Raw genomic sequence first — 72,089 nt, 5'->3', positions numbered from 1 at the left:
GAAACACAACAAAAAGGAGGCCTCCTTGAAATATTAGCATCACCATCATCACTGCCTCTAACCACCTAACAATAGTCTGGGCATGGGAAGACAGCACTCTACGCCCATCGTTTCATGTTGTTCTTAAGCAGCACTGGAGTTGAGCGCTGGTTCGCCCATTTCACACATGCTGACACTGAAGTTCTGGGAGGCTTAATGACTTGTCGTCAAGAGTCCCACAGCCGTGAGTCCCGTCACCTCTTACTGCAAAGGCTGTGATTTCAAACGCTATCAGAGAATTCTGGTTGGCCTCTCACGGTCACTACAACCATTTCCTTCTGGGGTTGTGGGAACACCTCGCCCTCATCATCCCACCTTCACCTGTTCAGTCTGATGCAGCCCCCAGGTCTTGTTGTCAACCCAGTGCCCAGCCAAGACCTAGATGGGTAAGGGTGACACAGCATCTAGCCCACCTCTCTGCCTCACTGTGGAAGGGGCTCAGTCCTTCGACATTTGTTTAGTGTCCTCTACGCACTAGTCATGGTACCAGGCCCTGGCAGTTCAATTTTATCGCAAACCATTCTGTACAGGCATAACTCGTCTTATTGTACTTTGCACTTTTTTTTATTGCTTTATCACACTTCGCAGACATTGTATTTTTTAAAAATGGAAGGTATGGGACAATCCTGCATTGAGCAAGTCTACTGGCACCATTTTTCCAACAGTATTTGCCCACTTTGTGTCTGTGTTACATGTTGGGAATTTTCACACTATTTCACACTTTTTCATTATGATTATATTTGTTCTGGTGATCTGTGATCTTTGATGTCACTATTGCAAAAGATTACGACTCTCTGAAGCCTGAGATTGATGGTTAGTATTTTTTAATTAAGGTATATACACTCTATTTGAGATGTAATACTATTGCCCACTTAATAGACTACAGTATAGTATAAACATAACTTTTATATGGACTGGGAAACCATAAAAATTGTGTGACTTGCTTTATTGTGATATTTACTTTACTGCAGTGATCTGGAACCAAACCCACAATATCTGAGACGTGTGCCTGTATATTGCTGACGCCACACCTACAGCACTTACAATTTTAATAGTACAACTTGTCCTGTACTTTATGATTTAAAACAAGTAGTTATCATTGACTCTAATTACCAGTGTATTTAAAATGCACAAGAAGACGAGATATAGATACTTAAGATTTAGTCATTGTCTTTTCCCTACCAAGCCAATATTCTTTTTTTACTTAGTTCGCTAATTTTACGTAATTATAAGTAAAGGTTCTTCCTTATTTCCAAAGGGGAAACTGGGGCACAGAATGGTTATTTGGTCCATAAGGAGGAAGAAAAATAACCCAGGGGGATCCCAGTCTAAGGCAGCCACTTGTAGAGACGGTGACCCAGCCCTGAGAAGTGTCCAGATTGGATAAACCATGTCTGCAAAGGCTGGCTTGCCCAGGACCGTGACAGACCACTTGAATTTGCCTGCCTGGTTTATTTGGATTATGCCTAGAAATCCTCAGAATACCCCAGAAAAGCCCAACTCATCCCTTTTTTTTTTTTTTAGGTTTGCCCGCACATCACAACTTGTGGGATCTTAGTTCCCCGACCAGGGATTGAATCCAGGCCCACGGCAGTGAAAGCACCGAGTCTTAACCACTGGACTGCCAGGGAATTCCCCATCCCTCTCCTGAGACTGGGCATATAAGGTTGCTGGGGCCAGAGAGTGTTTTGTTTTGTTTTTTTAAGAATTGATTGATTGATGATTGATTGATTGATTTAATTTATTTATTTTTGACTGCGTCAGGTCTTAGTTTCGGCATGTGGGATCTTCGTTGAGGCATGCGGGATCTTTCGTTGTGGTGCGCGGGCTTCTCTCTAGCTGCGGCGTGTGGGTTTCCTCTTCTCTAGTTGAGGCGCGCGAGCTCAGTAGTTGTGGAGCACGGGCTTAGTTGCCCCGCAGCATGTGGGATCTTAGTTCCCTGACCAGGGATCGAACCTGCGTCGAACCCTACATTGGAAGGTGGATTCTTTACCACTGGACCACCAGGGAAGTCCCCAGAGAGTATTTTTTAAAGAGGGAAGAGACCTGAGCATCTCTCTATGTTAAGGAGGGTAGAAGCAGGAGAGAGGAAGCAATTAAAGATAGAAAAGAAACAAGAGCCACAAACTAGAAACAACCCATCCACCAGGAAAATGGATAGACAAAAAGTAGTGCATCCATACAACAAAATACAACCCAGTAATCAAAAGGCACCACTGACTGCTACACGCAACAATGTGGATGACTCTCAAAATCATTATCCTGAGTGAAAAAGGCCAGACACCAAAGAGTATGTGTTGCCTGATCCCATTTACACGAAATCCTAGAAAATGCAAACTAACTTAGAGTGACAGAAGGTAGATCAGTGGATGCCTAAGGTTAGAAGCAGGAATGAACAGCAGAGAGGAACAAGGGAAGTTTGGGGGGTGATGGAGATATTTTGTATCTTGTTTGTGGCGGTGATTTCATGATATCAAAACTCAACAAACTGTACACTTTAAATGGATGCCATTTATTGTGTATAAGTTATACTTCAATAAAACTGATTTACAAAGAAACAGGGAGGTTCCTTGGGGTCCTGTGGACTGAAAGGGGAGCCCCTCTTCCACAGAGAAGGAAGGGAAAGAGGCCAAGGCAGAGACTGTTCCAGGTCCATCCATAGATGGGGAGAGAAGAGGGTGGGTTGCCACCGTTTATTTGTCTGAAAGCTTCTGCAAAAGCTCCCTGCATTCCTCTCCCCAGCAAAGAGCCTCCTTTGAATATGCGCATTCATGTCAATTCACCTGAAGAGGGAGACTCCTACAGCCGCATCTTAACCTGCCATGTGTGCTATCCAGGTAGAAGATTTGCGAGGTCTAACCTTAGACCTCTAAATTCAGCCCACCTTCAGTTTGGCATTCCCGTCACATGGAGCCCCTGGGAGCCTCAGTACGAACTGACTAATGTGTTCCTAGTGGCGTCTTCTTTGATTTCTTCCTGTGCTGCTTTAATCACTGGCAGCTCCAGAAGCCCGAGAAGGTGGGTGTAAAGGCTTAATCAGAAAGCTTGGGGCTGGGAGGGGAGCCTGAAAGATAGCGATCTGTAAGTGCCTCCCTGGTTATCAACTCTTTCATTGAACCACTTACTGCAGTCTATCTGACAGCATTTTGCAATACTGAAGACAGAGCCATAGCAATCAGACTACAAAGAGAAGCACAGGCTTCTGGAAAAGGGCTCCAAGTCTCTGAAGAGATATTAGCATTTTGCGGCTTCCATTTCTTTTTGTGTTTGTTTCCTTTCTGTAGCTACTGGAGATAGACTGTGTTTTCTCTACACACCACTAGGCAAGGGCCAAACTAGGCAAATTTTGATTTTCCACAGCTGGGGGCATGGGCCTAAGGCTAGAATGCTTCAGGGAGGAGAAATATTCGATTGCAATTGTTTTTCTCAGTCGTTAAATAATATCATCCTCGTGCGCTTGAAAAGAATGTGTATTCTCGTTTTTGTGGATGTAATGTCCCGGTATAAACCATAATGGAAAAGAAAATTTAAAATGAACGTATATAGTATGTGTATAGTTGAGTCACTTTGCTGTACAGCAGAAATTAGCAGAACATTGTAAATCAAGTATACTTCAACTAAAAAAATAAAATTAAAAAAAATATATCATCCTCAGAACATGTTTTCTTAGTTGCTATCTAGTATCAGGTGTCTTCTGATATTAACAATAATCTTTTTGTCCTTCTGAAAAAACAGGAAGTTGTGATTAAGTAGAGAAACCAAAAAAGTCCTTCCCCTCGACACTGCGCTAAACTGAAAGTCCCTCACAGGCCCAAGTTTCTCACATAATCGGAAAGCCAGGCAGGGTCTCCACCCTTGGGTCACAGGAGATGAGTTGGGTCATGCAGCTTCTCCACTGTAGCCATTTGGGCTTTTACAAAAGAGTAATGATGTGAGACCCCCAAAGAGGACCAAAAAAATGTGACAATGCCTGGGAGGAGAAGCATGGCATCAAGGTGCCATTTGGGACTCACCTCTCTGGTGAAATGGAGCCTATTGTCTCTTTCCACCCACCAAAGCACATGCCTGCTCTCCATGTAAAAGTGAACAGGCTCCCAAGCAGACTGAAAATAGACACTCGAAAAACACTTGTTTTGTTTTTCAGTTCATACAGCATTATTCACAATAGCTAAAAGGTGGAAACCACCTGAGTGTCCATCAATGGATGAAGGGATAAACAAACTGTGGTCTAGCCACACAATGGAATGTGATTCAGCCATAATAGGGAATGAAGTACTGACACACGCTACAACATGCACGACCCTCAGGACTTAAAGCTAAATGACAGAAGCCCGACACAAAAGGTCACATATTGTACGATTCCATTTGTATGAAATGTCTAGACTAGGCAAGTCCACAGAGACAGAAAGCAGATTGATGGTTGCCAGAGGCTGGAGGTAAAGAGAAATTGGGAGTGCCTGCTAAATGGGTATGGGGTTTTGTGAGGATGACGATGAAACTACTTCTGCAACTAGATAGAAGTGGTGGTTGCACAACATTGGGAATGTACAAAATGCCACTGAATTGTACACTTCTGAGTGGTCAGTTTTGTGTTATGTGAATTTTACCTCAGATTGAAAAATTCCCAAGTCAAAAGAGATTGTCATGATGTCACATAAAAACCTTTTTAATATGAATAATGCACTCAACAGTAAAATACCAAAGAAAAATTACTATTAAAAAATAATACTGGTGGGCAGATGTATTCAATTCAGTTAATGCTAAGTGAGCCTTCTATGCCTCAACTAGAGGAGGAAAGACATGGAAATAAAGCCCGCCAGGCTGTGATGGGGATGGGAACGGGGGAACGGGGGGACGGAAGTAGGGGTAGATGGGAGCGGAAGCAGGGGTAGTTGGGCGAGCTTTGCCCAAAGGGCTACCAGCACGATGGAGGACAGACGCTGACAGCATGCCTTGCACCTGGAGGCCACACCCTGCCTCAGCTGGAATCTCATGGAAAAGGCAATTAGTAAGGCAAGGAGCTCAAAGGCTCCACAAAGAGTATAGTACATGTTTACGGAGTTCAGAGGTGGAAAAGCTGTCCTAGGCCAACTCCACGCAGGCTGAAGGAGGGCACAGAGTAAGCACGAGTTCTGAGAATCAGGAGTCAGGGCTTCTGGTCCCTGATTGGGTCACTGCATAACTATGAACTTGGTCAAGCCATCTAACTTTCTGGGTCTTGGTTTTCTTTGCTAAGTGCTTCCCAGACTGAGCTGACATCACCCATGTCTATGGAACATTTAAAACATAAAAACATCCTTAGGGTTGGAGAAAAGGCCCCTTACAGATTAACCAGTTCCCCTTACAGAGAACCAGTGGTTCTCAGACTTGAATCTCCTGGGGCTTGTTAATACTCAGATCGCTGGTCTCCATTTCCAGAGTTTCTGATCCAGTGGGTCTGGGGTGGAGACCTGAAAATTTGCAAGTCTAACAAGCTCCTGGTGAGGCCGATACCTCACTACACTTTGGGAGCCACTGAGATAAACTAAACTAGTTGTTACCAACCCTGGCTGGTCATCAGAATCACCCGGAGAATGTTTTAATAAAAAAATACCAGGGCCTCACTCCATATGTAGTGAGCCGGGGATCCTGCAGAGTCTAGATCCTTCTGTCCAGCTCTAGATCCCGTGCTGCTTCTGAGGGGTGGGCCTGGGGCTGGGCTCTTATGGTGAGTGGGATTCAGAAGGTGGGACAATAGAGCCATTCTCGCTTGAGCCAGAATGAGCAAGAAAAAAGCTCCGGGTCAGGAATCATGGAACCATGACCCAACTCATCTTAGATAAAATTTACTGACCCATCACTGCATATATCTAGCACCTTAAGAAGTGAGGGAGGGAGATACAATAGGAAAAGAAAAGTGGCTTTTGCACAGAGACACTTGGGCAAGGCCTGAGGAAACTTCACACAATGTTCCAGACACACTGTCTGTGCTGGTCTGCCAATATTTATTCCTACATTCTTTTTATTTTTCCCAGAACTAAGTCTAAATAACAATAACAGCTTTCAAGTAAAAATATTGTAGCATAAATTCTAAGGAATGAAATCCAATTTACTGACGTCTTAACATAAAGCATGTCCTGAGAGGCCGTTTCATGGAGTACCTGGAAGAATGATTGTTCACCGCGTATCTCGCTGGTGGAAGGCAGGGAAGGAGGTTTTCTGTTTCCCTGGTTATTATTTCCTAACCCAGACATCTCACAGTGCAAATGCCGACCTGCATCGCTGACCTTGCTTAGAGCAACTCCTGCTGATTATTCAGATATTTGACCTGGACTTGCCAGTTCAACCTTAAATCATCTGCTAGAACAAAAACAACAGGCGAGAAGGTCCTGTTGCTTGAGAATAAAACAGGATATATTCGCTGGCAGGCGGGCACATAGAACATGGGTGTCAAGTGGTAAACTTCTACGATGTGTCATTTAAAAATTCTCCCAAGAGTTAACTTGGACCAAATGACAACCCCCCTTCTTGCCCCCAACCTTGCAATAGGACTAAACCACCCGGATTGCCTTCTATACAAATGTGAGTGGTGCGATCATAGAGCTAATGGCCTGGCTTGGGGGAATTCTCCCTGGTAACTACCATGTTTCATAAAAGTGCTCTTCAAGAAAAGTGTACATGCCTTAAAGTCACGCCATTATATACTTTAGCTCCTCATGGCACTTAGCACAATGCTGAACACAGCACGTTCACAATTTACTTTTCTTTTTCACTCAAAGGAGTACACAACAGAGTCCTTGGACGGTCGAATCGGTTTACTCACTAATGAGAAAGTGCTGCCTTAAATATATATCTTTAAGAGTTCCATGGCAACCATATTCTAGATCACCATGTCATCCCTGGATTTTTCTTGTGACTCTGATTCTCTCTCATCTTAATCCATTTTACTCTGTAGCCATAGAATACAGCCATTCTATGCCTCATGAGCCGAGGCAACTGGGGGAGTGGAAGGAGGGCTGACCAGGAGTCAGATATGGGTTTGAGTCTCGGCTCAGTGTTGGGTAGCTGGGTGACCCCAGCCCTACCACTTAAGCTCTTCCAGTCTCCGTTTCTTGATCTGAGAAATGTACGTAACAATATCCAACTGAGCCACGTCTCATCTCTCCAACTTGACTGTTAGCAACATGAAAGCAAAGACGGGGTTACCTGTCCCTTTGGTCTGCTCCCTGTTACCTGCTGGACACCCCAATAAGCTAAGGAAATACCTGCAGAACTAGTGTTTGGAGGAAGAAAGGGATGGAGGAAGAAATGAAGAAATGACTCTAGGGTTCAGGAGAAAAGGAAAACTCAGAATTATTTGCTCCCGTTTTCTTCTAGTCTGTGTCTTCTTGGCCTAAGGACAGAGGATTGCAGCAATGTTTGTGAATGTCAGCAGGGAGGGTGACGTTTGCGCAAGCCCGTGGACCTCAAGAGAAGCGCAGAGATTCTGGAAATCCATCAGCCTGACGGCCAGCGAGGGAGGCTGCTAGCTGCACAGCCTTACAGGGTCCGTCTTTGAATGCACAAAGGAGCGCTTGCTGGCGAACGATGTTTGCTAGGTATTAACAAATCCTCAGAAGAATGTGAGGTGCTAACATGTCAGATGTGATTGTTGTGTTTGTCGTCGGCCCCTGTGAGGGAATTATGGGAAGACTTCTCTTAAATGCCAGAGACTAGACCGTTTTCCTGCCTTCCCCTGTAGATAGGTCCCACGTGAAGGTTACTATGGGAAACACTCCCTACTGAATCAGGAGTCATGTCTGTAGCCTGGAAGGTTCCAGCAGCAACGCTATTATGCTCAGGGACATGGCCCTCTGGGATTTCATCCAAGCTGTAGAAAGACAGCCTGGAGGCTGGGGTGGGGAAGAACATTTTATAAGCAAGACTAAAAGAACTGGGTGTTTATTCACTTACATTGCTGGAAAAAAATCCCAACAAGGCTATGACTTAGTCAGATGAGCAAAACTGACTACCTTCTAAGCTCCAATACGCTCAGGAATAATTGTGTTACGTCTATAGAGAATTCATTTTCAAGTCATTTCTTGGGGCCCGTGTGCATGAAAGGCAGGCTGTCATCGTGATGCAGGTAACACGAGAAGTACCAAGGACTTTGGAAAGAGCACCATTTTGGGTCAAAATGAATGTTTAACCGGGAGACTGACGACACACGTACAGGAATCACAGAGCACGTTGGTGACCAGAAGTTTCAAGTAACTCTTCAGACTGAGAAATCGCTGCGGAACAAAACTATAGCAATAAGTGGAAGAAAGATCAAGTAAGTGTCTTCAGTGGGTTTTCCAGAAGCAGAACTTACGACTGGGATTTAGGTCATGGGAATTCTGGAGGTAGTGCTGTCAGAAGAAAAGGAGCGAGGGAAGCGAAAAGAGAGGAGGGGAAGGAGCAAAGCAAGGGTTCCACCTTAGCTTGGCGCCAGGCTGGTCCCATGGGGAGCTCTGGAACCCGAAGGGCATCACAGAGTGGCACCTTGAGGCAAGGGGCCCACCTTTGGGACGCCCCCTGGCTGTGGGCTTCAGAGAGGTAGGCAGGTGCATAACCTCCCACAAAAGGCACCTCCCCTTGGCCAGGAGCAATTTTCTGGAGGAGAGTCAGCCGGGAGCATTCAGCAGCTGGCGGAGGATACGCAAGCCCAGCGAAGGGGATGTGAGTGGGCCACCACCAGGATCGACTCTGGTTGTTTACCCAAAGCCACATCCTGGTTAGTGGCACGGTCAAGACTAAAACGCGTCTCTCAGCCTTGCCATTGACTCATCAGGTCCACTTTTCATAATGGCAATACCTACCATTACACCACCCTTTATAAAGCATTTTCAGATGTATGATCTCATATCATGACCACCATAATCCTGGGAGACAGACAAGGGCAGACATCCGTGTGCCCTTGACATGAAGGCTAAGAGAGTGATCTGGCCCAAGGTCACATACCCGGAAGTAACAGAGTTGAGACTAAACCTTATTCCGAGGGTACCACCTCTTTTACGGGTCAGAAGAGGTATCGAATAGTAAGCCACCATTTAGCCCTTTATGTCTACTGACTACAGGGTTGTTGTCATCGGTTTGGTTTTGTCCTATGTCCCTTGTATGAGGACCTCCATCTGAGCAGCGGCTTACTCAAGGAATATTTAAGTTCCTTGTCATGCCTCGCCAGCCCTGGTGTGGGGTTTCTGGTTTCTATTTCTAACTTTTGATACCAACCCCTAGTAATAAGAGAAAAATAGTCTATTTTTATAAGATGACTCAGATGTGTCAGGAAGCATTTATAAGGCTTGGAATGTTTTAATAATTTCCTGATCTGTATGCAGTAAGGCGTTTGAATGTAATAGCTAATACGAAATTCCTCCTCATTGTGGGGTTTAAATTTTGCTTTATACTTTCCTTGCATTTCAATTTAATCTCAGTCGATCCTCACGTGAGCTGAATTTGTGATCACTTCCTCCGCTGTTCGCGGATTTATGGGGAGCTGTCTCGGCTTTTCATCTTACTTTCCTCCTCCATCCCCTAAGCCTCAGAACTTTTCTCATTATCTAATGGTGCCCTGCACTGGCGTCTGGATATCCAGAGCCTGCTCCAAATTCTCGCGTGGAATGTTCCTATCTTTGATGAGGTCACCTGCACAAGGACACCGTGGAGTCTGGGGGAGGGAGGACATTGGTTCCAGACCACAGGCCGCCTCGCGCTGACCTTATGAGCTTGTAGCAAAAAAGAGCATCGGTGTTTACAATTGTGCATATCCTTTTTTTTTTTTTTTTTTTTTTAAATTTTTATTTATTTATTTATTTTTGGCTGTGTTGGGTCTTCGCTTCTGCGAGAGGGCTTCCTCTAGTTGCGGCGAGCGGGGGCCATTCTTCATCGCGGTGCGCGGGCCTCTCACCATCGCGGCCTCTCTTGTTGCGGAGCACAAGCTCCAGACGCGCAGGCTCAGTAGTTGTGGCTCACGGGCTTAGTTGCTCCGCGGCATGTGGGATCTTCCCAGACCAGGGCTCGAACCCGTGTCCCCTGCATTAGCAGGCAGATTCTCAGCCACTGCGCCACCAGGGAAGCCCCCTGTGCATATCCTTTAACCTAGCAATTGTTACTTCTTCCATCTATTCTAGGGAAATAATTATAGATATGCCCAAAGCTTGGATTATAAGCGTGTTTACCACTGCAATTTTTACAAGAAAAAAAAAAAAGATTGTTCAGGGACTCCTAAGCCTCCAATAAAAGAGGAATGGTAATATAAAATCTATTATATCCAGAGGATAAAATAAGACTCATCTCAAACTGTGTATCAGAATCCCCCAGAAGGCTTGTTAGATCCAGCACAAATTGCTGTGCATCACCCCCAGAGTTGCTGATCGAGTAAATCTAGGATGGGGTTTGGGATTTTGCATTTTTACCAAGTTCCAAGGTGTTGTTGACACTGCTGGTCCAGAGACCACATTTTGGGAACCACTGCTGTACAGGAACATGCCGTGGTATGTAGTCTCTACTAGTCTGCAAAGGCAATTTATGTGACAAAAAGTGCTTTAAACCTATTTTGGTAAATCAATACCAATACTTTAAAAGTTGAAAGGTGGTTAACTCTGAGTTACATTTGAGTGGTAGGACGGATTGGGGTGCGCGGGTGGGGCACTATCTTCCCACCTCCTCACTTTTTGCACTGACTCAGAACTCATAGACTTTGGTCGGCTCAAATCCCTCTCCAGCTTTCATCTGCTGTGCATGATATTGAGCAAATTAGCTAACCCCAAACAGCCACAACTTCCTCACCTAGAAACAGGCAGTGACACTACTTACTTCGAAGAGATATTTGGGTTATTAAGGGAAATAATGTAACACTCATGTGTACATTTATTTAACAAATATCTGTGCAATTCCTACTGTGCCCTGAGCACCGCGCTGGGGAAAGAAGGTGAAATGACGAAGAAGACTCAGTATCTTGACTTCACACCCCTTCGAGTTTATCAAAGGAAAAAGACATTCACCCGCTTCCCTTCATCTTTGCCCCTGTGGGAAGATACTTCGGTGAAAGCACGTCTTAAAATAATCCCAAGTTTCCAAATCTCTGATTTATGGGGTCTCGATGTTTTTTCCACTCCCATTTGCTGCATGAAGTGAGTCAAGCCGCACTCACATGAGACCCGTCCTGGACCTGTAGGCGTGGCCCTGTCTCAACCTGGGTGAAGGGTTCCTGCTGCTTTACAGAGGGCCCGGGAGAATTAACATGTCCAAACCCCCGCAGGCAAAGTGAGTCTGGATCCTTATCCGCGCACAGCCACGGAGAGAGAAAAGTGCCCTCCAAGAGAAACATGCTTAAGAACCCAGAAGTAAATGCTCCTCATTCCATCAGTGAAGGCGCAGGAGGCAGAATTCTTGCTATGACCCAACACAAAACAAGGGTTTGAGATCCTGGGGCCATGTTGTCTAAAACCCACACAGCACAGGGGCGCACAGACCTCCAGTGTCGAGGTTCACCCCAGAGATATTCTGCTAATAGAGAGTCTTAGACCTGTGGTTCTGAAGAAACTGGCCTGCCCTGTGCCCAGTGGGAGAGGCCCCAAGGAAACTGTTTATGGCCACAGAGCCTGGCCTTCCTGGCTGCTGCCTTCTCGGCCTCCCTCTTGGCCAAACTGCTGCCCTTATCTCTTGATAGCTCAGTATGTTTACTCAACCTGCACTGCACCTGGAGGTGCTGCGGGCAGTGGGTGTGTCTTACTGCCCTCACTCCAACCTCTGGGCCTCCAACTAGAAAAAGAAAAAGAGGAGGAGGAGGGGGAGGAAGCTGGATCAAACCTTTGGAAAGACAAATCCCATAAAACTCAAGAGAAAAAAAAAAAAATGAAATAATTACTCTATTTTAGAAGGAGACCATTTTTTCCTAGGTATCTTAGGCTTTGTGTTCCCTGGCATTTCTTACACTTCCAGAATAAAGTTGTAAAAATGCTCACCAAATGTCACCACGGAAGGAAGGAAACACAACTCACAAGACAGGGGTCAATAAAATCCAAGGTGGATATAAATTCTACGGCATTTCCATTTAAGGGACCATTAATATCTAAGTGAAAACTACAGCATGAAAGGAACCTCCATCATGCGATTGTATGAAAGACAGAGTCTACTCTGCAAATCCTCTAGAAAACAATGAAAAAGATAACCAATCTAAGAATCCTTTGTTAAAAAACTTTTGAGATATAATTCACATACCACAAAATTTACTTTTTTAAAGTATAAAATTCAGTGGGTTTTGGCATGTTTACAAAGTTGCACCGCCATCACCACTTTCTAATTCCAGATCATTGTCATCACCCCAAAAAGACACTCATACTTATTAGCAGTCACTTCCCATCCCCTCCCCCCCAGCCCCCCAGCCCCCCAGCCCCTGGCAATGACTGATCTGTTTTCTGTCTCCATGCCCTTGCCTATTCTGGACGTTTCAAGAAAGTGGAATCACGCAACATGTATTCTTTTGTGACTGGCTTCCTTCACTTAGCGTAATGTTTTCAAAGTTCATCCACATTGTAGTATTTCACATCCATATCGTTATTTCACGCCTTTTCATGGCTGACAATAGTCCATTGTATGGACATACTACATTTTATTTATTCAGGATGAGATAAGCCACAGGTGGTTAAAGACTCACCTGCCCGGGTGGTCAGTGGTGTTTACAATGTAATGTAAAAAAGTTATTATATTGCGGGGGGGATAAATTAGGAATTTGGGATTAACAGATACACAGTACTATATATAAAATAGATAAACAACAAGGTCCTACTGTATAGCACGGGGAACTATATTCAATATCTTGTAATAACCTATAATGGAAAAGAATCTGAAAAAGAATAGATATATCTATATCTATCTATCTACCTATCTATTCAACTGGATTGCTTTGCTGTACACCTGAAACATTGTAAATCAACTATACTTCAATAAAAAAATAAATAAAAGTAAATTTAAAAAATTTTTATTTAAATATATAAAGAGGTATGTTTAAACAATACAGCCTGCTTTGGGCCAGGCCTCCAGGTACCCACCTAAGTTATCTAGTAAGTGTCCGTTTAATCACCTCTATACTAAACACACCGTTTAATCTATCATACTACTCTGTGTGATACAGGGACAGCTGAAAGAATGTCCCTGATAGAAGGCATGTGATGCACTGTATCTATGAAGCTCTTTATTTTCAAACTCAGCAAACTGCTCAACTGGGAGGTAAACACAGCCAACTTGCAAGTGCAAAATGTCACTCAACGTATATTCAGATGTTGAGATATTCGGGGAATTGAATGTTAAATATCTTAGTAGAACCAGAGAAGATGTACAGATGGCACATAAGCATATGAACAGATGTTCCACACCATATGTCATCAGGGAAATGCAGATTAAAACAACAATGAGATACCACTACACACCTATTAGAATGGCCACAATCTGGAACACCGATACCACCAAATGCTAGGGAGGACGTGGAGCGACGGGAACTCTCATTCATTGCTAGTGGGAAAGCAAAATGGTTCAGCCGCTTTGGAAGACACTCTAGCAGTTTCTCACAAAGCTAAACATACTTTTACCATACAACCCAGCAATTGTGCTCCTTGGTATTTACCCAAAAGAGTTTGAATGCTTATGTCTACACAAAACCCTGCGCACAGATGTTTATAGCAGCTTCGTTCACAGTTACCAAAATTTGGAAGCAACCAAGTGTTCTTCAGTAGGCGAATGTCTAAACTGTGATACATCTGGACGATGGAATATTATTCAGCCCTACAAAGAAATGAGCCATCAAGCCATGAAAAGACATGGAGGGTACTTAAGTGCCTATTATTAAGTGAAAGAAGCCATTCCGAAAAGGCTACAAACTTGAAGATTCCAACTACATGATGTTCTGAAAAAGGCAAAGGTATGGAGCCAGTCAAAAGGTCAGTGGTTGCCAGGGTTTGGGAAGGGGGTGGCGTTGGTTAGGAAATGAAGAATAGGTGGAGCACAGTGGATTTTTAGGGCAGTGAGACTACTCTGTATGATTCTCTAGTGGTGGATACATGCCATTATGCATCTGTCCAGACCCACAGAATGGTCAACACCAAGAGTGAACCCTAACGTAACGGATGGACTCTGGGTGACAATGTGTCAGTGCAGTTTCATCAACTGTAACCAGTGTAGCACTCTGGAGGGGGATGTTGGCAGTGGACGAGGGTGTACATGTGGGGAGACAGGGGGTGTATGGGAGATCTCTGTACCTTCCCCTCGGTTTTGCTCTGAACCTAAAAGTGCTCAAAAAATAACATCTATTTAGAAAAAGATTCGAGCAGAATCCTTGGCACTGAGCACGCGCTTGTGAATACTTGCTGATAAGCAGGCCATTTTTCCTCCAACACTTTGGTCTCCTCCCAGCAAGACCTTTAACTCTAAAATACTGTGTCCGTGTGTGAGGAGTCTGAGGGTTTCGGGACCACTAGCTTTAGTCCAGCGCGCTGGGAACAAGCTCTCATTTGCCGTACACCTGTCTGGGACTCAGTTTCCTCACCTGAGAATTGGAGAGTTGGCTTAGGCTGTCTCTAAGGTCTGTGAGCTGGGTAGGGTCTAGAAAAAAGTCAGTGTATAACGTTGGCTCCCATGACCTTTACCGATCTCTCTCCACCCCAAGGGATATTTCAAACCCAGTAACCATATTTTTCAAATCAAAATGCAAGGTTTATTATCCAACAAAGGATTTTTTTTTTTTTAAGTTTGAGGAGTTGTCTGAGCTCCCTGCTTCCATGTGTGTTCGATACAGAAAAATTGGAATGTTTAGAAATACATAAATAAGTAAAATTTCTCATCTTTTCACTCAGAGTAATCACGAAGATATTTTCCTCCTGGCCTTTTGGAAATTATTTATTTCCAAATCTATCTTCTAACCTAGACTGTGAATACCATGTGTTTTCTCTTATCTTCCCAAAGCCTGGAACTTAGTAGGTATCCATTAATTTTTTTTTTTTTTTTTTTTTTTTTGGCCACACTGCACAGCTTGTGGGATCTTAGTTCCCCAACCAGGGATTGAACCTGGGCCCACGGCAGTGAAAGTGCCAAGACTTAACCACTGGACCACCGGGGAATCCCCGCATTAAATTTTTGACTTAAGGACTCAATTAAGTTTGCATGGCAAAATATTTTAAATTCCATGCCATTTCTATAATTTATGGAAATAACAGGGAAAACTGATTGAAAACAGTTGCTCTACGTCAAGGACCAACCTTAGTTTGGGGCACCAATTAAAAGCTTAATTTTGAAGAGTTGGCCATTGAAGATCATTTTTATAAAGATTTTTTGGGGAGAGAGGGGCAGAGGGAGGGTTACAGAGGCCATTGCGGTTCTATAAGGAAAGCCAAGGCCCCAGAATTCAGAGCCTCTGTACTTTCACAGAGAAGGTGGCATTAGTTGAGTAATCAAACTTCAATCTCCTGCAGACACAGCTCTTTTTTTCTTTTTGAAAAAGACTTGAATTTTTTAAAGCAGTTTTAGGTTCACAACGAAATTGAGGGGAAGTACAAAGATTTCCCATCTACTCCCCGCTCCCCTACACAGGCATGGCCTCCCCTATAATCAACATTACTCACCAGCGTGGTATATTTGTAACCACTGATGAACCCACACTGACACATCGTCATCACCCAAAGTCCGCAGTTTACCTTAGAGACTCAACTCTGACTGTTTCATGTACGTGGCATTGCTTCGTGTTGTGTTCAGTTGCAAATAATCGAAAACCCAACTTGAGTGGCTTAAACCTAGAAGAATCCATTTTCTCATATAACAGGAAGTTTGGAGCTTAGCAGTTGTCAATATTCAGATCAAAGAGTCCCCCCCTCACTCACCACCATCACAGCTGGGGCCGTGCCCCTGCAGTTCTCTTGGCCTTTCCCTCACTTTCCAGGTTCCAAGCATCACTTCTGCATTCAAGGCAGGAGGAAAATGGGGAGAGAAGAGGGAAGGGCCACACTGGCCAGCTCAGTCTCTTTTTATCACGGAAGCAAAAGCTTTCCAGAGTTTACTCCTGTCCCAAGAAGACTTCTTAGGTCTCTCTGCCTGAATCAGGTCACATGGCTATTCATAGTTATAAGAGGGTCCAGGGAACAGAGCAGGGCATACTGCTACTTCAAACACAGCTGAGGTTATATCAGCCCGGAACAGGGGGATGGATGGATATTGGCATGCAAGTAATGGTACTTGTCATATACACTCCTAACAACCAACGGCTGTGTGGCTCCTTCCAGGATTTGAATGAGCGGACGTATATAAGGCAACCACTTAAGCTAGCATCTAGTGTAGGGCAGCTTTCATAACAAGGATAACTGCATTGATTATAACAAGCCCTTTTAACACACAGTTTTTGTTCATCGTTCAACAATTCTGCAGAGTAGGTACATTAAGTCTTCTCATCCCCACTGTAGATGAGAAAACCGAGACAGAGCAGGGACGGCTACATGGCAGACACGGAATTGGAATCGAACTCTTGTGCCTCCAAAGCTTGCGTCAAGAACTGCAGTTCTGTGCCTGCCTGCTCAGTCAGCACTGCGTGTTGAACCTTTGCTAAGGTCACAGGACTTCAGATACGCAGAAATGAATGGGGTCAACTCGAGTTGGGAGCCCGGAGAAGGCAGAGTCTGTCTGTGGTTTCCGGTGCCTGAGATGGCCTGTGGCCTTTTGGTTTTGTTCATTGCAACATTCCAAAGGACTTTCTGACTGCCACCGTGGGCTAGCAAAATGTCGACTGAGGAGCTGTGGCCAGTCAAACCCCTCAAAACCTCAGATTACAATAGGACATTAACACACAGTGCCCTGCAGATTGCTGGTCTACAATCTAGCGAGCTGCTGGGCGAAGAGGGAGCTACCTCTGCCTTGGGTGTGTGGCCCAAGCTTGCTGTTAGAAAGACAAACCCTTGGAGAGCTCTTCTTTGAAATATTGGGGTTTTCCTTTGGTTGCTGAAGCTTTTCATGACATAGGGCTTTTGGGGAATTATGAGGGGATTTCAGACACCAACACCCATGAAATCCCCTTCCACTGGACTTTAGACAGAAAGCCGTACGTGTGGCCCTGTGAAGAATGTTTATACAATGCTTGGAAATAAGCAAAAGGATGACAGCAAGTCCTTTCAAAGTCATACTGAACCACTGTCTACTGAGCCAAGAGTATTTAATTCTCTATGGAAATGCATCTTTGTTTGACTTACTATTTACCATTGATTAGGACCAGACTCCACCAAGTTAGATATTAACACGTGGAGTGATAAGTTACAAATGATTTTTGTCCAGTAGAGTTGCAAATGATTTCTCTTTGCTAAAAAAGATAACCTCAAAGGTTACAGTTTTATTGCCTTGTACGACATAAAGCAGTTTTGTATTTATCTTTGCAATCATATTTTAACATTCTTTTTTCCACTGACTATATATCCATCCGTCCCTCCCGTACGCCATTTCCTCATTAGTGAATTTAATATGGCTTTGATACATGTTCTCCATATATTTGTATAAAGATCCTATTTCTAGCTTTTTGACGTTTGCGTTGGCAGTGCCTTGACAATTCTTATGGAGAGAAGCAACTGTAGTTTAAGGAATTTAGCAACGTGAAGATTATAAAGTGCAAGGAGGAAAATCCCACTGGGAGTATATATGCTATTTAACTTGATCCTTGCCTACAGCTGTCCATAAACACTGTGTAGAAGCTACTCCTCACAGTGTGTTGGTATTGGATTCCAGAACAAAATCAAAATAAACAAAACAATGCATAATGAGAAAGCCCTATGCAAGCACATGGATGAACAGAGAAATTACAGTTTTAGAAATGAAATGGAATCTGGTGGTGGTGGCCACCCAGGGGACACCCTTCTTGCTTCTAAAACCTGTCTCTCTACAGGCACTTGCTTTCTTTCCAAGCCCAGAGCCTATTTTCAAGGCCATGCGCATTAGATGGAATTTCTTGTGCAAAGAAAAACAAACTGCCTCAAGTATATTTTACCCTAATCTCCGCAGCAATCACTGCAAAGATCCAGAAGCCAGTGCCTTCTCGAACGGATACCAACCTCACACAACCTTTACTTGTCCCATTTGAGGCCTCTCGTCCACCAACAGGGACTCGCTGACATCCAGGTTCTAGAAACAATTGCTTGCAATCTAGTGATAAAAGATTACAAGTGTATTTCTGTCTTTATTTTAACCATCTTGGTAGTGGAGCTGAGGGTGTATGGGCAGAGAGAGGAGTATCTGAGAAATAAACAAATATGTCCTGCTATTTATGGTATGCGTAAATGTGCGTGTGTATATGTGTGTAAAAGAGGGCTCCTGTTTGAGGCTACCCTTCAGTTTTGGCATTTCTCCTGAAACTTAAACAGAGACAGTGTTTTGTTGATAAATTTGTTACAAAAATAGCAACCACCTAGACCACATCATTGCATGAGTTCCTGCAGTCTCTGACCACACGTTCCCACTGCTAAGGCAGTTTCATGTGGGGAGGTTGGGAGGATCAGAGCAATTGGTTTAACCCCAATAGTACTATTCCACCGAGAAAAACGCCTAACCCGAGATTTCCAGGATATTTTCCGTCAAACTGGTCACAGGAAAGAGCTCTGGGATAATCTATATCAGAGTTCTGTTATGCAGGCTGTATGCAACTTACAAATGCCTATAAATAGTAAGCCCACGTGACAACATTGTCATTTATGTCTGCAATCCACTGACTGTCTCTGTCACATTCTAGATTCTCAAACATTTTGCCTCTCACTCAAAGAAAAATACTATGAACTATATATTTAACCACATTTCTTTAAATCATTGGTGTCGCTTAGTACAGGGGCTTCATCTCTCTCACTAAAAAAAAAAAAAAAATTATGTATTATGTTATATTCCTACATGCCGACTGCTAGGAAGTCACATATATGGCAGAGAACCTTTGAAGTGTGTCTGTTCTAAGGCAATGGATTCGTTGTCTTCTCCCTGATGTCCTCAGATCACTGTCTCACCAATGTAGCAACTTTATTTTAAAAAGATACTATAAAAATGTTTTAAACACATAAATTTGAAAAATAAAAATAAAAAAAACAACAAGAAAAGAAATTACTACACTGTTGGGGGGAATGTAAATTGGTACAACCACCATGGAGAACAGTATGGAGGTTCCTTAAAAAACTAAAAATAGAGCTACCATATGCAATCCCACTCCTGGGCCTATATCCGGAGAAAACCGTAATTCGAAAAGATACTTGCACCCCAATGTTCACTGCAGCACTATTCACAACAGCCAAGACATGGAAGCAACCTAAGTGTCCACTGACAGAGAAATGGATAAAGAAGATGCGGTACATATATACAATGGAATATTACTCAGCCATAAAAAAGAATGAAATAATGCCATTTGCAGCAACACGGATGGACCTAGAGATCATCATACTAAGTGAACTAAGTCAGACAGAGAAAGACAAATATCACATGATATCACTTATATGCAGAATCTGAAAAAAAAAAAAAAAAAGATACAAATGAATTTATTTACAAAACAGAAACAGATTCACAGACTTAGAAAACGAACTTATGGTTACCAAAGGGGAAAGGTGGGGGGAAGGCATAAATTGGGAGACTGGGATTGACATATACACACTACTATATATAAAATAGATAACCAACAAGGACCTACTGTATAGCACAGGGCACTCTACTCAACACTCTGTAATGACCTATATGGGAAAAGAATCTGAAAAAGAATGGATATATGTATATGTCTACCTGAATGGCTTTGCTGTACACCTGAAACTAACACAACATTGTAAATCAACCCTACTCCAATATAAAATAGAAATTAAATTCTAAAAATTTTAATAAATAAAATAAAAATAGAAAACAAAAAAAGAAATTTAAAATTAAAATAAATTAAAAAGTTTTTTAAATTAAAAAAAAGATGTTAGATTGACCTGACATTATTCCTTCCAGAGGGCCATCACTCGATGCTGATGACGACTGGTTTTTCTATTAAGAGCTCAGAAATCAATCCTGCGATAATTCTGTTAGGCTCTTATCCATTGGTTAATGGTATTCAGAATCCAAATTCTGACCTTCAGTTTTCTGGTGCTTATTCCATTCTGAGCCCTCAGTGGTGAGTTACAGGGCTCAGGCTAAGTTTTTCTCAGTTCCTTAAGATACCTCGTGTCCCAATAAGGAGACTCACAAATCTTTACAAATACTATCATTCATAAATTTTGGAAATACCTGGAAAATCAAACCACTTTCAAGTATGTTATATGATTCTCATAAAACTTTAACTCTCTTGTCTGCCTCGTAAGGTAATGGTTCCCATATATCTCTGTTGAATGCTTCCTTCTCTTGTCTAGAGACGTAAGACTTGCCGTGTTTTTTCTAAGGCTTTTTTATTGAAATAACCATGTGAGTTCTTTTGTTTGCCTTTCCGATCTAGAACATAATCATTGTGCTTCCTACTTTCTTCTTTTTGGACAATATTCTCTTAAACAGTTAATGGGCAGGATGAGATGGCCATGGGACTCGTTACACATTCCCCCAAGGCATAGTATACTGAAAAATGAAAATCTAGTTTTGAAATGGCTTTTGAGCATAGTTTTCTTAAAATGGGAGAATCAATTATATAATCATTTCTGGCACAACTTCTGATTCCTTTTGCAATATCATTCTTTATATGACTCAATGAAGACAAATAATGGTCGACATCCTTTTCCCACAGCTACTTCCCATGCAGAATGAAGTCACCAAGGGCTACTGGACCAAAACGATCCAGGTTTTTTGGAGAACTTTCCGTTCACCAAAATCTCCTAGCAGCCTTCCCCGCCCCCCTGCTTTTTGTTCTAGCACTGTAAGATGAAAGGGTAAAAACAAAACAAAATATACTGTGTTATCACCTCTTCTACTCTAATCAAATTGGTACTTCAATGAATTCTTCAAGTTTCCTTTCAATTTTCCAAAGAAATTTCAGAGCTTAACACTTCTTCTTTCAAAAACCTGGACCAAAATTCCCTGGTAAGTTTTTTCCCATACAAAAAGGCTTACATGCCTTTCTGTCCATTTGGTTTCTTAGACTCCATATCTCTTATGATACTTGCTTTCTCTTCGTAATGCTTTGGATCTATACAGACCCATGGAGGGATTCGTTCATTATGAAACTTGCACAGCAGCATAGTTCTTGTGTGCCATTTTCTGAAATGACCAGAGACGCTGGCTGCATTCAGGGTTGTGTGCTGGCCCATCCCAATATTGTAACCTCCACGAGGGTAGGGACTGCTTCGTTCTTGCTTCTGCTGTATCTCTAATTCCTAGCCCAGTACCTAGTATATAGCAGTGCTCAATCTGCGTTTGTTGAGATAATGAATTAGTCCCTTCCCCTAAAGATCACGTATAGAGGGGGATGGGATGAACTGGGAGATTGGGACTGACATATATACACTATTGATACTGTGTATAAAACAGATAACTAATGAGAACCTACTGTATAGCACAGGGAACTCTACTCAGTGCTCTGTGGTGACCTAAATGTGGGAAGGAAATCCAAAAAAGAGGGGATATATGTATACGTATACCTGATTCACTTTGCTGTACAGCAGAAACTGACACAACATTGTAAAGCAACTATACTCCAAAAAAAAAAAAAAAAAAAAAAAAAAGATCACGTATAGAGTATGAGCCACTAACTTCTTTAAAGGATCTCAAAGCGCAGCTAAACTTTGCTGGGCCAGGGTCTAGAGACATGGATCTGGAGATTTTTGTGTGTCCTAAATCCCTCTGGATATGCAATGAAAGCCGTGGACATTCTACTCAGGGAAGGTTTAAATGCCCACGTGCAAAGGGTCAGCTGATGATTCAGAGAATGACCGATTCCCTAAGTCCCATTCATGGGCTCTACCTTAAGAGCTTCTTGTCTCAACTGTCCATGAATGATTATCCGTGATGAGACAATGCCCGGGACGGAGGGCCCAGAAAGGGGGCTTCCCGAGTGGTGGGAATATGGGGAGCTGAAACAAAGACTTGGAGGTCACTGACAGCCAGTGAAGGCCATGGGCAGACTGTGAAGAGCTGGGGTCAAGGAGAAAGTTGAAGAAACTCTATGGAGGAAGAAGAAGTGGGGAGATAAGACTTACTCAGCACAGAGACATTCCCTCAAACATACACTGCAAGCAGGATTCTTGGGGCGCCCTTGAGTTGAGACGTGGTGTTTAAGAAAAGGAAACCGAGATCTGAAACCGCCCCAGGACTGGGGACCCAACGCCCAAGTGTCTTCTCCTTCCAGTTTCCAAGCCAAGGGAGTCACCAGCCCTAGACCTTCTGTGCAGAGTGGGAAGGAGAAAGAATTAGCAGGATAAAGGAACATCTAACTCAAGTTGTCACACTTTCGTTGAACACCTACATTGTTTTGACCAGGCTAGGAGCTAAGGATAAAGCAAGGACACTTTCCTCACGGAGTTCACGTGGCTGCCTGTCCCGTACACACTTCAGAAGTCAGGAGAAGAGTGACTAGTGTTTCAGGTTGCACCACGCTACAAGGAATCACATCAGCGGTCCTGTGTACGCCACACTTCCCTCATATAAGAGCAGTGATACGCCACCAGGAGCAGTTTCATCCCCCAGGGGACATCGGGCAATGTCTGAGGACAATTTTGGTTGTCATACCTGAAGGAGGGGGAGATACTGCTGGCATCCAGTGGGTAGGGACCAAGGATGTTGCTAAACGTCCTACGTGAGACAGGGCAGTGCCCGCCACGAAGGACGATCCAGCCCAAGATGTCAACAGCGCCGAGGATGAAGAGCCCTGCTCTCGGGTAAAGGCTCTGTACACGCTTGTCCGCTGCTTCCTGTTCTGCCTGACACATTAGGGGAATGAGGGTCGTTACCACGAGAAAAACAAACGGGGAAAATTCGCGATTCCCCGGGGCACAGTCTTCAGAGGAGGAATTCCAGCGGCTCCGCTGTGTCGTGGGAGCAGAAAGTTACCCCAGGTGCAATGAAACAGTCCTGGGAGCTCTGTGTCTGCGGTAAATTTCATCAGAAGTTGCACGCAGGGAATACCAGCACATTTAAAATTAGCCAAACATCATCGGATCAAAAGGGTAACTGTGGTGCAGCAGACACCATGGAACTCATCCTGAGCTAAACCGAAATAGCTTCTGCACGTGTATGTCCCCGCCTCCCCCACCCCCACCCCCACCCCCACCCCCATGTTATTCCTCCGCGTGGGCAGGAATTTGAAGGGCCTGGAGTTCTGAAATACGGTGGCCCAGAAGCCCTAACTGCTTATCTCTATTTCAAGATGACTGTGCTTCTATTTCAATCAACTTTCTTCAAAGCACTGAGTCACTGAAAGCAAGAAAGATGTGCTAGCTGCATGTACCTCCCCCGTTTCCAATTTTATGAACTGGCGATGAAACAGACGATGGAGAGCTTGGCCCTTAGAACACTGCCAATTTTGCTCACTTAGAGTTCTTGCCCTTTTTTTCTTTCCTCCGGGACACTCTGCTTTTATTGTTAGAACACCCAGGGAGGTCCTTGATCCTGCAGGGTGTTGTGACAGGGCTTGAAGTCTTGGGAGCATGGTCCCCTAGCCAGGGAAGCTCTGGGAGATGGTCGGGGCCCGGGAAGCACAGGCGTCAGACAGAGATCTGAAAGCTTGTGTGGAGCACTTCAGCAGGGTCCCAGCTGCTGCCTTCACCCTCGCTCTCCCTCCTCCTCTTCTGACAAAGCCTTTATGTCCCAATGTCCCTGTCACATGTGCAACGGGACACAAGCAGATGATCGGAAGAGGAGCTAAGCAACGCTCCTCCCAGCCATCAGATGTACGGTCCACCAGGTCTGCGGGCATCCCTCCACGTTCCGCGAGCTGGTGCCCCTCCATCCCATCACCCCACCTCCTGAAGGAGCACAGGGCATTGGCAGTGGTTTTGAGTCAATGTGATTTTAATGGAGTCCAACAGCTGGTCCAAAAGTGATTATTATTCTGATGTTTTTTTACTGACCCTCTCCCCAAATAACCTCTTTTGGTTGCAATAAATTAATTTTATGAGGTCACAAAAAGATGTCCTGGTTAATAAATTTACTCTGCATCTGCAATTAGGGGATGGTTTACAGAAGCCTTAAAAGAAGAATCCCAGGCCAAAGAGCCCGTGTATCTTGTCTGCAGTTAGTGCTTTGAAGGGGAGAACTAAACAAATGTGGTGCTTGGAGAAAATGAATTTCATAACTTCAGAGAAATTCCTACGGCTAAGGCTGCGGAGGTTAATGGGCGCGTGGATGGTGACAGCGGAAGGGTATCTGATAGATGATGATGCCTGAGGGGAAAAGAAATATGCAAAAGAAAAATAAGCTTAGAATATCTAACGGAAGAACAGAAGAGTCGTGCATACTCAAAAGGCACACGTGCGTTGTTGAAGATGCATGTTACAAATATAAATGCTACATCGAAAACAGTTTCTGAGCTATGCATGGAATTGTCCCTCCATGAAAAAAAACCCCACTACGTTCTTGTAGCTACACGTACAAACCAAAGGGCTAAAGAGCCTCAGCGTGAGCCCTTATTATCATCATTATTACCAGAATAAAAGTACGGAGTTTAGGATGTTTCACTGAAATGAATCGTTCAGAATATATTCCTTTGCAGAAAATTACAGCTTATGTTTCCAAACTCTTGCTACGACTATGGTCAGCCTTTGGAGCTAAAAGAAATAAATACAAGATGAGGGGCCACTAAAGGAATTCAAACAAATAGGGAAATTCAGCTACTTGAAGTTGACACAGGAAGTTGATGGTTTCACATTCACAAACTAAACAGCCCTAGGAAATGAGGATGCATTACATAGTGAAAGCTAACGGGGGGGGGGGGGGGGGGGGGGGGGGGGGGGACATTTGCAGATCACTTAGAACAGTTCCCAGGGCACAGCTTTGGTTTCCTTTAAAGCTGCTGTCATAAGCGCAGGAAATCTGGAAGCCTTTTCTAATTCTAAGTTTTATCATTACAATATATGAGAATGTGGCCTTTGGCTGGCCTCACAGAACTCTCACATAGAGGTCGGCAAACTAGGTATGGCCCGTGAGCCAAAGCCTGCCCACTGCCTGTTTTTGTTCAGCCTGAGAGCTGAGAATGCTTTTTACATTTTTTAATGGTGAAAAGTCAAAAGAACATTAATATTTTGTGACACATGAAAATTAATTGAAATCCGAACTTCAGTGGACATAAATAAAGTCTATTTGGAATACAGCCCTGCCCAACTGTTTACATATTGTTCCCAGCTGCTTTTGAGCTACAAAGCAGAGTTGAGTCCTTTCCACAGAGACCCTTATGGCCTGCAAAGCCAAGAATATTTACCACCTGGCCCTTTACAGAAAACATTTGCCGACCCCTCCTCTAATATGTAAAGACCAGCTTAACCTGAAAGTAAAAGTACCAAGAAAAAAGAAGAGAGAAAAATGCCTCGTTCGTGAGCTGATTTTCATAAGCTGCACTTGAACCTCTCCTGCACACCTGTACCTGCTCTATGCCACCCTGGCCACCTCCGATTAAAGAGGGCACCCTCCCTGCAAACCTTATCATTCTTTCTGTCGTGTGACCTGCGTAAAGCTCAGGTGTGGTCTGAAATTCGATGCGAAAGTTGGAATTAGTTCTTTTTTCAGCTGGTTGAGGTTACTTAGGTTATACAACAAAGCAAAAATAGCTGAAATATCCGTGTAAATGAAAAACAAATGTATGCAGAGAGGGAGCAATCAGTTTTCAGAAGAAAGAGAAATGTTCTTTTGGATGGCGCTCCCCATTGGGAATGAGTTCCCTGGTGTTGAATGAAGGGGAAGGAGGGGAGGGACTTTTGTGGGTCCCAGTGGGACTTCTCAACAGCCAACAGAGTAGAAAATTTGATTGTTGATTGTGGGCTGTGGCAAAGTTTAGGGTTGCCTGTTTGTACTGATACCGTGAAGGTCGATGGGTATTCTGGTAACAAATTCCCATGCAACTTCACAGTGGTGAGAGAATGGTAACTTTGGGGATTATCCCCATGACACGTTTTGTGATTCTTTTGCACAATTTTTTTTTTTTTCCTCGAATTCAGATGAAAATGAGCATCAAGGCATCAGAAATGCCAGAGGATGACGCAACCAGTTATAGACTTTCGCTCTTCCAACTGGGGTCCGTGGCCCAGCAGCATCCGAATCTTTTGGGAGTTTTTGGAAATGCCGAATCGCAGCCCTCCCCCTCCCAGATCTGCTGAATCAGAGTCTGCATTTGAACAGCGTTCGCAGGTCATCTGAATATACAGTAATATTCGAGAAGCACTAATCAAAGAAAGTGCAGGAGACTCAGGGTCTTAGAGATACAGTTCTGGGTTCAAATGGCGCGAATTCACTGGTGGCCTTGAGCAAGTTCCTCACCATCTTGTTGCCTTGGTAGTCATCTCTCTCAAGTGTGCCTAAAATCACCTTCCCCCAATTTTTGAACAATACCCTCACTATCCCATGAGCTCATGAACATGAACCTGCTTGAAAGAGTATTAAGTACTCTATGGTTACGAGATCTTGTTAATGGCGAACATCTACAGACCTCAACCATGTGTCCTGCTCTGTGCTGACGTCTGAAGATGGGGCTTTCAGTTCAGTCTCACATAAACTATCTGATGAGAATAGTCCTATCAATTTCACCTTACAGATACAGAAACGGAGCCATGGAGAAATTCAGTGCTTCACCCAAGGTTGCACGTCTCGTCCATCCCGGAAGTGGAGTTTGAGCCCCTAGGCTATGTTCTTACGCCTGAACTACACTGCCTCTAAAATACAATATTGAACAGTGGGAGCAGGAAATTATTATCACAGAGGACAGTTTAAAAATCACCGCACAGTGAGAACAAAGGCATAACATGTTTTAAACTCTTTCTGGTTTTTAATCTATGAAAAGGGGAGAAAAGTGTAAAAAGAGAACTTCCCTGGAGATTAATGGCGCGAGGTCTCCGACCACCCAAACCAACTTGAATGTGTTATCAAAAATGGTGGCCAGCTGGTCTCTGTGACTTCTTCGCTTCTAGTAGGTAAGTGTGAACCCGATGACTGGTACACGCAAGACGCAAGGAGATGCCCCAGGTTATCCACTGAGATTCAGTATCTCATACTTACAAAAATAAGTAGTTGGAATCACAGCTGAAGGAAGATCAAGTCTTAAGCATAGAAAGTTATAGAGCTGACCCTAATCTTACCAGTTAGTTCTAAAATGTTGGCGGTATAAAGATATTTTGTACATTTTGCAGGATCTAGTCTGATCCCTTTGGCAACAGAAACTTAAAGCTTCCAGATAGTTCTAAACAAACGTAATTTGGAGACTTCTTAAAAATTCCCCTAGTTCTTGGATTTGAGCTTAATGTCTTGCTTGCTTTGTGCTGAGGACTATTCTAAGAGCTTTTCAAATATTAACTCAAGTATTAACCCTCTCAACAACTCTTTTTGTTAAGCGGTACTATGAATTCTACATTATGATTTAGATGAATTGGATTATTATTTAGCTGAGGAGGCACAGATAGGCTAAGTGATGCTCCTGGGATCACACAGACAGTATCTGGAAGAAGTGGATTTCAAACTGAAGCAGTGGGTCCACACTCGCTACTCTTTATTATTACCCTAGAGAGCCTGCAAGTAAAGCTACCTCTCAGGGATCTTTTGGTTTTTTGACTTTGACTTTAATATGATCACAAAATATATTTTTAAAGGAGGATCTGAAGGCTGCATTGGTAAAACATTGGTGTTTTCTTCTTAAAAAAATAAAGGGCAGTTGTAATAGCTTGGGAGAGTCCGTGTGATTAAGGGCCACGTGGACGAAATCATTGCACCCACATTTTTAGTCTTATTCCATGGCAGCAGTTCTCAGTGTCGGGGGAAGGCGGGACATCTCGTCCCCATCCCCCAGGGGGATGCTTGGCAGACAAAATTTCTGGAGACAGTTTTGATTGCCACGACTTGGGGAGGTCGGGAGCCGTGGTTGCTACCAGCATCTAGTGAGTTAGAGGTAAGGGCTGCTGCTACACATCCTACAGGGCACAGGACAGCACCTACCGCAAAGGATGATCTGGTCCCAAATGTCACTAGCGCTGAAGTTGACAAACCCTGCTCTGTGGGAATAGGGGTAGATGGCATTTACTGGGCACTAGTTAAGAATATGCACAAAGACCACAGACCAGAGGAGAGGGTGTCAGATGTTAGACGTGACAGACAAGTGGACAAATAGTTACAAAACCAGGAGGAACATGCTGGAATGAAAACTGTGCAAGGTGCTTAAAGGTACACGTGAGGGACAACGGCCAACAGCCTTCAGAGTGACGCCAGGGCTGAGTCTTAGAGACCGAGGGAGGCAGGTTCACCGCAGATAAGAACCTGCAGGGCAGACATCTGCAGCAACATGGTTGAACTTAGAGATGGTCAGACTCAGTGAAGTAAGTCAGACAAGGACAAATACCATGATATCACTCACATGTGGATTCCAAAAACCTGATACAGATGAACTTATTTACAAAACAGAAACAGACCCACAGACATAGAAAACAAACTTATGGTTACCAAAGGGGAAAGGGGTAGGGAGGGATAAATTAGGAGTTTGGGATTAACATATACACACTACTACATATAAAATAGATAAACAACAAGGACCTACTGTATAGCACAGGGAAGTATATTCAATATCTTGTGATAACGTATAATGGTAAATAACGTGAAAAAGAATATATATATATATATACACTGAATCACTTTGCTATACCTGAAACTAACACAACATTGTAAATCAACTATACTTCAATTAAAAAATAAAATAAAAAAAAGAACCTGTAGGGCAGAGAAAGCAGCATGGGGCTTGGGTTTCGTTTTTTGTTTTTTTTTTTTTATGCTAAGCCTAGACGACCAGTTTCAGCTCTGGCATGGCCCATTGCCTGCTTTCTGTCTTGACCTCTAAGGTATTCCCTTTCTTACCCTTAAGGAGATCAATGGAAACTTTTGGAAAACCTGATTGCAAGCTGAGCGGGACTGGGAACTCATCAATGCAGAAAAGCTCTCTGCTGAGTAGAAAGCACAGCAGAATGTGATCACAAGTAAATGAGCCATTAGACATGTTCAGTCCTAGATTAGGATGCAGAGTATTCTGATTGCAAAAAGTGGCGGAGATGTAAAAGCTCTGATTTATCCGGGACCATTAAAAGTTTTAAGGGAGCAAAATATAGCATCAAGGTAAGGAGCTAAAGGGTAATAACAAGAGAAGCTTCTCCAATCTTCCAAGTCAGCTTTAGGAGAGCAAATGCATGAAAAGATTACGAAATCTTCTAATGCTAACCGTTCTCCATTATTCAATTTGGTTTTCACCCTCCAAAGGGAAGAGGTTAAGCCAAAGGGGTTTGTTTAGAGGCTAGCCAGCATGTGGAAGGCGGACAGGCACGTGGCTGACCCGCCTGAGTGTCACTGTGGTGACCTGTTTTGGTCGTTGTTGTGAATACAGTGACCTCTTCAGCAGACGTTTACATTTTGTGGCGGAAGTCTTGGGTTCCAAGTTCTCTCTGAATCTTCACTCTTGGCAGACATAGAGGAGAGGTAATTTGCCACATGGGGCTCCCTCAAACCAAGGTGACCTTTGGAATCTTCCTTCCCAATGTTTAAAGCCAGAGCTAGCGCTGTGCAGGGGTGCATACCTTTGGGGAACGTGGGAGTTTGTTCTGATCAAAGTGAATTTGTCATTTTAGTGAAAGCGTGGGCTCCCCTGGGTTTAGTTGCTCTCGTGCGATGGGGATGGAGAGGTTTGGCGAAGAGGCTGGGAGAGCACCACCACCCACTCTTCACTTGCCCCCTCACTGCTGGGAGCTTTGCTCAAGGTCACTTGTTTTTTATTTGCACAGAGCAGCGGGTGCAAATAGATTGCTGATGAATCAGCTTCTCATTGAAGCAGCATTTCTCCGTGGAAAACAGCTTCTTCTTTGTGGGCAAGGAACACGTCAAAACCACGTGCTTGAAGGCCTTGCTGCTTTTTCCTGCGATTAGTTCTGGATCTCAGAGAAACATGGTGGGCTGCTAAGACCCACGGGGCCCCTGCAAATAACGTATCCTGCAGTTTCACAAAACTACGGCGATTGGTTCAGAAGGTTACGTGATGTCAACCCCGAATTATATTCTGTCTACTTTTCATTTAGGGAAAGTTTGTTTCCAAGTATGAGTGAAAGGCTTTTAAATGAGACCCTCTTATTCCCAGAGATCTTTTAAAGTTCTTGGATTTGCTGGAAGTGAGGCAACACAAATACCAACCCAATAAACATGTTGGGAATTCTCTAAAAATCTGCCAACGAACTGCTTTCCCCCGCTGGAAGAGAAGGTCATGACTACAGAACAATCTGAACTCCCCATGCACCCCAGCCTTCCAAGGCCCAGGCTTGCCTTTAATGTCTAAATAAAAGAGCTCGGGGCTCCATCACACATTCCACAGGGAGTCCGGCACCCATCCTAAAATTTCAGAGCATCGCATGGGTCACTCGCCTCCTTGCTCCCAACTCCAGCCCCAGCCCCAGGCCCTGTGGGTCTTCCTCAGCCTATTCAATACATCCTTTTTAGGCTTCTTGACACCTCTGAAGCCGGCAGCCGCCACCCTCTTCATCCTAGCTCCTTGTTTTCTCTGAGTCATAGAGTTCCCAAATTCTCAACTTGAGGACCATGTGGGAAAGGAGGGGGATGATTTAAGTTGTTCTTACACAGTTCTACCTCCTTTTGTTTCATCCCTTCAACATCAGACCAATTTTCCCGTGAGAGAGGGATCTATCTGGGCGGTACCTTTAGCCTCATGAAGTTCTGGGCCAAAATTTTGAAATTACAGGTCTTCTCTAAAGACTTTATCTGTTTCCTGTTCCTGGATCACATCCTCAGAGAAAGCGTAATTCACCAAAAAATATCCTCCTACCTCCTTTCAGATGAACCCCCAGGGGTCAGCGACTAGTCACTTAAACAAGGAAATTAAAGGTTTGTGCAGTAATCAGTCAAACCCAAGAGAATGCAGGTTTCCAAAGGATCAGATTTCCGTCTATTTAAATTTGTGTCCCCAGCACCTGGAACATGGCTGGCCCATACTTGTGCTCAAAAAATATATCGAGTGACTGACTGAAAAAATGAAATAGCGGCCAATGAATAGATTTAAAATTCATTTGTCTGCTGATAATGAATTGAGCTATAAGTGTGTGCCAGGAACTGAGACAGGCAGTGTAGAGTTTCCCAAAATACAACAGGCCTGACACTTGCACCTGATGAGCTCTAGTTGAAAAAGGAAGATAAGACACATACACAGGGCTTCCCTGGTGGCACAGTGGTTAAGAATCCGCCTGCCAATGCAGGGGACATGGGTTCGAGCCCTGGTCCGGGAAGATCCCACATGCCGCGGAGCAGCTAAGCCCGTGCGCCGCAACGACTGAGCCTGCGCTCTAGAGCCCGCGAGCCACAAGTACTGAGCCCACGTGCCACAACTACTGAAGCCCGTGCGCCTAGAGCCCGTGCTCCGCAACAAGAGGAGCCACCGCAATGAGAAGCCCGCGCACCCCAACAAAGAGTAACCCCCGCTCGCCGCAACTAGAGAAAGCCTGCGCGCAGCAACAAAGACCCAGTGCAGCCAAAAATAAATAAATAAAATAAAATAAATTTTAAAAAAAGAAAAAAAAAGACACATACACAATTGCTTTAGTCAAAGAGAGACCTTGGAGGTTGTAGGACGGAAGGCTAGACAAGAAATAATGGCAAATCGCTTTGGAGCAGATGGGGAGGAGCTCTTAGGTCAGGCCAGAAACCTGTGGAGAAAATGGAATCCCTCTCACTAGATAGGGATTTCCTTTAGGTTATAAAAATAATAATAATCCCTTTAAAGCCATATTTTGCTACGTCATTAGCATTTGTACAAATGGCTCTATCCTTCGACAGGTTCTGTGGATACTCGACAGATATCGATATTTTAACTATTGTTTTCCACGTTGGAGCTTCAAAAATAAGCTGCACTCTAGTCCACCAAATACCTTTTCCCAAAGCAAAAGACAAAGAGACAAGGTCATGAGAAAGTGAAAATGTCTGTAGCAAGTCCAAGCTTCCACTCCAAGCGGTAGCTTTTATGAAATCATAACCGTCTCTCTCAAAGAAAGGAAATCGTTCTGGTTCACCAGGTAAGAACATGGAAGCAAAGCACAATCATTTGCAAAAGACAGGCACTGACTGGCACCGCTGGATGACGTGGGTCAGTCTGACCCTCTGGGGGTCCCGTAGGCCCCTGGGAATGGGCAGAATGGTGGGCTTCGAAGCACACAGCTTCCTTCCTCTGAGGTTGTGCTCCAAGCTTCAGATGCAGCCCCGCCTTCATCTCTCAAGGAGGGTGACGGGGGAGGGCTGGGGAAGCATTCTCAGGAAACTACCAGCAAGTAAAGGGGCAGGACTCTTAAGGGTGGAGTTAGATGTAAGGACACCCAGCAAGCCCTTGCGCGTAGGCCCGGCTGCGAGGGGGCCAGGTTTCTCCCACTCAGGCACCGCCTCGTACACGTGGCCGCAAACCTGGACGAGCCAGTTCTCCCCACAACATATGGAGAGTTTTCTAAATAGAACTTGATTCCTTTATATGTGATTAGAGTAGAAGGTTTTTTAGAGATACTTAAAAAAAAATACAGATGCGCGTAATGAAGAAAATAAAAATCAGCTACAAATTAGACCCCCATTGTAAGCTCTGCTAATTTTTTTAGTGTCTTTTCCTCCAATTTATGCCCGAGTGTGATTTTTTTTTTTTTCTTTTTCCACAATTCAGACCGTTTTGTAGGTACTGCTTCTTCTCCTTTTCTGCCCTCATTTAGTCCTACCCGATCGCTGTTTGCAGAGTCTAATAACATGTGAAGAAAGAAGCAGATGGTACACCAGGGAGACAAGCTGGTGTTGGTGGATGGAGTTCAGGGGTGACCAGCGCTGGCATCTCAGAGTCCCCCAGGAGAGCCCAACTGCAGGGCACACAAACCAACGAATTTTTGCTCCCAAAACCGAGCAGTTTCAACCACAAACACTCACCAACCAGGTCCCGGTCTCTCTTCCGCCAGCTTCCTACTCCAGGTTGCTTTGGTAGAAGTCAGCTCACTGCCAGGTCCTTCTTCCCTGAATGTCAAGCACAATTCAGAGTTAGACCTTTCCAGCAGCCTCAGAGATGTGCTTGGAAGAATGGATCAAGACGCACTTGGCATATTTATAACTTCTCAGACTTCCCACAAGGAACACGTGTAAATATTTTCAGAAGTGGTGGAGATGTAAGAAAATTTATTGTCAAAGATCTTGAACTCACTATTCTAACTTGGTTCCCATCTTATAGTTTAGAATTAATGGAAAATATGGGGTATCAACCAAATCTACTCAGAGCCATGCATAAACAAATCCTTCTTATGTTTGATAACTGAAAATGCTTCATCAAAATGTATTAAATGTTAAAAATGCTTAGGTCCCTAAGAGCTTCAAATGGCTCCAAAAGTCCATCTTCCCCCCTTTTTGTGGCCAGTTGGATATTTATTAAGCATTGCCTTATCGAGGGTAGATTTGAAGACATTGGCTCCTGTAGGGTTTTTTACCCTATATAATGCAGCCATCGCAAGGGAGATGATGGCATATATAATGATTTATTATGAGAAAATATTTTATTGAAAGATTACTTTGTTGGGGAACAGTGCGGATGGAACAAAGCTGCGAGAACATAGAAGTGAGCCATCAGGACATTTTTGTAAATAATGGAGTTAACACAGTTGAGTGCCTATCATTTTCCAGGCAATGTTCTTAGTCTTAACCCATTTAATCACCATAATACTATAAGATAGATCTTATTAGTATACCCAATTTAAAGATGATGAAACTGAGGCACAAAGAAGGTTAAGGAACTTAGCCAGAGTCACAAGTAGAAAGAGACAGTTAGGACACAAAACCAAGTAATCCGGTTCTGTAATCTCTGCTCCTAATCACTATGCTATACTTACTGGACTATAAAAGATCTTGAAAAGGTCTGTCTGCGTCCTTTATCCAATAAAAACTCAGGAAACATCTATTAAACACTTACTGTGTGCCAAGCTTCATACCGGACCCTTTGAACACAATGGTCAATATAATGAGATACCTGTCCTCAAGGAGCGCATTCCAGTGGGGCAGACAGATAAGTAAAAAAGCAATTCTAGTATCACTTTACCTTCCAACAGAATCAAGTTCAAGCAATTCCAGGCAGATCAGAATCAACACCATTTGGAAAACTTGAGGAATAGGTTACCCAGGCAAAGATACAGGTGGGCCTGTATACCAGCCCACCTGGTATATATATAGGTACACCCTATATATAGGGTGTACCTGACTACCAACCCATCTTGAATGAATGAGCCCAGAAGGCCCACTAGGTCAGCGCCTGATGGGCCTTTTCTGCTGCAGGAAAGATTGTGTGAAAACAGCCTTGCACCATGGAGGTTAAGAGAGTGCAGGATAAATGTTTTACAGAATCTCCCTCCCACAAAACTCAACAAAATTATGGACTGTAGGCGAGCCTGCCCCTGCTACTTCTACCTTAAGCTTTTTTTTTTTTTTTTTTTAAACTCAGGCAATGAACTGTAAAGGGGAATCAGGGTTGTAGACAGATGTGATAGGAAACATATAAGAAACTCCTTATAAGAAAGGAAAAATATGTTATATTTCTCACCATCACCAAATACTTCCCTCCACTCCTCTTTCCCTATAAAAGTGCGTCCTTCTGCTTTTGGTATGCAACTTGGCTCCTCCTGAAACAGGCTGCACCCCAAATGGCTGCCTGATGCCAAACTGCCATCTATGAGGTCTCCTTGAAATACGCTACGTAATTCCAGAATCGCATCACAGCTAATCTGGTTTGTCCGAAGGCCTCTGGATAGGACTGCTCGGCCATCATTCTCCTGGAAGACCTGTCTCCTAGGATATCTCCCATACCCACTTGTAGTAAATACAGGTGTGGCCAGCTCTTCACTCTTAGTCTTTTGTAGATTGTTTGAACTAAGCAAAGTTTGGGAAAACGGTGCACTTGGCAAGATTTCTTTCAACAGGTCATAACTGAGCAATTGCTAAAGGTCACTGAGAGCCAGCAGGTGGAACAGATAAGGAGGCCCTATCAGCTTTTCGGCCAGTTGTGATTCCAGCCTGAATTTAAAACCTGTTAACTCTTAGGAAAAATCCAGGCCCTCCTCTCTCTGCTTCTACTGGAAAGGGCAGGGCAGGTTTAGGCTTATCAGTCACACATTTATTTTTCCTTGAGCCCATGAAGGCTGATGGCTCTTGCAGCCAAAACATGATGGAAAGGCTTAGCAGCCTATTGCCAAAGTATTCTGTTTTCTTTAAAGCTCATCTCTTGAGACTGGATTCAGCTCTGAATTTTACCAGGCCCTTCCAAGCATGGGGGGCATTGCTCAGTTCTCCTTGAAGGCCTAAGCACGGAAACATCCCCACTTTTTCTTGGAGACCAGAGGGAATGTGTTTGCAGTTTGTCCTTATTTGGGCTCAGTTTCCTGCAAAGGCTTTTTTGAGTCCGTTTCTCAGGCCAACAATAGCCGACACAGCAAATTCATTTGCGGAAACTCTGTCTGGCTTTGGTCTGTTGTCTGTGTTTTTAAATATAATTGAGCTATTTTATCACCAATCTACTCAGTAGCCACCCACATTTGGAATGCGTCCCCCTGGAGTGACACTCATGCCTTTTTTATTCCCATTTCAGAATTTGTTTAAGACTTTAGAATTTGTTGCTTAGGGTACAAGATGGATATAAGATGGAAAATATCAATTCTTTTATTTTTAATGACATTTGTTGCTTTCTTTCTAATTTCACAAGCAATACATATTCATGGCAGACAACTAGAAATACATAAAAGCATAAAGAATAACAATCAGCCACAATCTCCACCCTCCGGAAATAACCACCATTAGCATTTTGAGGCATTCCCTCCCAGTGTCTACATATTTTTTTAAATTGAAATATAATTGACCTACAACACTATGTTAGTTCCAGGTGCATAACACAGGGTTTCAATATTTTTATACATTACAAAATAATCACCATGATAAGTCTAGTTACCATGATAAGTCTAGTTACCGTCTGTCACCATACAAAGATATTACAATGTAATTGACTATATTCCCCATGCTGTATTCTTCATCCCTGTGACTCATTCATTTTGTAACTGGAAGCCTCTGGCTCTTAATCTCCCTCACCTATTTCTCTCCTCCCCCCACCCTCCTCTTCTCTCGCAACCACCTGAGAAACTAGCAGTTCTTGATAAGGCCATCTACATAATATATGAGGCCCAGTACAAAATGAAAATTCGGGGCCTCTTGTCCAAAAATTATCAAGATTGTCGAGACAGAGAATGCAGGGCATTAAACCAAGCCCGGGGTCCTTCTGTGTGCAGGACCCTGCTTGACTAAACAGGTCCCATGCCCACGAAGCCAGCCCCAATTCTGAATTATTCACAGGCAATTTGAAGGCTACCCAGGCTCTGTGTTTTCCCTCATCCACTTCCCTGCTTGCTGGCTTCGGACAAATCTCTGGCCCTTCCAAAACTGCTACATTAAGCTGTGGACTGGGAAAATAAATGACATAGAATGACATTTATTCATTTGGCTAAAGGCATTTGGTGGGGGACAGGTAGAGGTAAATAGTGAGATACTTCTCCATTGCCTGATTATTTCACTTGTCCTTGCTGTGAAATAGTGTGATAGAACGGGAGAGCAGTAAAACCACTCAAATGAAGCGCAGATCCTCCAAATTTAAACATAGGATTACCATATGACCCTGCAATTCCACACCGGGGTATATGCCCAGAAGAACTGAAAACAGGGGCTCAAACAGGTACTTAAACAGCAATGTTCAGAGCAGCACTGTTCACAGTAGTCAAAGGGGAAGACAACCCAAATGTCCATCAATCGGTGAATGGATAAATAATTTGCGGTTTATGTATACAATGGAATATTATTCCACCATAAAAAGGAATAAAGTACTGATAACATGGTACAACATGGATGAACCTCAAAAAGCCAGTCATAGAAGGTCATATATTGTATGATTCTATTTATATGAAACGTCCAGAACAGGCAAATCCACAGAGACAGCAAGCAGACCGGTGGTTACCAGGGGCTGGGAGTATGGAGGAACGGGGAGTAAATACTCATGCGTATGAGTGCACAACACTGTGGATGTACTAAATGCCACTGATTTGCTCCCTTTTAAATTTTGTGTGAATGTTACCTCAATTTCTCATTCTAACATAGTAAGCCAGGTGAGCAATCCCTCTCAGTGAAGATGCGAAGCTGGAAAAAGGCCCAGAGCTTCAAACCTATTGTCCCCAGCGATCCCGTCATGACATCTAAAGTCATGACCATTAGAATCACTTCCGAAAGAACCTGCTTCACTGCAAATACGTTACGAGGGGAGTGTGACACATCTGTACCCTGATGTACACTGACCTATTTCACTGTTGGTGACTTCTTAGGCCATCTCGAAGGGCTCTTCTGGGATGGAAGAAGAGGGTTCAGGGAGTAAAGTCCAAGAGATGAAAGTTGGGGGCCTTGGCGTCCTGGTCTCTGCTTGGTTACCCTGGGAGTATCACCCCGATCCTCTAGGTCCTGGTGTGCTCACCAGCAAAAGGAGGGAGCTGGCATGAATGTTCCCTAAGGTTCTTTAGGACTCCTGACTGTGTTAATCAGATTGGAGCACAGAAGGGCCTTGCGGAGGCCCAAGGGTGACGGAAGGAACCAGAATGGAGTAAAAAGAGGGTAGGAAGGCTTAAGAGGTTTCCGCCTGGGGCCCGTAAGAAGACAGGGGATTGGAAAAGACAAGAGAATCAGGGGCCTGAAGGCAAACTTAGCCTATTTCATGATTTGGTCTATGGAGGAGAGACTTATTATCCAAGTTCTAGAAATCACTGTCTATTTATGATAAGATATATAAGGCATGAGGTAAGAAGATGAAGTAATGAGATCTAATATATAAGCCATCCATCACCATCTAGGAATATTTTTCTCGGTATTACAGAAATTCTAAGATGAAAAGGCAAGCAGGTCAGGCGTGGGTAGAGGAGGCCCTTGCCACTCACCATCAGCATCGCCTGGGGGCTTAAGAGAAATTCAGAATCCCAGGCCTCACCTCAGACCTACTGAATCAGACTCTGCACTTTTTTTTTTTTTTTTTTTAAATATAACCCCTCCTAAAAACAGCTAAGGGTCTGGCTTTTTTTTTTAATTATTAGCACCTTTAATTATTATTTATTTATTTATTTATTTGTCTGTGTTGGGTCTTCGTTTCTGTGCGAGGGCTTCCTTTAGTTGCGGCAGTTGGGGGCCAGTCTTCATCGCGGTGCGCGGGCCTCTCACCATCGCGGCCTCTCTTGTTGCGGAGCACAGGCTCCAGACGCGCAGGCTCAGTAATTGTGGCTCACGGGCCCAGTTGCTCCGCGGCATGTGGGATCTTCCCAGACCAGGGCTCGAACCCGTGTCCCCTGCACTGGCAGGCAGACTCTCAACCACTGCGCCACCAGGGAAGCCCCAGACTCTGCACTTTGACAAGATCTCCGGGTAACAGTAGTGCACATTAAAGTTTGAGAAGCACCGTCTTTGACCATATTTCTGGAGACCTTAGCTCACTGCATCCTTATTTACTCTCCTACACTCAGCCCTCTGTGCATTCCCATTCAAAATCTTTCCCAGTGGAAAAGAACCTGATATTTTAGTGACCAGAGAGAGCCTGAAGTGAAATATGCGCAATGGGGGGGGGGGCGGTGTCTGTGCAGTCTGGGCCACGGTAGTCGATCACTGTCAATGGGGATCAGCTGCTCCAGTTTTGAGCCAATGGGCTCTCTTGGGCCATGTTAGCTGCTCACAGCAAGCCTTCAGAATCTAATAAAGCTTCTAGAGCAGGGGTCAGCACACTTTTTCTGTAAAGGTCTAGTTAGTCAATGTTTGTGGCCTTGTGAGGACACCGTATGTCTCTGTCACCGCTATTCAACTCTGCCTTATAGCTTGAAAGCAGTCATAGACAACATGTAAATTATCACGCCTGCTGTGTTACAATATAAAAGTTGTGGAGTTGAGAAGGAGGGAGCGTTTCGAGGTGGGCTTGGCTTGGCGTGCACTCCGCACCTCGGGAACGTTATTGCGCGTGGAACGTCTGCTTTTGGCAGACTATTGCCCAGAAGAAAAGATGTTTGGTTTTCACAAGCCAAAGATGTACCGAAGTATAGAGGGCTGCTGTATTTGCAGAGCTAAATCCTCCAGTTCTCGATTCACTGACAGTAAACGCTATGAAAAGGACTTCCAGAGCTGTTTTGGGTTACATGAGACTCGTTCAGGAGACATCTGTAATGCCTGTGTCCTGCTTGTGAAAAGATGGAAGAAATTGCCAGCAGGATCAAAAAAAAACTGGAATCATGTGGTAGATGCAAGGGCAGGACCCAGTCTAAAGACAACACTGAAACCAAAGAAAGTGAAAACTCTATCTGGAAACAGGATAAAAAGCAACCAGATCAGTAAACTGCAGAAGGAATTTAAACGTCACAATTCTGATGCTCACAGTACCACCTCAAGTGCCTCTCCAGCTCAATCTCCTTGTTATAGTAACCAGTCAGATGATGGCTCAGATACAGAGATGGCTTCTGGCTCTAACAGAACGCCAGTGTTTTCCTTTTTAGATCTCACATACTGGAAAAGACAGAAAATATGCTGTGGCATTATCTATAAAGGCCGTTTTGGGGAAGTCCTCATTGACACACATCTATTCAAGCCTTGCTGCAGCAATAAGAAAGCAGCTGCTGAAAAGCCGGAGGAGCAGGGGCCAGAGCCTCTGCCCATCTCCACTCAGGAGTGGTGACTGAGGTTTATGTAGAAGGGGAACAAAAAATGATTTAAATTTTGGAAAACACCAACAAAATGACCTTCCTATTTTTAACTTGGATATCTGTTATTCTGCCAAAAGATGATTTCTAGAATAGTTTTGAGTGGGTTATTTTCCCTCCAGTTCCACAAAGTCTGAAGCCAGTATCTAGCTTACTAAAAGAAAAAGAAGAAGTGTACATAATATTTAAGATGCTGAGTATTTCATAGGAAAGCTGAATGCTGCTGTAAAGTGCTCTTTAAGGCTTTTTAAAAAAATCCCCTTCTAATGAATGAAATTAGGGGAATTTCAGGGGACAGAGATGGGATTTGTTGTATGATAAACGTATGTAGTTTTAGTCTTTCTATATTGAGAAGCAGTGGTTGGGGCATTTTTTAAGATGGCTGGCTACACTTGTTTTCCTTTGTTATAATAAATTTGTCATAACTCAGTAAACACAGACTTGCCCCTAGAGGTAGCTGTTAATAACTTTGAAATATTAAGGTGTTGCCAAGGTTCTGATGATTCAAACCTGTACTACTGAATATTAAGCAGGACGGACTAAGCTCTCTAGTGCGAATATCTTGAAGGAGTAATTTCTAAATATACAGAGGTAACTTGACTGTATATGTTGCATCCTGTGTCACCTCCCTCCATATTGATATATGATAAAGTTTTTAACTTATATGAAACTTCTAAAGCAGAATCAAAGTTCCTCTTGGGGAAATGTCAGATCTTTAGGATAGGCAATCCTATATGAATAGTACCAAAGCATTACCCCTTGGTAGAGAATGCACTCTATTAAAAATGTTAAATTATCTGAAAAATAAAATGTGCAAGTCTTCAGGATGGCACATGAAAAACACAAAGGTTAATGCTTCTTGGGGCACATTTCTTAGAGGGCTTGCAAGTGTGTGAATAATTTGTTTATGTTACATGACTGGTGACTTCATTGAAAATCTGCACAATTCAGTTTTAGCTCTGGATTACTTCGGTTGACCTTTGTGAAGGTTTTATCTGTGTAGAATGGTTGTTTGACTTGTTTTAACCTATTAGGGTTTTGGGTTTTTGTTTTTTATTTTTCATTCTATATTAAAGTAAAATTCTACTAAAAAGAGGTGTGTGTTAATGCTGAGTGGGTTGGTTTTGGTTTGGTTTCTTTTAGTCAGGCTTTCTGAACATTGAGGTGTTAGATGATACATCCTAAACGTGGAGCTCTTCAACTGTAAAACCTTCATTAAAAGCCTTTTACTTGAACCCAAACCAAAGTACTATCTATTGCCTCTTTTCTAAAAGTTCAGGAAGAATATATCACCAGTTCAGACTTTTCATAATGCGGGAGGATCATTTGCCTACCTTGTAATAACATGACTCAGTGCTTATTTTTAAAACTGGATTTTAAAGATTGGATAGTATAAATAACAAGAAGGAGTGAGCCAATTTTTATGGGTACCCTATAGTTTTATAGTTCTTAATCTAAACTTAAAATTTTATATTTCTTCCTTTGGAAAAAACTACAAGCCACCATATGCACAGACTACATAGTGAGTTGGGTCAGCTCTCCCACAGACTTTGAGGTGTATTACCAGAATCCCAGCCATTATCATCTTCCTCCTGAGTTATTTTGAAATGGTTTTTTTTTTCTCTCTTTTTTTTTTTTTGTACATTTTGGCTGCAGTACTGAACCTTCGTTCAGGTTTTGGACTGTGATGGGGGGACACTGCAAATCCCCATTATTTGTGGGCTCTGATACAGATACAGCCAAAGAGAACTTATCACCCAACAGCACTGTGGAACGCTTTGGAAAGTTCACACAGAGCCACTAAAGAGTTTCTGTAAACAAGTGAGAAGATTATAGAAGTGAGCAAAACGTAATACCCTGAATTCTTTCTTTTCTGAGGATGCGATATAACTTGAACTCATCTAAAGTAGACTTTATATTTCATCATCTATTAAAATTCCGTGCCTAAAGAGGTTAACCAGAAGTCAATGATACTCCGGGTGCCAAGCCACTCACTGCAAGAACTTCTAAGTCCTGTTGACATGAAATAGAAGCCAGAACCACTGTGATTCTATTTTTCCTTAATTAACTTCTTGATGTGCACTTCACTACAACCTGGTGCTAACTTTGTGAGCTTGTAAATAAGTTTCCATGAACTTAAACTCTTTGTGTTTAAAAGATATTCAGAACACTCTTCATTTTCCACTGCAATTTTAAAAAAAAAGAACTAAAGTAGCTTGTTATTAGGGTTATTTGTGGCATAAGAAATCCATAGACATAAGAAGAGATACCGGGAATTCCCCGGCAGTCCAGTGGTTAAGACTCAGAGCTTTCACTGCTGAGGACCTGGGTTTGATCCCTGGTTGGGGAACTAAGATCCCACAAGCCGTGTGGTATGACCTAAATAAATAAATAAATAAATAAATAAATAAATAAATAAATAAATTAGAAATAAAATTAAAAAAAAAAAAGAAGAGATACCATCTCTGAAATCCACCATCCAGAAAAGGAGTCCAAGAACAAAAAATTTCACAATTTATATGGAAACTCAAAAGACTCCAAATAACCAAAGCAATCCTGAGTAAGAAAAACAGACCTGGAGGAAGCAGGCTACCTGACTTCACACTATACCACAAAGCTACAGTAATCAAGACAGTTTGGTACTGGCACAGAAACAGAAATATAGATCAGTGGTATAGGATAGAATGCCCAGAGCTAAACCCACACACATATGGGCACCTAATCCATGACAAAGGAGGCAAGAATATACAATGGAGAAAAGATAGCCTCTTCAATAAGTGGTGCTGGGAAAACTGGACAGCTACATGTAAAAGAATGAAATTAGAACACTCCCTAACACCGTATACAAAAATAAACTCAAAATGGATTAAAGACCTAAATGTAAGGCCAGACACTATAAAACTCATAGAGGAAAACATAGGCAGAACACTCTGACATAAATTGCAGCAAGATCTTTTTTGACCCACTTCCTAGAGTAATGGAAATAAAAACAAAAATAAACAAATGGAACCTAATGAAACTTAAAAGCTTTTGCACAATAAAGGAAACCATAAACAAAACAAAAAGACAACCCACAGAATGGGAGAAAATATTTGCTAATGAAGCGACCGACAAGGGATTAATCTCCAAAATATACAAACAGCTCATGTAGCTCTATGTCAAAAAACCAAACAACCCAATCCAAAAATGGGCAGAAGATCTAAACAGACATTTCTCCAAAGAAGACATACAGATGGCCAAAGAGCACATGAAAAGATGCTCAGCATCACTAATTATCAGAGAAATGCAAATCAAAATGACAATGAGGTATTATTACCTCACACCAGTCAGAATGGCCATCAACAAAAAGTCTACAAACAACAAATGCTGGAGAGGGTGTGGAGAAAAAGGAACCCTCCTACACTGTTGGTGGGAATGTAAATTGGTATAGCCACTGTGGAGAACGGTATGCAGGTTCCTTAAAAAACTAAAAATAGAACTACCATATGATCCAGCAAGCCCACTCCTGGGCATATACCTGGAGAAAACTCTAATTCAAAAAGATACATGCACCCCTATGTTCACTGCAGCACTATTTACAATAGCCAAGACATGGAAGCAACCTAAATGTCCATCGACAGTGGAATGGATAAAGAAGATGTGGTACATATGTACAATGGAATATTACCCAGCCATAAAAAAGAACAAAATATGCCAGTTGCAGTAACATGGATGGACCTAGAGATGATCATACTAAGTAAGTCAGACAAAGACAAATATCATATGATATCACTCATATGTGGAATCTAATATTTTTAAAAATTATATAAATGAACTTATTTACAAAACAGAAACAGACTCACAGATTTCAAAAACAAACTTATTGGTACCAGAGGGGAAACCGGGGGAGGGGGAGGGATAAATTAGGAGCTTGGGATTAACGTGTACACACTACTATATGAAATAGATAACCAACAAGGACCTACTGTATACATAGCACAGGGAACTCTACTCAATATTCTGTAATAACCTACATGGGAAAATAATCTGAAAAAGAATGAATATATGTGTATGTATAACTGAATCACTTCGCTGTACACCTGAAACTAACACAACATTGTAAATCAACTATACTCCAATAAAATTTTTTAAATTAAATTAAATGTTATTAAAAAAAGAAAGAAAGAAAGAAAAGGAGTCCAAATTTTGATGGAAGTGAAGGAATTGGCGCCTCTTACCTGGATCTGGAACTTTCTCAGATAACTTGTTTCAGAATGCAAATCATAGGGTACACTTTTATCCCAAGGCTTTACCAGCCTTAAGGCCAATTAAGATTTGGGCAACTTTCTCCTATTAACTAAGACTTTTTTTTTTCCTCCCAATTATGTGAATGTTTGGAGTCTAAATTGACAGAATATATAGAAAGTGATTTTTACAAGAGAGATCAGGAGTTTGCAATATTCAAATTCTTTGATATCATTATTCTCTTTTTTGAATCTATTCTCTGGAAAAAATCTAAACTATAGGGAAAGAAAATATAAGCCCAGGGACTTCCCTGGTGGCGCAGTGGTTAAGAATCTGCCTGCCAAAGCGGGGGACATGGGTTTGAGCCCTGGTCCAGGAAGATCCCACATGCCGCGGAGCAACTAAGCCTGTGTGTCACAACTACTGAGCCTGTGTTCTAGAGCCCACGTGCCACAACTACTGAAGCCCATGTGCCACAACTATTGAAGCCTGCACACCCAGATCCTCTGCTCTGCGACAAGAGAAGCCACCGCAATGACAAGCCCTCGCACTGCAACGAAGAGTAGCCCCGGCTCACTGCAACTAGAGAAAGCGTGTGCAGCAACAAAGACCCAATGCAGCCAAATAAATAAATGAATTTGTTTTAAAAAAAAAAGAAAGAAAATGTAAGCCCAAATATGTTTATCACAGCACTACCACATATTAGTACAACACTGTAAGTGATCTCAATTTACAACAAAAGGAAATGATTGAAGTAAATTAGAATATGATCATATGATGGACTATTATTCAGTCATTAAAATGTTTAGCAAGTAATTATTTCAATTTGTGAGGTGACCCCTTGAGGTACTAAAACTTGAATATAAATCTTCTAAATTATCAGATGGAAAACTCACATGTTCATATATTTTAAAATTAGGAAAAATAACTTAAGATAACAGAATTAAGACCAAACATACAGGGAAATTTATAACAGTAGAGATAAATGAAACATATTTTTTTAAAAAAGCAACTCCCAGATTGAATAATAAAGAAAAAAAACAACCAACTTTGAACTCTGTGATATTTATAGGAGATGCATTTAAACCAAAGTGACTCTGAAAGTGAAAGATAAATAAATTGAGGGAAGGAAGGAAGGAAGGAAGGAAGGAAGGAAGGAAGGAAGGAAGGAAGGAAGGAGGGAGGGAGGGAGGGAGGGAGGGGGGGAGGGAGGGTGGGAAGGAAGGAAGGAAGGAAGGAAGGAAGGAAGGAAGGAAGGAAGGAAGGAAATGAAGGAAGGAAGGAAGGAAGGGAGGAAGGGAGGGACTCATGACATTATAGTCACAATGTTGTACAACCATCGCCACTATCTATTTCCAGAACTTGCTCATCATCCTAAATAGAAACTCTGTACCCATTAAACAATAATTCCCCATCCTTCCCTCTCCTCAGCCCCAGGCAACCATGATTCTACTTCCTGTCTTTATGAATTCGCCTATTCCAGGAACTGTAGGGAATCCTACAGTATTTGTCCTTTGTGTCTGGCTTATTTCACTTGGCACAATGTTATCAGTGTTCATCCATGTTGTAGCATATATAAGAATTCCATCCATTTTTTATGGCTGAATACTATTCCATTGTATGAAGAGACCACATTTTGTTCATCCTTTAACCTGTTGATGGACACTTGACTTGTTTCCACCTTTGGGCTCTTGTGAATAATGCTGCTATGAACACTGGTGTGCAAATATCTGTTTGATTTTCTGTTGTCAGTTCTTTAGGGTATGTATCTAGGAGTGGAATTCCTAGATCATATGATCATTCTATAAAGTGAATGTAGTTTTTTTTTTTGTTTTTTTTTTTAAGAAATTCACGTTCTTCTATTTATTTATTTATGACTGTGTTGAGTCTTCGTTTCTGTGCGAGGGCTTTCTCTAGTTGCGGCAAGTGGGGACCACTCTTCATCGCGGTGCGCGGGCCTCTCACCATCGCGGCCTCTCTTGTTGCGGAGCACAGGCTCCAGACGCGCAGGCTCAGCAATTGTGGCTCACGGGCCCAGTTGCTCCGTGGCATGCGGGATCTTCCCAGACCAGGGCTCGAACCCGTGTCCCCTGCATTGGCAGGCAGACTCTCAACCACTGCACCACCAGGGAAGCCCCTGAATGTAGTTTTAATCTTAGTGGAAAGTAGGGCCTTCTAGACAAGACATAAAATCCAGAAGCCATAAAGGAAATTATAGATATAACTACATAAAAAATATAAGCTTCTTTATTTCAGAAAATCTCATTTCTAAAGCCAAAAGACTGAGGAAAATATTGCAACACATATGATAGTGAGCTCACGCAAAACAATAAGAACAAGATAGATCATCCAATAGAAAACAGGTAAACAGGAAGTTCCTGGAGAGGAGGGGAAGGGAGGGGAAGAAAACAAACAACCAGTGAACTTCTGAAAAGACGCTCTCACTTATAATTTAATAATTACAAAATCAAAACGACAACAACGAGATACCATTTTTAAGCTATGGGTTGCCTGAGAAGTTAAAATTTTACAACACCCAGTAGTGCTAAGGATGTTGGGGTAAGTATATACATGGGTATATACTTTTTGGTGGACATGTACATTTTTTCAACATTTTTGGAGAACAATTTGGTGACATCTGTCACAGTTTATATGGCACATAATTTTTGTCCCAGCAGAGATGGAGATACATACATAAAAGAAAGTTTACTGCAGCATTGCTTGTAATGCTAAAAGGGTGAAAAGGTTTATCATTACAAGACTAAATCAGTTGTGATACAGCCAAACAATGGAATGCATTCAAAGACAATGGGAATTAAGTTACAAAGGATTCAGGCTCTGTCATCTTCTCTGCACCACCCCCAACCAAGGATTCTTTTCACCAGGTTTCAGTATATTTGAAGCTCCCTAGAATGCTGCTTGTGCGCGTGCGTGCGTGCGCGTGCGTGCGCGTGCGTACCAGAATCTTCTACTGTAATTATTTTCAACTGCTGCTCCTATTTTGTTTCTTGTTTCGCTAATGTCACTGCCAGGAGCCTTAAAGGGAAGTTTCTTCCCAATGATGCTGCCATCTGCAAAAGAGAACCTGGCTCTTCTGGAAGTTTCATAGGCCTTCCACTCTCAAGAAACTAGGAATGAAGGCACAAAAACCTGGGCAACTTTGGGACCCTGGCATGTGCCACTCCCCAGATTGACCTTCACCACTGCCTGGGTACTGAGTTGATGTCCCAGGATGTAAGCACATCCTTAGCTGTCTTTCCCCACAGCTGTGCTCCCTGTTGCCTGAGATCTTCTCTTGCCCTCGCTGAGGCCAGGAAAGCCCATCTCTTCTCATTTGGGAGTGTGCATCTCAGAATCTCTGAAATTCAATCATTAGTCCCAATAACCTCTTCACAGTTTCAAACAAGAGGCCAAAAGGATTCTGCGTTCAACATGCAGCTAAGCTTTGGCCCACCACATCATGACCTTTGCTAGATATGCTTGGACTCGCTCCTTCTATTAAATGCAACTAAACCAAACCTGTGTTTGATATTAATATGCTCCTGAACAGTGGTAAAAGAGTGTCATCTTTACTTGTGTCCGATAGCTGTTAATTCCTAGAAGCAACAGAATACGGTCTGGGTAAAACATCAAAAGCTTACATTATTATTTATATGATAATGCACTCCTTTTGTGGTATTAGTGAATACGTATTTTGCTGGCCTCATTTTCCGAGCATGCATAATAAATCCAAAGAAAAAAACTGTGTGCTAATTTTAACTTTAAAATTTTAAGTTAATGATGTCTATCTGGTTTTGTTAGCTATAATAGCAATCTATTTCTGCCCTAAGAATTCAAGAAGAGAGCACTATTTAAAATACAAGTTGGATTACATAACTGCTGGGTTTTGTAGCCTTCAAAGATTTCCCGTTGTCCTTTGAACATAATCCCAAAGTGCCTATAATTACCAGTGTCGACTGCCAGACCTCTCACCCTCAACTCTCTCGGAGATCCCTTCGGCCTCTCGGCACACTCAGTCCTCCAGGTCCTCTCTCATCCCTGGACCACACATGGCCTTTCATGCCTGAGGGGCTGCGTTTCTGTTCTCTCCACTCCATCACTTTTCTTTTCCCTGCTTTTATTGAGGTATCATTGACATCTAACATTGTGTTAGTTTAAGGTGTCCGATGGGCTGATTTGATACACGTATATAGTGTATATTTTGGAGATTAAGATCTACTCTCTTAGCAGATTTCAAGTATATGCGTATACAGTATTGATAACTATACTCGCCATGCTGTACATTAGATCCTCAGTACTTATTCATCTCATAACTGGAAGTCTGTATGCTTTGACCACCAGCTTTTGGTAACCACCATTCCACTCTCTGTTTCTATGAGTTCAGCTTTTTGGGATTCCGCGTATAAGTGGGATCGCACGGTATCTGTCTTTCTCTGTCTGACTTATTTCACTTAGCACAGTGCCTTCCATTAAGATATAATTCACAAACCATATAATCCATCCTTTCGAAGTGTACAGTTCTGTGGTTGTCAGTATACTCACAGCAGTGTGCAACCATCACAGCCATCAATTATGGAACATTTTTATCTCCCCAAAAGGAAACTCCACACCGATTAGTAATCACTCCTCACTCCTCCATACCCCTAGCTCCTGGTAACCCCTAATCTACTCTCTGTCTTTATGGGTTTACCTATTCTTTCACTCAGCATCATGTTTTCAAGGTTCATCCATGCCCAGCCGTGGATGCTGCATGTGTCAGTACTTCATTGCTTTTTATGGCTGAAAAATCTTCCATTGTATGAACAGACCACGTTTTGTTTATTTATCCATTGATGGCTATCTGGGCTGTTTCCATTTCTTGGCTATTATCAATAATGCGGCTATGAACATTTGCTTACAAGGTTTGTGTGACATGTTTTCCTCTCTCTAGGGTAGGTACCTAGGAGAGGACTTGTGGGTCATATGCTAACTCTACGTTCACCCCTTTGAGGACGTGCCAAACTGCTCTCCAAAATGGCTGCGCCACCAGCGGTGTATGAGGGTTCCAGTTTCTCCACATCCTCAGCAACACTTCTCATCATCTGTCTTTTTGATTCCAGCCACCTTCATGAGTGTGAAGTAATACCTCATTGTGGTTTTCATGTGCATTTCCCTAATACCTAATTATGTTGAGCATCTTTTCCTGTGGATATTCACCATCTGAATAGCTTCTTTGGAGAAAGGTCTATGGGGAGTCTCATCACGCTTTATTACGAATGTATTTATCTACCTATTCACTTGTTTACTAGCGACCTCCCCACTTCACCTCCCTCTGTCAGTTGTGTAACTTAATATGCAGACCTAAGTAAAGAAAACCCTGTGTCCACAGTGAGCTAGTAATGCCTGTGACCCTAGCAGAGAAGTGCACGCCTAGCTCCCTCAGATCCCCTCCCCTCCTTCCGGCCCTGCCTCCCCCGCATCTGCTGATCTAATGTGAGTCATCCTTTGCTCACATCCGGACACACCCAGTCCCAAATGAATACTCACTTCTTGTCTTCAAGCTGATACTCTAATTGCTGAAGACTCCTCTCTCTCTCTCTTTGCAATAGGTTAAAGTTCAGCCTGCAGAATATTAATTCTGTATTTTGATCCCCAGGGCTAGTCTCTTCTACCAGGCAGTTGCTATTGTCTCCTACATAGATCTAAGGACACAGGGGGAGTGCATCTCTCCCGCAGCACTGCAAATATGCCTCCCCCCTCCCTGGAGTAACCAGGCTGATTTTATAGGCTTCCCTCATTTTTACTATGAGAGTGAACACCTTCTAACCTGATCTAACCCAAAAGAATGTCCCCCTAGTACTTTCTTACTGAACAGTCATCCATTATCAATGCTCCCCATTCTGCCTTCACCACCTGTCTTGTGAGGAAACAGAGGTTTAAATTGATCTGCACTGTTTAAAAGAATGAAATATCCAGTATCCTGTGATAAACCGTAATGGAAAAGAATATGAAAAAGAATATATATATGTATAGCTGAATCACTGTGCCGTACAGCAGAAATTAACACATTGTAAATCAACTCTACTTCAATAAAAAATTTTTTAAAAGAATGAAAAATATTATAAGTAACCTAAATAACTAAAGGGAATGAGGTGAGAAGCAACATGGCCGGGTGTTATGAACTTGGACTCGAAAGCCAGATACCAAGTTAATTAACGTCCTCTTAACTCAGTTTCCCGGTCTGTAAAACGGGAGTAATCATAGTACCTACCTCACAGAGATGGTGTTATAGTGTTTAGAACAGAGCCAAGCACACAGGAAGCACTCCGTGTTAGTTGTTAATATTTACAAGTCTACCGTGGAATACAGTTTGACTATTTAAATGGATGTTCAAGATGCATATTTATTGGCATGCAAGAAGCTTTACAGTATAGCACTAACTCAAAGAAGCAGATGTCAGGACAGCAGCCGTTTGGAATATGCATATATCATAAATGTGTGGATCCACGGAAGAATATATACCGAGGCTAACAGTAGTTTTTACTGAGTAGTAGAATTTTAATTGATTTTATTTATTGATTGGTCTTTTCCATATTTTCTCATTTTCAACTTTAATTATGTATAACTTGAATAATGTTTTAGAATTAAAAAAAAGAATTCTCTGCTTACCTCATTGAATCCTGTGGCTTCCTGGTTTCAGGTCCTCTTTGTATGCGAGGTACATAAACAATTCTATTGTTGGGATTGTTTTGTTTGCTAGCTCTGCGGGGGATGGATTATATTTAGAGAGAGCGGTTAACCACTTTGGCTTCAGTCTTCTTACATATTTATGTTTCCGTAAGTTATCTCCTCTCATGAAGGCTTAAGGAGGCACAGTTCAGCTCAAGCAAGCAGTAGAATCCACACTTCTTGCCTCCGGGTTCCAGGCTTTTTCCTACGCCACCATCTTTAATTAACGATCATTGATCACTTGTGTTTGCTAGAGCCCGAGGTGCCCTAATTACCCTAGAAGATTCGTTAACTAGTTGTGATTTAAAGAAACATCCCACCGCAGCATTGAAACAACAGGCCTTTAAAATGATTTCAGCTGAGAGGTACCAACAAGTTTGAACAATAACATTTGATTAATTAAGACAGAAGGGTCAGTCCCAATTGGTTTCTGTCTGTAGCTAAAACTTACATCACGCTGGTTGTAAGTTTGCAGCGTCAGAATCATTTGTCCAATTCAGGAAAAACCTCAGACCGACTGATCGTTTGGTATTATACAGTCCAAACATCTGGATACTATAAAGCTGGCTGTTTTGTTGCTACTGTCTGTGTTTCCTTTCCTGTAAAGAAAGGTAATGATGCAAACCCCGGCATCCTCCACGGATTTGTTTGAAAATGGATGGAATAAGTTCTGCCTTTGTCCAAAAAAAAAAAAAAAGTTTATTGTAAAATCAAAGACATTCCACACGTCCCTGGTGAAAAGTTCAGGGTGACTTCTGGTAAGTCCAGAGGATCTGAAAAAACATGTACTGGAATCTACCACAGCACCACTGCTGGCAGCCCAGGACTTGACGTAAGGAGAAAATGTTAGTATTCAGGACCAAGGTGAAGAATTTATTGACATTTATTAATGTGCAATAATTTACTTGTTTATCAGCCACCATTTCCCTCCAGTGTCTATTCAAATAAAGTATCACGTTTGAAAGGCACTTTTAAAAGATGTCTGCCCAAATGAAGACATGCCTATAATAGCAGAGAGCAAAGGATGAAGCAATGGGCAAATGTTCAATAAAAACGTCCTAATATTCCTGCATTCTTGGTGTTTCTTCTCCTTTTCGTCGAGCTGTGTGGTAACGTCTCCCTCCTCTGACTTAACCCCCACACGATTTTGGGTAGCCTGGACGTGGACTTTGCATTGTGACCACAGTAGACACCACACATGGTCAGTGGCCTTAGAGTTTCAAGGTTTCTCCAAATGTCATCCCGAAGCCACCCCTATCAGGATAATCTGGCTGCTTGTTGAATATTGCAACAAGCTGCACCTCACCTCACACTTACTGAATAAACATTTCTAGGAGCAGAGCTTGGAAATCTGCATGTTCATCAAACTTTCCAGATTATTCTATGCACACTATAGTTAGAGACTGAAGTATCCACTGTTTAGGCCAATATTCTTCTTTCAGGAGACCGACGTTAACCCACAGCCAGAGTCTTATGAATTAGACCAAAGCCAGTGGCACCTCCTAGCTCCTTGCCTTGCTGTCCAAGATGGTGGAGGGATCAAGAGGGGGGCAAGAAACAACCCTAGTCTCTGAAAATGTGAGTGCACAATAGGACCCCAGTAAGAAAAATGAAAAGTCAAGACAAGACTGGGAGAAAATATTCACAAATCATCTGTCTGACAAAGGACTCACATCCAGAAATATCTAAAGAACTCTCACATTCCAGTAATAAAAACAAAACAAACAACTCAGTATAAAAAGAACCAAAAGATTTGATCACACACTTCACTAAAGAAGAGATGCAGATCGCAAATGAGCACAGGAAGAGATGTTCAACATCATTAGTCATCAGGGAAATGTGAACTAAACCCACAAGGAGATGCCACTACAAACCCATAAAAATGTCTGCAATTTTTTCTAAAAACTGACTATACTGCCAAGGATGTGAAGCAATTGGAAATCTTATACGTCACCAGTGGGAATGTAAAATGGTACTGCCACTTTAGAAGACTGGCAGTTTCCTTTAAGTTGAACACGCACTTAGCATACAACTCAGCATTCCCACTTCTAGGATTTACTCATGCAATGGACTGAATGTTGGTGTCCTCTCAAAATTCATGTGTCAAAATCTTAACCCCCAATGGGACAGCATTTGGAAGTGGGGCTTTGGGAGGTGATTAGGTCATGAGGATGGAGCCGTCATGAATAGGATTTGTGCCCTTATAAAAGGCCTCTCTGGCCCACCCTCTTTTTTTGAATATGAACTTCAGTTCAGGTGATTTTTTTGGTCCAGAAAACAACTATCTACTACACAGCAGGAGAGTAATGGAAAAATGAATGTATAACAACAACGACAACAAAATAAGAAAAAAAAAGAAAAGAAAGAAGATATTGAATCACTCCCATTGTTTTAATTTCCTAGTGTCAAATACGCAGCCTGGGTGATTGACATTTCTTATTTGCTGACTCGGTCTGACTGGTGCCACAAAGACATGGCCAATTTTTTCCCCATAAATGGGAAGAGAGGGGCAAAGGACAGTATGAGGATTTTAGGGAAACCAAGGAAATTATGAGATACAGATGAAGTAGATTAGATCCCAGAAGTGGCATCTCAGATTCTGAAAGAAAGAACCAAGGAACACATAATTGCACCAAGCTGCCATTTGGGGAAGAATAAGATGCACCTCATGGTTCAAGAGAAAAGTTTTAAATAGCAAGAAGGATGGGATGCAGTTAATCTGAAAACAGTTAAACATGATGCATCATTAGAAAAATTGGTGAAACACTGACTTGGGTGAAAGGAATTTGACTCGTCATGAATAATGGCTGTTGTAAACTACACCTCGTGGAAAGACAAGCTTGGACATTTCTGTTCTTCCCTTCGGCATCCCCGCCTTCATTCCATAGTGTCATGACAACACTACAGGGTCTTAAAATAGTTTCTCCTTCTCCAGTCACTTTTGCAAAGCTGTTTCAGGTTTCTAGAATTCAATGGCACTCAAGTGGGGTGCAGCTGACGCTCAGGAATTCACTTCTGAAGAAAGCTGGCAGCTGGGAAAGCAGGGCAGCTCTCTTTGTGCCCAGGCATCAAGAGAGCTGCAGATGTGGCAGGGGAAGAAGACGTCTTCAGATACGCAGAACAGACACCACAGAAGCATCTGACTGCCCTTGGTCCACGGATGCCACATATTCCTCGCTGCCTGCAGCTGCCATTTCAATCAGGGCTTCGTTACAGAGCAGATTTTTCTCTTAAAATATTTTCTTTCATAGGAATCCTGTCTGTATGAGCATTGTGTTCAAGCCCAGCGCCAGGAAGGACCAGCTGTAAAGATACAGGTTGGTGTGAGTGAGTAGAACGTGACAGGAGGATGTTTTAAGTGGCTGGGCATTTGTTCTAATTTTCATGCTTCCTGACTCTCCGACCTTCTCGACCGCTGATCCAATTAGCCACGCACGAAGCACTCTATTTCTTTTTGTTTTTTAATAGTTTTTTTGTTTGTTTGTTTTTAATTTATTTTATTTATGGCTCTGTTGGGTCTTCGTTTCTGTGCAAGGGCTTTCTCTAGTTGCGGCGAGCGGGGGCCACTCTTCATCGCGGTGCGCGGGCCTCTCACTATCGCGGCCTCTCACTATCGCGGCCTCTCTTGTTGCGAAGCACAGGCTCCAGACGCGCAGGCTCAGTAATTGTGGCTCACGGGCCCAGTTGCTCCGCGGCATGTGGGATCTTCCCGGACCAGGGCTCGAACCCGTGTCCCCTGCATTGGCAGGCAGATTCTCAACCACTGTGCCACCAGGGAAGCCCAAGCACTCTATAGTAATTTCTTTAAGAAATTACTATAATGGATGGAATTGGGAAAATAAGTACAGAGAGATTGTTGCTACTTCTCTAAAAATTTCTTTTCTTATATCTAAATCACGAAGAGTGATACTAATTTCTGTAAAGTTAACCAGCCACCTTCCCTGTGGCCCAGCAGTTCTATTCCTAGGTACATAACCACGAGAGATGGAAGCACAGGGCCGTAAAATACAACGCTCGTAGCAGCTTTATTCCCAATAGGTCCAAACTGGAAAGCATTCAAATGCTCATCAACAGAAGAATGGATAAACAAATTGTGGCATATCCTTACAATGGAATAATACTACACAGTTTTTGGAAAAAAAGAAAAAACTATCGATACACGCAACCACACAGATAAATCTCAAAAATATTATGTGGAGAGAAAGAAGCCAGATGCCAGAGTATGTTCTGTATGAGTTCAGTTATATGAAGTTCAAGAATAAGCAAAGCTAGTTCATGAGGGTCACTGGGGTGTGAGGACGGTGGGGAAACAAGGGAACTTGTTTCTGGGGTGATTGGAAAGATTCTATATCTTGATCCAGGAAGTGGTTACAAGGAGGTATATATAGGTAAGTAAGCAAGCTGTACACTTAAGATACATGCATTTTACTGTATGTAAATTATACCCCAGTTGAAAAACACAGGACCATCAGGTGCCCATGTCCAGTGCTGCAGGCCTGACAGAACATGCGGGGATTTCTTATTTACAAGCAGCAGACTTGGCTTTGCGCTGCTTGACCACCAGGCAATAAAGAGAACAAAGTAACATTTCTCATAGTTAGGATGCAGGAGGCACACATTCACCATGGGCTGAGCACCCACCATGTGCTTGACACTGTGCTGGGGGCCTTGGGAGGCTTAACAATCAATCAAACAGCGTTCCTGCTTCCTGGGAGCTTACAGTCTAGTGTAGAACATACCGCAGGTACATTGACAGGAAATCAAGGTAGAAAGTGATAGGTGGCTCCAGATAGGGTGGAACCAAGCACTGAGATGATCAGGTGATTTGCCCAGCATTCACTGGAAATTGTTGCCTGAGAGAGGCAGAGGGAAGGTAGGTGCCATGTTTTCATAGGCAAGGGTGACTCAAAGGGAGTGTGGTGCAAAGCAAATGGCCACCCTCCCCTCAAATTCTACCCCATAAAGGCTCTGGCTTTGTCTGTGTTGGAAGAGTTTGTCCCTCGGCCTCAACTGATCAACATGGGGGCTCAAGGAGTGTCAGGGTATTTTAGTTTCCTAGGGCTGCTGTAACACATTACCATAAACTTGGTGGCTTAAAACAACAGAAATTTATTTGCATGGTTCTGGAGGCCAGACGTTTCTAATCAGTATCACCGGGCCAAAATCAAGGTGTGGCAAGGTCACACTCCCCTTGGAGGCTCTAAGGGAGAATCTGTTCTTTGCCTTTTCCAGCTTCTGGTGACTGCTCGCGTTCCTTGGCTGGTGGCCCCATCGCTCCACTTTCCACCTCTTTTATCACATTACCTTCTCCACTGTGCATGTGTCATACCTCCCTCTGCCTCCTGCTTATAAGGATACTCCCAATTGCATGCAGGGCCCACACAGATAATGCAGGATCGCCTCCCCATTTCAAGATCCTTAGCTTAATCACATCTGCAAAGACCATTCTTTTTCTTCATATAAGGTAACATTTACAGGCTCCAGGGATTACGACCTGATCTTTGGGGGGCCATTATTCAGCCTACTACATAGGGCCAGCCCTATACCTTGGTCCTGACCCCTGTAAACAGAGGCCAACACTGACCTCTCGCTGTCAGGAAGAAAGATGCAGTGAATTAAAACCTGTAGACATGGTTCCACCTTTTCTCTGTCCCGCCTTCTGCCTAGCTGTATGCGCTGCTGGCTTCCTGGTTGCAGACTGTCTCTTCGAAGAAGCCCCAGACAGAGCTTCCTCAGAGCTGCAGGTGGGGTTTCTCCCCACAGCACTAGGGACACTTGGCCACCACCCACTAGATGCCAGTAGCGCCCTCTCTCCAACCAAAAATGTCCCCAGACATTGCCAAATATCCCCTGGGGGCCCAAACTGCCCTGGCTGAGCACCGTTGCTCTGCACGGAGGACATGGGGCCTCTCTGTGGTCTCAGGGGAGGCTGGGTTGCCTAGCCATCTCCCTCCTCTTTCTCAAGGTCCCCTCAGTTTTGAAGACACAGACGACCGCGTACCGGGTCTCTGCTGTAGCCCACACGTCGTCAGTCTCACTGAGGAGGACCTTCTAGAGCTGGGTTTCCTGAGACTGGGGCCCTGAGTGAGGGGCTCAGCTGCTGATTGCAGGCTCCTCTGTGACCAGAAAGTTCTGGATGTGATCTCCTAGGGGGTCACTGGGAACTTGCCCACCCTCAGGCCTGAGACAAGCCAAACAACCTCACAACTTGCTTTCCATAGGGTCCTGAGAGTCGGAGATGGTCGGTGTCTTAGAGATGGGGGTTCCTGGCACCATTTTGTACTACTTAAGGCCTCTCTGTTCTTGCCTGTAAACATAGGAAAACATCTCAATGGAGGGAGGGGCTTGGGCATCTGACTGCTGGGGTGGCTTCTTAGCTCCACTACTTATAAGCTCGGGCCCCTTGGGAAAGTTATGTAACTCCCTGCTTCAGTGACTTCATCTGTAAAACGTGGATAAGAATAGGATTTCCTTTGTGGGATCATGGTGACAATGAAACGGATGGTGCATATAAAGCAGCTGATAAATATTCACTGGAAAAAGGTAGAATGAAGTTTATCGTATTTGTGTCGTCTCTCTCGACAAGATTTGATGATCCTTTTTAAGCAACCCTTAATGAGAAACTTTAAAGGATGCATATATTTCCCAGAGGCTCTGAGGAACGGGTCTCCTACACATCACAGATAAAATGCAATAAAGCCTGTGCCATGCCTTCCACATCCCCGTAACCTCCTGAGCCACCTCTGGTTATTTAGTTAAACAAAACTAGTTTCTGTTTTCTATGTATTTTCAGGTAAATGCTATCAAGCCAGAAGCTGCAATTGAAGCTTTTTTTAAAAAAAAAAAAAAATGCCCCAAAGGCATTAAGATAAGACGTCTTTCATAACCGGGAGAGAGACACACATACTTCTCAAAGCCTTGCTTTTCAAGTGCATATATTATCAATCTAGTTGAATGAGGTAAGATTACTGCCAAATATGGGCAGAACATGCTGCGAAACCTCACTTGTGATTGGCTCTTCACGTTGCCCCAAAAAGAGAACATTGTGTTTTCAACGGTGGTCCCAGGAAATCTTGAAATCAACTGAATGGTGTTTCAAACTTGATCTTCATTATTTCAACCAGAGCCCCAGGCCCACCGCTATTGGCTGCTGGAGGAGCCAAGCCCTGAATCGGGGCTGATATTTTCAACCCTTGTTTGACAGAACTTAATTAGCGAAGAAGCCACACCCCAGTGTCGGAGACATTTGAGTCTCAAGAGCTTTCGATCCCAGCACTGGGTTGAATTTCACTTTTCTTCCTTGCCACGCTGCCAGTTTGTCCTGCTGTAAGCCGACCAGCTTAAACACTCTGCAAAGGCAGCTACAGTTCAGAGGGTTTTCAAAGCCCCATCAAAAGGCCGGTGCTTGTAAAAGGATGTGGACGGGTTAGCTTCAGCTGGCCCCTCTCAGCGATGGCCTGAGATGATAAAATGCTTTGCAGCTTGAATTGCCGCCAAGTGTTTTAAAACTCTGGCGTTTGTTCCAGGCCTTGTGTAATTCTTTGTTATCGGCAACACAGGCACTCTCTTTGCTCTTGTGATCAGATCACGAGTCTCTTGCACAATCACCCCAGGAACTCTGGAAGGATGAAGGCTATTAACCCCAGCGTCGTTCTGTGAGCAACCCAAGGCCTCCTTAGATAGCTACACTGTGGGCTGGGGCTCCCTATCAATCATTTGCACACACTGTCAGGTCCTCTCTTCCAAACCTTTGATAAGCACCAATTCGACCACAAGTATCCCTTGGGAAGGCGATGGATATTATTATCCCCAGGGGAAAAGCAAACGATGACGCCGTCAGTTCCGGCCAGAAGCAGAAGAAGACCAGGATCGGTTCACCCCGAGCTGCCCACTGCACAGTGCCCACCGACTGAATGACCTCAAAGGTCAGCTTGTACATTCGCTTCCCTTTGTGCAAGAGCTAATCACTTACGCAGGCGCCCTCCCCTTACTGAAACCGCAAACCCTCATTGGCTACTCTGTCACGAACCCTGACTTGAATAAAGAAGTGTGGGTTTGGAGGACCTAAGGGAACTTTTGGATGAGGTATATGTCTTTTTCATGTTCAAGTTGAGGGCATTTTGTGCTGGTCACTTTGGGAAAGATCAGTCATTCTGCCAAAATGGTCCTGGAGGGGTCATTTCCTTCTAGAGCAACCTTGGGAAGCACCCTCAGCTGCACCTCTGATCAGTTTTCCTCTTGGATCTTGAAATTCCAGATAGGGAGCTGGTCTGTGCTTTTCCTTCTCACTTAAGACACTGCAAGGCGCTATTAGTCCTCAGTACCAAGGATCCTTTCATAATAGAGATAAAGAAAACCTTATGTGACTGTAAACTGGTACAGCCATTTTGGAGGACAGTCTGACAATGGGCATCAACAGCCTCAAAAGTATTTACACCTTTTGATCTTGAAATTTTTATTTCCAGGGTCCTACGTTTGGCCAATATTCAGAGATACAGTCTAAAGTCTACAAACAGGGATGTCCATTACAGTGTTGTTATCCTGGAGAAAAACTGTAGACCTTTGAAGCGTCCCTCCATAGTAATTTTTAAATATATATGGCATGTTCTTACAATGAACATAGCCATTAATAAACCACGTTGTAGGAGAATGGGGGTAATGTAGCTAAATTACCACATAACATGAAAAAAGAAAGGGAACAAAATTGAATATCCAGAATGACCTAGGTTTGTAAAAAAAAAAAAAAAAAAAAAAAAGGGACATGTGTTTATGAAAATATGCAGAGGTAGAGAGAAAAACACTACAAGGAAAGACATCAAAATATTAACAGCAACTGCAGCTTGGCTGAGGATGAAATTCATAAGGGCTTTTTGGTTTTGTTTTCACCATCGTGCTCTTCTGTATGTTTCAAATTCCCTACAGGTCTTAAGTATTGTTTAAAAATCCATTTAGGAAAAGAATATCGTTCGTTAATTAATTAATAACAGGAAAATGAGAGAAAAGCAAGGTGCTAATAGTCCGGTGGACATGACGGAGGTCCTGAGGCCACGTGTACTCGCCACTCTGCTGCTTACAACAGGGTCATCCTGATTCCACAGAACCTGTGCGGGGGGGACGGGGGGAGGCCCTCCTTTCACACTCAGTTACGGAGACTGAAAGCTCGCCCAGGCCTGTGGAGAAGGAGGCAGCTGCTGTTGCATGTGAACTGAGGGACAATGGGCCGTAAGCATCCTCCCAGCTGACTGAGAACAGGCAGGAGTTCCAAGCCGACTAGCAGAGAGGGCTGAGAAACAAGGCCAGGGCAGCTGGTATCCGGCTGAGACAGTCTTCTGTTTCCTTGAGTTCACACAGGCGAAGAGGAAGCCTTCATCAACCGCAGAGCACAGTTAAGCAAACTCTGTGCAGAGCGCAAGGAGGGGCCCCAGAGGCCCCAGAGAACCCCGATTTGGGGACCCGTAGCCGTGGCTACAGCGCTCTCTTATCTTCAGGAAACTGCTCACGCTGCGCTCAGAACTTTGACACCACTGGTCACTGGTCGCCAGACGCTTGTCCTTAACGGCACTGAATACGTGTCCGTTGTCGTTTACAAGAAGAGAAGTCTCTGCCATTCCTTGGGGGATATGCTGAGCTGACTTGGGAGGTCTGATGTGAACGTTACACAAAGCCATGCTCTCCTCCGTGCTCTCAAGTAGTCTTTGGTGGGTACCGGACTCAGCAGGAGAAGCTGCCAGCCTCCTTGCCTCACAAACCAACCTGCCCATGCCAGTCCCATCGACTCCATCTTGGAGAACTATCTCGCCATCGGTCAGTCATGTTCCCTTATCTCAGCCCCATGCTTCCTTGGAGGTCCCCCTGCCAAAGTGCACTGCTTTTAGCCCCAGAGATGTCCCAACTCCTCCCTAAGGCCTCGATGGAATGGCTACGCTGGATCTACAATTTCCTCTGTATTGTCTTGTGGTATCTGTGTGCTGATGGGGAGACTGATTGGTGGAAAGTATTCATAAATATCTTAAAATACAAAGTACAAGTTCTTCTTTCTCCTAGCTTGGAAACAACACACAGGCAGTGCAACTTGTACTGTACTATGCAATCCTTCTCAGGAGACACATGAAACAGGAAGCTTCTGTGGGTTCCTGCAAACATGTGATAGATAGTCGTAGTTTGAGGGCAACAGTCAGGTAGATCTTGCAGCCGGAAACGTTCACACCAGACACCCTTTCTGGCTTCTGTCTAACTCTAGTGTTAAGTTAGACACTGTCCTTTTGCCACTTGGACAGAAGTCGTTTGATTTCTCACACTGTATTTATTTTTTCTGATTGCAGCCATGAAAAGGACGGCAAACTGGATCCAGCTGAGGAGAGGCCTGGGTCTGGGGCCTTTTCTCAGCTGCTCTTAAAGAATTCCTCAGATTGAGTCATTTTTCCTTGAACCACAATCCCTCAAAAACTTCTAAAGAGACCACTTAGAGAAGGAAGAGCCCCGCTCTACTAAGGCAGCTGAGTGAGCCCTCCTGGGAAATGAAGCTAAAAGAGAATACCTTTTAGCTGCCTTCTCAGGAATCTGGTCTCAGTGCCAATCGCTGTTATTTATCACTACTGAAGACGCATTAATGGTGAGCCTGAGAGGCCCAAAGATGATCAGACTCCTAGGAACCACATGTTCAGATCCCAGTGGCATCTGGTCAAGTTTTCCCCTTCCGAGGAAGATGAAGTCCATAATTTAGGAGGCAGGCTCACAAGCTTTGCAAGCAGGTTACACTTCCATTACGAAGAAAAAAAACCAACCAAACAAAAAAACCCCTCTTGCACCACTGATTTTAAATACAACCACACTGCAAGACTGCAAGATGATGGACCTTGCACAAGGGTACCGAAGATAGAGGGGAGACTTTGTAAATATTTATATATTTCTCCATTGAGGGTTTTTGTTTTTTTCCTAAACTTTAGACAGAGTTAGCAAAGGAAACAGCTGGTTCACAAAATCTCAAATGGAGGATGGTTTCTCTCCCTCCCCTTCTGATTTCTCCACTCCTCACTCTAAAAGTCACACACCTTGATAAGCAACCCAAGAGACATTTGTAAATTGATAATGCTCAGTTTTTAACAATTGCCCTAAACAGCCAATGCTCTATTGTCTAGTTAACAGTCGCCGTGGTGGCCTGCTTTCTTAAGTGTCACTGATGGTTTTCTAAACCCACATTTCTGTCCTCCTAGTAACCTTCTTTCTTGCTCAACTGTTGCTGAAATGAAAATAAACAAATAAATGAATGAATACATCAAATGGGATGTGGGTTTGGGATTCAGTGCCTTTTGCCCTCATGTCTCATCTAAATTCAAGCCCCAAAACGAAGGAAAAGGCAAGACAAAGTCCTGAGTAAAAGAGAGACTGTGAAACTATTCCTGAAATCATTGAAAGCAGCTGCAGAAGGAGTAACCTAGCTAGCCAAGTGTTCTGGGTGGGAGGGTGTGGGCCGGGGAGTGAAACTGATGGAGAAACAAACCAACCCCGCTTTCCCCAGGGGTCCTGCAGGCCCCCCGCCCCCCCAGCCCAGGTGGGTTGCTTCGCTCCCTACAGGCTGACTTCCGGTGAGAGACTTCCTGTCGAGGAAAAAGCCCGTGGTGGTTTCTGAGCTCTTGCCCTGTGTATTCTTCTCCTGTTTTCAGCTTTCAAGAGCCTGTCATAGAGAAGGCACTAGACGCTGAAACACTACTCTATTTTGCATACAGATTTGCTTGGAAAATTCTAAATTCATTAACATTCAGACTGATATGAAGATAGACACATTACTGTCTGAGCAGGGTCTGCAAGGCCTACTTCGACCTAGAAGGAGCCTACAGTTAGATAAATGCCCAATCCCAACCATTTCAGAATAACAAATAGGTTTAGATGCTGGAGGAATAATCAGTTCTCCATCACAGATGTCCTGGTTTCATTTATCTGGTGAAGGAAAGAAGGTCTTAATTATTATTATTATTATTATTATTATTATTATTATTTTTAACTCCAAAGCTTGAGATGGGACCTAAGCATGAGTTTTTTTTTTTAATTAATTAATTTATTAATTTATTTATTTTTGGCTGTGTTGGGTCTTCGTTTCTGTGCGAGGGCTTTCTCTAGTTGCGGCGAGCGGGGGCCACTCTTCATCGCGGTGCGCGGGCCTCTCACTGTCGCGGCCTCTCTTGTTGAGGAGCACAGGCTCCAGACGTGCAGGCTCAGTAGTTGTGGCTCACGGGCTTAGTTGCTCCGCGGCATGTGGGATCTTCCCAGACCAGGGCTCGAACCCGTGTCCCCTGCATTGGCAGGCGGATTCTCAACCACTGCGCCACCAGGGAAGCCCGGTCTTAATTATTTACAATCTTTCTACAGCAGATACTGATTCCTTTCTCTGTTGGATTAAAGAGTAAATCCAAGAGTTCATGAGCTGTCACTTGACTACTTCTAACTTGGTAAAAATAATTAAATAGAGACTTCTGGTGGTATGGTGAAAATCTCAAGGTCAGGCTGTACTAAACTATTTTTGTCCTATTGTTTCTTTAGTTTAACGTGACCTTGGAGGTCATAACCTTTGTTTTACAGAAGAGAAAACGGAAGACCAAGGTCACACAGATAAATGGTGGCCCCAATTGTCTTAAAAGCCCCAATCTCCCAATTACTGCTCTTTGCACAAAACTCCCCAAACCATGGGCAGGACTTTCTGTATTCACATTCTCAAAGGATCTTGGGCTTCATATTTCAGTAACAAACAGTCATCAAGTTTCCTAACTAGGAAGAACAACCCACATAGCCAAGTGTTCTGGGTGGGAGGGTGTGGGCCGGGAGTGAAACTGGCGGAGAAACAAACAAACCCCGCTTTCCCCGGGGTCCTGCAGGGCCCCCCCCCCCCGCCCCCCGCAACCAGCCCAGGTGGCTTGCTTCGCTCCCTGCAGGCTGACTTCCGGACAGAGACTTCCTGTCGAGGAAAAACCCATAGTGGTTTCCCTCTTCTGGCCAACAAATTAGAAGAACCACGGGTTCAGGCCGACTGAAGCAGGCAGTGCTTTGTTGGGCTTGCATGTATATATATGTCACTTATTGCCCTGCACCTAAAAACAGTTTTAGCATAAATTTCAGTCTTTCTCCTTAAACTGGGGAGCAATGATCAAACAAGCTAGATTTCTTTTTAAAGAATCTTTTTAATGTTTCACCCTCACTTGCCATTTCAACAAGTTTAGCCAGGAGATGCTAATGCAGTTATAAATGTTTATTATTCCAGCGGTTTCGATCATTTTATTGGGAACATAATAGCCTCTAGAGAACGGCGGAAATTGCAACGAGACATATTTAAGGAGATTGCTGACAGAGTTGTTTTTTCAAAAAGGTCAGGCTTACATTTATTCAATGATTTTCTGTGGGGTGGGAAAGAGGAAGGAGGAAATACTACTAACTAAGTTGCTTGGTGTTTTGTTTTATTAGACTGTTGTTCTGGTTGATTCCACCAACTGGGGGATGTTTCAAACGGGTTTATATTTAGGATGTGGGCTGGGATGGGGGTTTCTCAACCTTGGAACTAGTGACATTTTGAGTCGGGTCATTATTCGTTCCGGGGCTGCCCTGTGTTTGACAAAACGTTGGCCTGGCCTCTGTCTATTCGATGACAGTAGCAGGGCCCACCTCCACGTGTTATGACAACCGAAAATGTTTCCAGATGTTGCCAAAGGCACCCCTGCCGATTTGCCCCTGGCTGAGAACCACTGAGTTGGGCAAGTTTTGGAGTCTCCCGGGCAGCTTTCGCTGGACATCATAAGAGCTCTAAGAGGAATTGGCTTCTCTGGATGTTTTTCGCTTGGTTTATGCTCCAAGGACACATGAAAAATTCTAAGTGATGATGTCTGCCTCACAGCGTCACTAATCACCCATCCCACTCTCCCGGTGAAAACAGACGCCCGCTATTATTTGAGGAGGCTTCAGCTAATCAGGGAACGCATTCCTATCAACTTGCTTTACATCAAATTAAGAAAAGTCATTTTTCTTTCACCATCAGGCAAGTTTCTGCTCTTGGTTACCAGATGTGGGTTTGCATGTGGTTTTTAGCTCCTGCGTCTTTGCTGGTCTCTGAACTGGCCAGTTCTGCCTCAGAAATGCAGCGTTTCCTACGTGGCTATGGTCAGAGCCCTCTGCAGTACAGGAGTCACTAATATTGGGTCATGCTATTTTTGCATTCTCTGAAATTACAACATTCACAAAAAAATCCCACCTCCCCTCTGCTTCTTGAGCTTTTTTTTTTTTTTTTCCCCCCCCTCAAATGGAATCCATATGGGTGGTGTGTCCAAGTCAGTGCCAGGACAATGGAATGTGGATTGGTGAAGCATCCCCCTAAGCCCAATGGGAGTATGGTAACTGATGAGGAGAAATCCTACCGTGTCCAAAGTTGAAACTTTGCGTTCAAGAGCTCTCCTATCAGAATTCCGCACTAAGTCTTATCTACCTGACACATTCTGGTACTCTGAGCCTCAATTGTGTTATGCTTGAGATAAACAGATGCACATAAAAATATGTTTCGGCTTCAATGTCAGTACTGAGAGAAGGAGAGGTAGAATTTCTTGTTTGCTTTTGCATCAGACAGCAGCAATACCAGCCACGATACAGATCCAAATTCATAGAGACGTCCCAGCTGTAAAATGTAATCGCTGTAAGCTCACGATGCTATTTTCTAATCATAGATCTCCTTGTGCAAGGTCTATGTGCACGAGTCTGCGACCTGGCTTTCCAAAAGCAACTTCCTGCTCAGGGACAAAAATATTTCAGACAGAGATCTATTTCTAAATTCTTGTCCTTTCTTTTCTCTCTGTTCCTTTTTTTTTTTTTTTTTTTTAGTCTTTCTCAAATTTTCACTCCCCTTGTGACAAATCCAGTTGTCTGACTTGAAATGCTAATATGCGTGTTCTTTGGACCTCCCACAATCACCCAGGCCTGGCACAAATGTGATAAATAAATGCAAACACAAAGAGGTTTTATATTCTCCCCTGCCCCTCCCCCCCCCATATAAGCTGTAACAACCCCAATCGGCCCTGAGAAAGAGGATAATGCTATTTGTTAACTTCACCCAGTAGAAAATGTCTTCCAGTTCTACCACCTTCTATAATTAATAACTTTTAATCCAAAAGACCTCCTTCAGGTTCAAAACTCAAGTGGCTTGTGACAAAAGAGAGAAGAGAATAGAGGGAAAGAGGAGTTTCTGGAAGTTTTCACTTCAACGGAAATGCTTTTATGCCTTCATGAAGTAGAAATACCAGCAGAGAAGAAAAAGCCATAAGCGCGCTTTACCATTAGATTTGATGCTTCATTTTCTGTGGATGTTTCCTTCAGAATCCACCTAACTGCATCTGTTTGAACATGTAATTCTTGGTTATTTGATTCTGTGGACCTTTTTAAAAACATCAACACAATGTGAGCCCAGAATGCAGAAGCAGGCTAAAATCCTTAGTGGAGCTACATTCAAACGGTGGGGGGAGGAGGGGGAGACAGAGAACAAGCCATAAACCGAATCAATCAGTAATAGTCCATAGTTTGTTCGAAGGCAATGAGTGGAGCAGAATAAAGGGAAGGGCACTTGGTGCTGGTGTAACTGGAAATAGGATGGTCAGGACAGGCCTCCTTGAGACATCTGAGCAGAGACATGAAGGGGGTGAGGGAGGGAGCGCCGTGGGTGCTGGGGAGAAGCGCCTTCCAGGCAGAGGGAACAGCCAGCGCCAAGGGTGGCAGACGGCTGACACAGAGACGCAGCGTGCGCTGAGGCCAGTGCACCCAGTAAGGGAGTAGGGGCAGCAGGAGGGCAGGAGACCAGGGGGCAGCAGATCCTGCAGGACTCGGCAGGCCGCTGTAAAGACTTGGCCTCTGCTCCCGAGGAAATAAGGAGCCATTGCAGGTTTTAATGAACAGTTCTTTCTTTTTTCCTCACTGAGGTGAAATTCACATAAGAGAAAGTGACCCACTCAGTGGCATTTAGTACATTCGAAATGCTGTTGCCTAACCCCACCTCTATCTAGTTCCAGGACGTCCTCATCATCTCAAATGGAAACCCCCCTCCCCGTTAGCAGTCATTCCCCACTTGATCCTCCCCCTCAGTCCCTAGCAACCACCAATCTGTATTATATCTCTATGGATTTGCCTCTTCTGGGTGTTTTACATAAATGGAATCGTACAATACATGGTCTTTAGTGACCGGCTTCTTTCACCTGGCATGACGTTTTGGAGGTTCATCCACATTGTAGTATACGTCAGTACTGCATCCTTTTTTTATGGCTGAGTAATATTCCATTATACAGGGAGACCACAATTTGTTTAGCTACTCATCAGCCAATAGACATTTGGGCCATTTCCACCTTTTGGCTATTGTGAGTACGCTGCTATAAACACTGTAGGTTGCTAAGTAACAAAGGGACATGATCTCACTTCCATTTTTATACAGTACATGCAAGGCTATTTTATTCGTAAATTCTATTTTAAATGGCAAAAGTAAATAAGTGAATAAGTGTTTCTCCCACCGGATTCATTAGATCCATCCCTCTGCCATGTGCTACCACCTGCTTGGCTTCTTAAAATGTCATCTAATCCCTCCAGGACCATATTTTTAAAAATAATTTTTCCCTACCATTGGCAATTAAAGGCCGACTGACTGTTAAATACAAGAATCCTCTCATTATCCAAAGAATTAATGTTTTCCAAAGTTGACAGGGATTTTTAAGAAGGGCAAACAATGATGATGAAAAATGAAAATTCTCCAGCCGAAAGGGGAAATCATTCTTGCTTGAAAATAAAAATGAACCAAATGCATCATGGTGTCTGGAAATGGGTCCTGAAACGGGAAAAAAAAGGACAGCCTTGGTGTCCCTGAGCTCCTGAGGGCAAGGCAGCGCCTGACTCAGAGGAAGTCTTCATCAGTCGGGCTCACTTTCCCTCCTCCACCAAATAGTTCATGTGTCTATGACCTGCCAGACATTGCTAGGTGGCAGAGAGCAACGAACAATAACACATTTTCCCCCTCTGTCACAAAGCAGCTGTGAAAACACAATGGGGCCAAGAGGCAAGTACCTGGGGCCCCGGGAAGCCAAGCCCCAGGCATCAAGTCTCTTCCCGAGTTTAGAAGGCGCTTCCGGCTCCCTGGCTCTCCATCTGCCAACCTGTTTTGAGTCACAGAAATCATTCTGATAAGGAAAATGAGCGGTGTTCCGGTGACACCATCTTCCCACTGTGTGTGCGCCTTGGTGTGGCTGGAAAGGCAGTGGTGGGCCTGGCTGATCTCTGAAGTAAAAGCCCAAATTGGAAGCTCTTCCCTTTTCCAGCAGGGAGCCTCCCACAGATTCCGCCCCGTGAGTGCTGTGAAGAAGCCGAGGCTGGAATAGAAAGAGTCTGCGGCATTTATTGCGCCCAGCGGCGCCTCTCCATCAGCCCCAGAGAAGCAGCGTGTGCCTGTGTGATGCCCAGAACAGGGTGGGCCAGGGGCGAGAGGGATAGTGGGGGGGCAGAGAGAGAGAGAACGCCCCCCAACGTTTTTAGCCAGGCACAGTCAGGTTAAAAGCATCCAGCCTTGAAGAGGAAAGAGCACCCCTGAACACAATTTCCAGCCTCTGCACCGTCTTGGCTGGGGGGAGGGCAGAGGGGGAGGGGGGAGGCAGGAGAAACAGGCCAACGTGAACTTTAGGGCATCCCTGGCTTCTGACTCCGTCCACATAACCTCTGATGGAAAAAGTGACTCTCAGAGGAATTGGAAATCATCCAGCGCTTCCTTCAGGGTTCCCCTCCTTAATTTCCCCAATTTGGAAGGGGAAGGGCTGCTTAAGAAAGGATTCTTTTCTAAGGATGTGCTGAAAGTTTGCAAAATATAGCAGTCTGCACCATCCTGTATTCTGGGGTCCCCTGTACCACGCCCAGGCCACTTGTTGGGGGAAACGCGGCGCTGAGAAGTCCAAATGCATTGACCCCACTGACAAATAAAGACTCCGGTTTTCTCATGCCTCCCAGCCTTGGCCCCTGCCGTGTCCTGTGCCTGGAACAGTGTCACCTACCCACGCTCCATCCTGGCTTCCAGCAGCACAGCCAGTGCTGGCTGGCAAGTCTCAGCTTTTAAATCAGTTCCTCTTCCCTGTTCCCCCCCATCCACAAACAAACAAAGCCTGCTAATTAGATTAGGCACCCATTCTGAGCCCCCTGTATTTGCCTTTCTCGGAAACTTGATCACAGTCTATTCTAGTGTTATAGCTCCACCAGTGACATAGTACCTGGCGAGAAGTGGGCAGGTAGTCAATAAATGTTTTTTGAATGAATGGATGAATGGAGTTATAAACAATAAGTATCTTAGTGGGCACAATACATATCCCCTTACAAAACATAGAGCTATATAGATGATAGATAGGTCGAGTTAAATAGACCTCTGATTGGAGTTCATGATCTCCCTCAGAACAAGTATTTAAAGTTTTCATTTTACCAGCAGGCCTCACACCTGTAAATGACTTTCCCAAGTCACAAGCGATAAAGTCAAGTTCTAATTCATGGAGATAATATTCTGTATATTACTATATGTATATTTATAATTTTCAGGTTCATTTTACTTGAAATAAATATTATGCTGCTAGCCTTGGAATTAATTACATTAATCCTATGGAGAATATATATTGAATATAAAAATACAGAATTGTAAAGTCAGAAGAAGCTTGCATGCTCATCTGGGTCAACTCCGCTATTTTACAAATGAGGAAATTGAAGGCCAAAGAGGTTAAGTGACTTGCCCAAAGTCACAGAGCTGCTACATAAGAGGTGGGAATGGAATCTAGATTTTTCAGATGCTAAATTCAGTATTTTTCCTACCATACAACAAAGACGATTGGTTAGGAACAAATTCTTTGAACACAGCGTATTTACACTTGGGCCTGCTTGTGTTTAGAAAACCACACATACCCAGACCTCCCACAATGATTCCTGTTGCAGAAATCCTATGCCAGTTTCAGAGCACAGGGTCCAGTGTGGTGACAGAGTTAAGAGTTAGGTCTGAGGTTGGGGCTTCCCTGGTGGCGCAGTGGTTGAGAATCTGCCTGCCAATGCAGGGGACACGGGTTCGAGCCCTGGTCTGGGAAGATACCACATGCCGCGGAGCAACTGGGCCCGTGAGCCACAACTACTGAGCCTGCGCGTCTGGAGCCTGTGCTCCGCAACAAGAGAGGCCGCGATAGTGAGAGGCCCGCGCACCGCGATGAAGAGTGGCCCCTACTCGCCGCAACTAGAGAAAGCCCTCGCACAGAAACGAAGACCCAACACAGCCAAAAATAAATAAATAAATTAATTAATAAAAATATCTGTTTCTATTAAAAAAAAAAAAAAAAAAGAGTTACCTCTGAGGTCAGCTTACCTGGGTTCAAATTCTAGCTGTGTGACCTCTGACAAATCACTTAGCCTCTCTGTACTTATTTATCACCTGTAAAATGAGTATAATGGTTCTCATCAGAGAGGGTTGCTGTGAAGATTAAATTATTTACTACATGTAAAGTGATTAGGAGAGTACCTGACTCATACTAAGTGCTAGTAAATGTCAGCTTAAATCATCTTGGTTTAGAAAACAACTCACTGCATATACATGAAGTCACTGGTAGTTCACCTGAGCTGAGGAGAGTAGTGATGGGAAACGGTCATAAGAAGGCCTTCTGGGTGCTGATATTATCTTTCCTGATCTGGTAACTGGTTCCATGGTTATGTACAGTATGTAAAAATCTATCAAGTTGATCCCGTATGATTACCAAGAACTGTGAATGGTCTGATTTGCCTCTACTTGCAAGTTGACAGGGTGGCCTGCAGATTCTGATTCTGCATTTAGATCTGGGGTGAGGCCCGAGCCTCTGTATCTCTGAGAGACTCCCAGGAGATGTGGGTGATTCAGCTCATGGAAGACCACACCTTGAGTCATGAGGGGCTGGGAAACTCTCTTTTTCAGGAACTTCTCACAAGACTGGATTCCACCAAACATGCTGTAGCTCTGCTATTGTGTCCTATCTAATATGGGTGGGGGGAACCCACATAAAATTCTCAAAAGCAACCTCTCAATGATCTGTAATTCTGGTCACTCGAAGCTGAATAAATGTAAAATGTAAAAATACTAGAATTCCTAGGAAGGCCTAAAATGACAGAAGTATTTCCTACATTGTAGGTAAAAATCATGAGTGAGGGCTGAAGAGCAATGAAATGCTAATTTTGCCATAAATGATAACCAACAAACACTAAAACCAAGTGAATGTGATTTTGCAAAACAGATGAGACCTAAGCTAATGAAGGCCTGAACTGACAGAGGCTAAGTTGCTGGTAGGAAGATTTCCTGAGCTTCAAATGACATGGGGAACTTGAGCCACCCTAATCCTAACTGGGCATTCCCCATAGATGAGCTCCGTGGACAGAAGGCTGTTTCTGGCTTCCACAGAGCCCTGGGCAACAGGGCATCAGCAGCGGAGCAGAAATGACTCAGCTGCACTTCCTCCCATGCTTATCTTCCTTAAGAATCCAGTTTCAACCTTGGTTACACTTTAGAATCAATGGAGAAGCTGTGAAAATACTCTTGATTGCCCGGGCCCTTCCAGACCAGTAGACTAGGAATCCCTTGGGGCAGGGCCCACGCATCAGTAGTTGTAAAAATTCCCCCAGTGATTCTGATGGGAACTGTTACCCTTAAGCCTCCGACAGACCTCAGTGAAGGAAGTGAAAGGCATCGCGGAGTGTAGACAGAGCATAAGTCACCCAAGTACACACACTTTCCCCTCTTCCACACCTCTGATTCTGCTACTAAGAACCAGCAGGTTTTGAGAATAGAGACCAACAGAAGCATGGTTCATTTCCTTCTAGAAATCACCACGTCTCATCTCTCTAGAGCTCATGTTGGCACCAATGTTTGGTCTCATTTTTAGGGAATCTGAGCACAAAATTCCCTATAGGGGACTTTGGAGGATACTTGACTGGGGTGAAATTAATGATAGCTCATATTTATGACAACTTGAGGATGACATTATCTCCATTATTATGAATGATAAAGGAATTCTGCAGGATCATGCTGTTCGGTGAAGATGTCTGGGCTTGGGTCACAGCTTTCTGTATTTACCAGCTGTGTGACCAATTTGAGCAAGTTACTTCACCCCACGAATCCTAATTTGTTCACACATAGGACTCTGTAAA

At 43.5% G+C, this 72,089-nt stretch overlaps 1 protein-coding gene across 1 annotated transcript; it reads left to right on the top strand.

Annotated features, from left to right (window-relative positions):
• Positions 1 to 39,237: 39,237 nt before the first annotated feature.
• Positions 39,238 to 40,135, top strand: LOC137756774 (SIN3-HDAC complex-associated factor). Its single transcript, XM_068533296.1, has one exon. It carries the CDS (start codon positions 39,281 to 39,283, stop codon positions 39,944 to 39,946), a length of 666 nt encoding a protein of 221 aa, XP_068389397.1. The 5' UTR covers positions 39,238 to 39,280; the 3' UTR covers positions 39,947 to 40,135.
• Positions 40,136 to 72,089: the final 31,954 nt, after the last annotated feature.

This window comes from Eschrichtius robustus, chromosome X, assembly GCF_028021215.1.
Source record: "Eschrichtius robustus isolate mEscRob2 chromosome X, mEscRob2.pri, whole genome shotgun sequence".
NCBI classification, from domain to species: Eukaryota; Metazoa; Chordata; class Mammalia; order Artiodactyla; family Eschrichtiidae; genus Eschrichtius; species Eschrichtius robustus.
Note: the sequence above shows the minus strand (reverse complement) of the source record. Positions and strands in the feature narration are given on the sequence as shown.

What these genes read in the sequence shown, in the direction of transcription:
- LOC137756774 (XM_068533296.1), top strand. Translation starts at nt 39,281, where the DNA reads ATGTTTGGTTTTCACAAGCCAAAGATGTACCGAAGTATAGAGGGCTGC.